At 47.6% G+C, this 70,416-nt stretch overlaps 4 protein-coding genes and 1 pseudogene across 5 annotated transcripts; 3 read left to right on the top strand and 2 right to left on the bottom strand.

Annotated features, from left to right (window-relative positions):
- The first annotated feature begins 32,725 nt into the window (after positions 1–32,725).
- Positions 32,726–43,158, top strand: LOC120668050 (desiccation protectant protein Lea14 homolog). Its single transcript, XM_039948006.1, has 3 exons — positions 32,726–32,820; positions 38,897–39,227; positions 43,081–43,158. Exons 1-3 carry the CDS (start codon positions 32,726–32,728, stop codon positions 43,156–43,158), a joined length of 504 nt encoding a protein of 167 aa, XP_039803940.1.
- A 3,356-nt stretch (positions 43,159–46,514) lies between these two features.
- Positions 46,515–48,579, bottom strand: LOC120666948 (annotated as a pseudogene).
- Positions 48,580–51,501: 2,922 nt separating this feature from the next.
- On the top strand, positions 51,502–58,208 carry LOC120666946 (50S ribosomal protein HLP, mitochondrial-like). Of its 2 annotated transcripts, XM_039946941.1 has the most exons (5): positions 51,502–51,647; positions 52,032–52,097; positions 52,281–52,299; positions 52,330–52,384; positions 57,582–58,208. In XM_039946941.1, the coding sequence occupies exons 2-5, from the start codon at positions 52,064–52,066 to the stop codon at positions 57,954–57,956; spliced, it is 483 nt and encodes a 160-aa protein (XP_039802875.1). In that variant the 5' UTR covers positions 51,502–51,647; positions 52,032–52,063; the 3' UTR covers positions 57,957–58,208. The 2 variants fall into 2 exon arrangements, with proteins under 2 accessions (XP_039802875.1, XP_039802874.1); XM_039946940.1 differs by having other exon boundaries at positions 51,506–51,647; positions 52,281–52,384.
- A 1,845-nt stretch (positions 58,209–60,053) lies between these two features.
- Positions 60,054–66,914, top strand: LOC120666944 (kinesin-like protein KIN-14R). The gene is made up of 14 exons (XM_039946938.1): positions 60,054–60,543; positions 60,641–60,957; positions 61,047–61,242; positions 63,110–63,186; positions 63,293–63,392; positions 63,481–63,588; positions 63,675–63,851; positions 63,945–64,230; positions 64,378–64,539; positions 64,626–64,841; positions 64,942–64,979; positions 65,059–65,222; positions 65,307–65,432; positions 65,847–66,914. Exons 1-14 carry the CDS (start codon positions 60,369–60,371, stop codon positions 66,615–66,617), a joined length of 2,913 nt encoding a protein of 970 aa, XP_039802872.1. The 5' UTR covers positions 60,054–60,368; the 3' UTR covers positions 66,618–66,914.
- Positions 66,915–67,130: 216 nt separating this feature from the next.
- Positions 67,131–69,382, bottom strand: LOC120666945 (p21-activated protein kinase-interacting protein 1-like). Its single transcript, XM_039946939.1, has 3 exons — positions 68,605–69,382; positions 67,955–68,246; positions 67,131–67,429 (listed from the first exon to the last, which is right to left on the bottom strand). Coding segments are annotated over exons 1-3 (981 nt in total). The 5' UTR covers positions 69,292–69,382; the 3' UTR covers positions 67,131–67,427.
- Positions 69,383–70,416: the final 1,034 nt, after the last annotated feature.

Genomic DNA, 70,416 nt, shown 5'->3' with positions numbered 1-70,416 from the left:
GCTACACCACGCCATGATATTAGGCCCCCGACATCGCCTCCAGTGACAGTGGCTCAGGTGACAATTCCGGACATGCTTGCTCAGATACTTCAGACACTTATAGATCAGCAGCTTTCTTTTGCCGAGCAGAAGAGCCGACAGGCAGAGACTCAGGCTCGGATTCTGGTTGAGCAGGCCCGACAGCAGGAGTCCCAGATGCTCATGTTCTAGGAGATGAGGTAGCACCAAGAGGTAGTTAGACTTTAGCTTTTTCAGCAGCAGCAGATGCAGCAGCAAATGTTTCAGTACTTCTCTGGCTGCTTTGGGGCCCTCTACAGTCACGCTGGACTAGCTCCACCTCAGGCCCAGCTCCTCTCCTCCCGACGGACCCAGCATCTCCTATATATTGGTCCTACTGTCAGCCTGCCCCAGACACCCTTGGCGTCGTTTCCGATGTCGCCACTTCTTCACCCAGGGGTGTTTGGATACCCACAGCAGACACCGATGACCTCGGATCAGAGGAGGCAGTTCCTTGAGCAGCAGCACCTCTGTCAGGACATCCACCAGCAGAGCACAACTCAGTCTCGTCCTCCAGCCTCGATCGTCTTGTCTCTGCCCGTGGATACTCTCCAGTTCGACAACACGTCTCCTTCGCCGATTCTTCCTTCAACTATTCGTGCTTCAGTAGACTCCACGGTTCTCAGCTCACTCACGACCTCGGTCGCTCCTCAGACGGAGTCCACGGTTCTCAGCTCACTCGCGTCTTCAGCTCCTACCACTTCGGCTGCTCCGTCGCACTCTCCGACCGACGTGCACACCACTTCTACCTCTTCGGATGACGACGACGACGTCGACCGCTTCATCGCCGCGCCAAGCACGATGCCTCCGACCCAGTCTTCTCCGCCCCAAGAGTAGTTAGCTCTAACCTTCCTTTTTTGGTGCTTTGTTGCCAAAGGGGGAGATAGATAGAGGGAGCTAGAGATAGGGGGAGCTAGAGAGCTTTTGGACTTTATGTGTTTTTGACCTTTCATGGCTTTTATGGATTTGATGTACTAGACATGTCATTTGGCTTTTGTGTATGATATCGTGTTTGACATGTCCATACATGCATGTGTGGTTCTCGTTTATTTTATATTGTGCTGTGTTGTTTCTTTTGCGCTTTAAATTTTATGTTTGTTATCTCTATCTTTGTGTTGTCACCAATCACCAAAAAGGGGGAGATTGAAAGCATCTAGGCCCTTGGATGCTAAATGGTAAGTTTCGATGATTAGTGACAGTTTGTGACTAACATGTGTTTTGAAGGAATCATTGTTTAACCGTTAAGTCGCAAATGAAAGGAGACCCCTCAAAAATCATATTCAATGACACGGACTCAAATCTTAAAGATTAAGGACCTTTCTAGACTCAAGTGTCACAAGGAGATGAAGGACACTTGATTTAGTATATGTTTTATAGTTTTTAGTTTGTGACCGTACTATAAAGAGGGGTTCGAAAGTTAGTAGCTTGACTATCTTTGAGTTGGCCTTTGATTTCATGCACACTTGCTCAAGTTCAGCTCAAGACATGCTATGAAACTCAGAAAAACACTTGGAAGAAAAAAAGAATCGAAGTTCAAATCAAATCCAAGTCAGAAAAGCAGAAACAGAAAAAATACTGTGAGACCGGATGATCCGACAGCACCGCGTCGGACTATCCGACGAAAGCACCCGTATGATCCGACGCTAGAAAAGGAGCGCCGGAGTAATACTCAGAGCATCCTTCAGAGGCAGTGTTTCATAGGGTGAAAAATCCCTTTATGTTTGGATGATCCGATGCGATCAAAAGGACTCGTCGGAGAAATGGTCGGATCATTCACCAGAGAGGTTGTTTTCTCAGGCTGAAAAATTCACTTCAGGACCGGATAGTCCGACACAAGCAAGTTGGACCGTCGGACTAACCTTCGGCACAATGATTAGAGAAGGTGTTTGGAAATCAAAATTCTGCCATCAGCACCGGATGATCCGACGTAGTATTCGAAAGGCGTCGGACTAATGCGTCGGACAATGACATCAGCAAAAGGTTTAAAATATAACGGCTACTGTAGAGATCACAGTGGGGTCGAATGATCCGACGCCCTGGTCAGAGTCGGGTCGGATTATCCGACGCCTACTGACTTTTTCCAGAAAAGTTAATAATGGCTATTAGGTGTTCTCTTGCCTATATAAGGTGGTACCTCAGGTCATTTGAACTGCCTTTGGACCCCTTGAACACCTGAGGCCACCCTTGTACTGAGAGAAGACATCCAAACCTTGAGATCAATCATTTTTATCAAGAATTCAACCTTTGGAAGAGTTGCAAGTGTGCTAGAGCTTAGGACCGACTTAGTGATGGTCAAGTGAAGGCTTAGGACTTGTTACTCTTGGTGTTTGACGGCACCTAGACGGTCTTGGTGATCGGAGGCTCTTGGTGAGCTCTTGGAGTTTGTGGGAGCCCCAAGAAGAAGAATTGTACACGGTGTGAAGCCAGCCGTTCCGGAGATGGAGAAGGGGTATTCTTAGTGATCACTTGTTCTTCGTGATGCAAGGGAGCTCAACCCTTTGTAGGTGCTCCAACGTGGATTATGCGCGCACATTGATACATCAAAGCTTATTTCACCAAAGGTATGAGTATACTTCAGGAGAGGCACCGTATCAGCACTAACGAAAAAGCTGTTCTAAGGAATGGATTAGGGGGGAGCGTTAACTCCTCGACACCACGGGAAAAAATCCGGTTGTCTCTTGTCCTTGCTCAATTAAATTCTAACATTTACTTACTCAAGCTCTCTTAGTTGTTCTTGTTTGCTTGTTTCACCTCTTAGAGCTTGTTCTTGGTAGTGTGCTTCTCTTGCCTAGCTTATATTTGTTAGTGTGATTCATACTAGGATGATGGCTATGTTAGTATGCTTACCTACCTAGAATCTTCATGTTAGTGTGTTCTAGATGCTAAGTTTTTGAACTATAGGTTTGGGCAACACTAGAAGTAGGTTAAGGACAAATAGAAATCGAAAAAGTCTCAATTCAACCCCCCTTCTTAGGCCACGATCCTTTCAAAGTAGTAGGTTGGAAAGTTTAGAGGATTGAATAATAGCAAACCTACTTGTGTGTGATAGCCTCTGTGTGATTATAATATTTGAAATATATATTTGGAACCGACTTGTTTTTCAATGGTCCCTTAGGTGAACATTTAGCAATATTAGATCAACTCCAGCCGATTATTTATCTCTTATACCCTATTTTCTCTCTTCATCGTTAACAATAATACTTTTTACACTTTCAGTAATTGGCGCTATAACAGATTACTCAAAGGATAGGGTGGAGGGATAAATCCTCTATATTTGAGTAAGAAAGAGGTGTGTTTTAGCTATCACAAAAAGAATATTTTGGTATTAGCGATGGAATTAGTAATATGCTAGAGTACCTCCCATTACCAAAAGGACATTTTTTATATTGAGAAGAGAGATGAGTAGTGTGTTGGAGATTCTCTTAGGCGGGATATAAATATAGTGATTGAAAATGTCATACGCACTTTAAGCATAGAAAAAATGGCAAGAAGCCTTAGCAATTACCACTGTGCGCACTTCATGTGCCTTCGCTCGTTTTGTGAATGTTGAGCTGCTTTCCAAGAATTTTTTGCTTTCTGAATAAGTAAATTGAACATCAAAACTATTTCCTACCAGCAATCTTGCAACCACATGGGACATGAAACTTTGATTACTAACTTATACTCCCTCTGTTTTTATTTACATATTGTATTAGATTTGTCCTAAGTTAAACTTAGCTAGCTTTGACCAAATTTATAGAAAAAATAATAAATTTACAATACTAAATTTATTTTATTGAATCTTCCATGAAAAATATTTTGATAGTGCATATGTTGGATAGTATAGTTATTGCTATATTGTTCTATAGACTTGGTTAAATTTAACTAAATTTGACTTAAAACAGACCTAGTACGACATGTAAATAAAAATGGAAAAAATACTATTGATCTTTTAGAAGCATTATTGGCAATTAATTTACGAAATAATGAAACTTATTATCATGTATCACTTTCCATATTTCGAAACCAAATATCTCCATAATTTTGCACGTGGTCCAATGCATCACTTTTTTTTAAAGCGCAAGAGGGTAACAATGGTTCAGTACGTGCTTGGGAAGCAAAAATAATTCGACCAAAAATACTAGTCTACTGTTTGTGATTATTTTAGGCCAATAATGCACTCGAAAAGTTGACATTTGAATCAGATTCTACTGGCTGCAAAGCACTTGTTCAATGTGCTTAGCCATCCCATCTAGTCGATCTGTGCATTAATTGGTGTGAACTGGATGGTTGGAGATCAGACTACTGATATGTGTCCCAGGCCAGTGGTTGCTTTGATAAATGAACGTACAAATCAAAAAGCAGCAGCAGAGAGTTGGCTTTTCTTTGTCTTACTATACTACCATATATATGTGCATATTATATATATCCTGTATATTTTTATTTGTTCAAATAAAACTCATGAGCTGTGGCACTTATCATCTATCGTTGCACACTTGCATTAAAAGATCCGATAAAAAACCCATTGCACAGGAATAAACATCAACTCTCATATATGGTTTGGTGGACTTTGGAGATTCCATAGGAGGTGTACGTTTCTTTCACGTTTTTATTTGCCACCTAATTATGCCAGCGCTAGCTGTCCCATTGACGTCTCTGAACCGAAACTATATTTTGTGTACGGTGCAGAGTCCAATTAAGGATATCAAACATTGCACAAATGAATTTGACTTTGTCAATATTTGACTCGCAAGAGGATGTACACAATTAACCAAGAAAAAAAATCAGGAGACCAACTTTGCTAGACTTGTCCAAGAGAATCTTGCCGCGACTCCGAGTGTTTATCATGTGTTGGGTTTTTCAATTCAATGAGTAGAAAGTAGTAAAGCTTTGGCAATGAAGAACCATCATACCCTTATAATAGACTTCTTTTAAGGACTCTAGAGAGCTATATATAATATATGGCAAAATTACTTCAAATCTGTATATAGAGGTCAAATTACTACTCCAGTGCTGGAGCATAAACCTTCAGCAAATTTTTCATGGCAACTAAGTTTCAAAATCCATCAAACATATATTTTTATCCTAAGTACTTCTTATCTTCACCATCGTAAGATTTTATCAGATGGACGACTCCTATTTTTTCAATCATTATAAAATTTCTCAACATATATATATCGTTAGTGCTCCTGCTTCTTTTTCGAAAAAAACAACCAAACAGAGACCCAAATATGCACATAAGTACAGGCACAGATGGCTCAATGATTTCAGATAAGGATGGAAACTAAAAATTACTAAAAAAGGATGGAAACTAAATTAAACTATATTAATATTTAACATATATGAAATGTTTTCTCTAAAAGAAGGAACATACTATGAAATATTTAATACAACAGCAAGCATCATCCATTCCTTGCTTTTTTTCCAGTCATCCTTCCGATCCATACGTCTGACTTTGCAAATATAAATTAAAAGCAAAAAAAAGGCACAACAACCGAATGGTAGAGCAGGAAAATACGTGCACATACCTATTGGCACGCAGGAGATGGGCTCATCACGCTTGCGCACTAGCTGGCAAAGTTAGCTTTGGTCAACTTATATATCCATGTTATATTAATTATCACGGGTAAGGGTGATCGGGTACGACACCGGAAACTACGTGGTTGCATATGCTCCATCCATTATTTCTAAAAATTTAATACTATGTATAAGGGAGAAATCCAAATTACACATTTGTATCGTAGAAGTCTGATTTTCAATCTTCAACTACAAAACCGAATAACATAGGTCATCCAACTGTTGAACCGGTTAAATTTGACCATTGAGGTGGTTTCTAAGGTGGTTTTGTAACTTTTAAAAAAATAAAAAAAATCTAATTAGCTTTAAAAATTCAAAACTAATTCATTTTGAATCAGAAAAATATGAAACTAGTACCATTTTTTTTCTAAAATTATTGCTTTATTTGAATCTTAGTTATTTAAAATAATAGACATAATTACAAGAAACTAAATATTATGAAAAAATGGATCTAAATAACCGAAAAGTATGGTAGCAATAGATATGTACATTTTTAGAAAAAAATTTATACCCATTTTGTATTTTTTTTAAAACAAGTTACTTATGATTTTTTAGTTTAAATTTGAATATTTTTAATTCTCACAGAATAGAAAACCACCTTCAAAACTACCTAAAGGGCCAAATTTGCTCGGTTTCAATAGTTGGATGGTCTTTGTTATCCGATTTTGTAGTTAAATGTTGAAATCGGACTTTTATGATCGTTCAGGCGTATAAAGCGGACTTTTCCCTATGTATAACTAAGGTGTGCTTTGCTACAATACTATATGATGACTATGCTTATTTATATTTATTTTTAATTTTATAAATAGAAAAATATAGGAAATATCTTCCTATTAGATCTAACTACCAATGTATGAATGTAGAAATGTGGGAGATAACATGGCGATTTCTTCGTTTTCCCTAATGTGAACATGCGTGCATGAGATAAGGAAAATAAATCGTGAGAGGTGACATGACCGCATTTTTTTTTTCACTAAACTGAACGTGACATGGGTGAGACATGAGATGAAAATTACTCCATGATGTTTTTTCTCTTCACGTTACATCATGATAGATATATTATGATCTTATAACGACATATAACATTTTTTCTCCTAATAATGCGACATGGGCGAGAGTTGTAACATTATTGATATGGGTGAGTTGTAACATTACTTTCCCTAGTGTGACAAGGGTGAGTTGTAACTTTTTTCCTAACATGACATGGGCACATGGCTATGTATTTGGGATCTCGAAATTGTTTTACCTCTTATAAAATTTAATTTAATGGATCAGATTTATTTCTTTTTAGCTCCTAGGAGGTAAGCCGAGTACTGTTGCAAGAGCCAACTAATAAGATTAAATAGTATTTTGTAAAAGTGCATCAAAATGCTAAGACGTAGTCGCAAGAAAGAATAAAGAAAAAATATACCAGAATTTGAACAAAATGGACTTAAATGGTTGGTGGTCAGATTTTTTTTTATGATAAAGGATGAACTGAAAGGCAAATTGCCATCGATAATCATCTGATGATTATATATACGCTAGTCTGTATATTTCCGAAAGAATGAAAGAAACAAAATTGAACAAAACCGTCACGATCGATGAGAAGATGGAGGCCCAAGGTTATCTGAGAGAGGTCAGAGATGCATTGCCAGCTTATATGTTGATATAACGATGTATGGGTTGCGTATCGGTTAAATATACAACATGATATATTACATAATGTTAGTAATAACACATAGAAACACATGTAAGACTCATGTTCAGCTGTGTTGCATTTTTAGATAAAGGAATAGCATTATCCCAGTCGTACGATAGGAGGCTACAAATAGTCAGTTCATTACTATCACACTGTTATAGTCACCGGCCAGTCGGTCGGTACGGCTGCGTGCATATACGCTCCTTCTGAGGGACCAAAAAGGCGACCAGAGGGGGGTGAATGAGAGCCGATAAATTTTTTTCGCAATTTAAAGCTCGGCATATGATCCCAAGTTTACACCCAACCCTCGAGTCCTAGGTGAAGTGTAGAGTAGCTATAGAGTAGCTACACTAACACAAAGCAGCCCTAAGAACAAGCAAGAGCGACCGCAGAAGTAACCACGAAGAGCAGCACAAAAACAGCACGATATAACTCACCGGTTGATCCAACGAATACTCACACGTCAACCCAGAACACACACGTGGAAGAACAGCGGTGAGAGACTCGAGCAAAAACTCAGATGCGCAAAAACATGGAAACCGAACAAAGTTGAACACCCGAGAAGAAGTTACTCCAAGAACTCGAGCAGGAGGGTTAGTGCACAGTTAACATACATGGCTAGAAAAATGAGGAACAAAATTAACTGACACAAACACTACTAAACTATTGTTTTGCTTTTTCTGGTTTTGATTAAGCAGGAAAAACAACAAGCAAACCTAAAGCTTGAAATAAATCTAGAGACAAACTATGAAACTAAGCCTAGAACACAAGCCTAGAAGAAGATCCACTACTTACACAGAGCCTAACATAAATCTAGCAAAATCAACGGAAAAGGAAAAAGTGAGAGCAACATTTCACCAAGCACATTCGGGTGAGAAGTTGCTGATGAGGAATGAGTTCGATCTGCGCCGGAATTTCCCACTCACACACGCTCGATGGAGACCTGCAATTCAATCACAAAACACCCACACGTGCTAACAAAAATGCTGAATTGAGATTTTCACAAACACCTTGCATGCACCTGTGCCGCACTGTCCTCCAAGCGCTGCTTGACACTGCTGCTGGGCGGAGGAGTGCGCATGTACGCCCTGGGGTGCCTGCTCTGGCTTGCCTTGACTGCTCGTGGCAGACCACAGCGATGCACACTTCAAGTGGTGCTGCACCGTCCTTGGATGGCCGCCGGCAGCCTCTGCCCTGGAGCCTGGGCGTCGCACCTGGGTGCTGCTTGCTGCAGCGCTGGGTCGGGCCTCACTTGGCGAACGCTCAGTCAGGAGCATGCGCGGCCCGCCGCCGCTCGCCCCGCTTGGGCTTGTCCCCTCCGCTACAGCTGCAGAAACAATCAACGAGGAACAAAAGAGGGGAAACGAAAATCCAGTATAGAGACAACTCGATTCACTTTAAATCCAAAAAACCCCGGAGGGCACAGGAGAAAGGGCCTCCATCCCCATCGAATTCCAGTACAAAACTTAAAGATCCATGGAGAATTTCTAACCCTAGAGAGGAAGAAGGGGGAGAAACAAGAACAGCAAGGGAGAGGGAGAGAAGGGCGACTGGTTCCTTGGCTCCCAGGAGAAGTGAGTTGGCTGCCCCCTCTCTCTCTTTTAACCCCACTAACTCTCTAGACTAAAGACTAAAATACCCCTAGACTTAACTAGATACCAGAAAGCCCGTAGGGGCAAAACCGGAAAAGATACATTGGACTCATCCGACGGCCGAGGTTCTTTCTTCGACTCGAAGCCTTCTCTGTGATGCCGCCATGTCGATGAAGATCCGGTTCGCGATTTTGGAGGGTCCGCGAAACCGGGTAGGTGGCCGGTTTTGAGAAAACTGTCAAAACTCCACGCGCGGGAAGATTCCCGCCTCCACGCCGTGGCCCTAGACGTCGTTCCTGCCTCGGCCTTCTGACGGCCCTAGACGCCGCCCGACGCCCGTCACCTCCTCACCCGCAGCGAGGCCCTGGACGCCGTCGACGCCCGTCGCCTCCGTCAGTCCCGAGACCGACGCCCGTGCCTCCACGACTTGGCGTCTTCAACCGCCGTCCACCTCCTTGGTTTTGTGGCGCAAACCAAGAAACCCGCCTTCCGTCGCCGCTTGCGCCCTCGATCCAGGAGTGGACGCCACAGCTGCCGCCCGGCACGAGCTCCGGTCCCGGCTGCCCTTCACCGCCGTCCACCGCACAGTCCATCGGCCACAGCACCTCCACGACAGCTCTCCGTCGACACTTGACGCCCATGTACCTGCAACCAAAGACCAAGCGCACGATCTCACCCCACGGTTGACAATTCACTCATCACAAGCAGGATAGAGTACTCCACATTCCTCAATCTCCCCCTTGATAAGTGCATTGTCTATACACCACAATCGAACCAAGAGAGAAACAAAAACAAATAAGAACAAGGAAGCAAGAGAGAACTTGAACAAGTGACAAAAGCTCGAAAGAAGCAAGAACAAGTCACTTAACCAAGCAAAGATCGATTCCCTCAGACAAGGGCAATTGCTCGACGCAATCGATCAAACACAGGCATGACTCCTCAAAGAAAGAGGCAGGGCCCGACACAGTCATGCCAGAAGCAAAAGGAAAACCAGGAGCTAAACAAAGCAGAAACTCCATGCATTTCCCCCTTACCAGTGCAACTCTCACCATATGTATGCACTCTCAAAGCCCTGTGCACAACAAGTTTTTGGAAAAAACAAACAATTTCCCTCTTGTTCGATCACTAACTTCTCTCCCTTGTTGGCACATGCACACATCAAGGCTTAGACCTAAAGCTCCCCCTGAAACTGAGACTGCCCCTGAACATATGCTATGCAATGAATGCAATTCAGGAGGTGTAAGTGAAAGCATTCAGGGATACAAGGATATGAGCAACAACTAGTCACAAGCACGTGTGCATCCATAAACAAGACCTGCATCTAGCTCAACAGGGTATATCAAATCAGTCTAGAGCTAGGCAAGTTCAGTTTAGGAGAAATAAAAACATCACCCTTGATCTAGCACTAGCAAGCAGGGAATGATAAACAATGCTAATCAAACTCATACAGGTGAGCCAAAAACATCCAAAGCATGTTGTAAACATTCATTTTGCAATCAAATTAGATCAAGCAATTTTTAAATGCCAGGGGTTGAAAACTTGTCATGCTTTACTTAGCAACGAGGCCAAGCCTATGCCAAAGGCAATCAGAAGCTTAAGACACTCGTTTCAGTCCTGCACAGCCTTGCCCGGGTTCTCACAAGTGCAAAGTGAGCCGTTCCGAAAGCTCGATCAGTGCGACAAGCAATCCCACCTGGATCTTTCCATTCCATTTCAAGCACAATTCAAGTAATTTTATCAATTTTAGATCATATCAAGTATGAATTGCTGAACGAAAGGCTACACTGGCATGAATGAGATAGCAAAGCATATCAACACGCCCTAACATGCTAGTAGCCAAGACAGGGTGACTATGTTTTCAAATTTTCAAATCAAAATAGCTTAACTCAGATGATGTCATATACATAGTGATCACGTTTATAAACTCACACTAGCAAGCACTAGGAGATCATAGCAATGTATACAAGAATGCTAGTGCAAGTGAGGCAATGCAAAATGTAGAAATGTACAATGCATATGCACAATGCAACTACCAAACCTAGAAAACTAAGAGAAGAACAAATAAACCCTACAAAGCTAACCAAAGAAAAGTCAGCGATCAAAAGGGGTAACAAACCCCAAGCTCCCCTCGCAAGCGAGCAAAGGTGTCCTGCTCAAGAGGTTTGGTTAGGATATCTGCGGTTTGCCTCTCTGAAGGGACATGGATCAAGTCTATGTGGCCTCTCTCATGATTGTCTCGCAGGAAGTGGAACCGGATATCTATGTGTTTGGTTCTGGAGTGTAGGACAGGGTTCTTTGCAATGCTAATAGCGGACATGTTGTCTACAAAGACGGGAACCCTATCAAAACTCAGTCCATAATCCTGCAAGGTTTGTTTCATCCAAAGTATCTGGGAGCAACAGCTAGCAGCGGCAACATACTCAGCTTCTGTGGAAGAAAGCGCTTCAGATACCTGAAGATGTGTTTCACAACCTGCCTGTGGGAGGTGCGCGGCGAAGCCTGATACCGCGCACAGAGGCCGACGCCGAACTAAATGTCCGGCCGCGTCGCCGTCAGGTACAGGAGAGAGCTGTTCATGCTCATGTACTCCTTCTGGTCCACCACCTCACCGTCCAAGTCCTCATCAAGCGCCGTCGAAGTGCTGATCGGAGTCGGCTGAGGTGACAAGTCACTCATGTCGAACTTCCGCAGCAAGTCTCTGGTGTACTTGGCTTGATGGACGAACGTGCCCTGAGGAGTTTGCTTGATCTGTAGCCCGAGGAAGAACTGCAGCTCACCCATCATACTCATCTCGAACTCCCTGGACATCTGCTCAGAAAACTTAGAGATAAGAGCGTGAGAAGAGCCACCAAAGATAATATCATCCACGTATATCTGAACTAATAGAAAATCAGTGCCAGACCGCATGAGGAACAAAGTTTTATCCACACATCCCATTTTAAAACCCTGAGCCAGCAAAAATGTTTTTAGTCTATCATACCAAGCTCTAGGTGTCTTTTTCAAACCATAAAGTGCTTTCTGAAGTTTATAAACACGGTTTGGAAACTTGAGATTTTCGAAACCAGGGGGTTGTTTCACATAAACCTCTTCTTCGATAAAACCATTTCAAAAGGCAGATTTAACGTCCATTTGGAAAACTTTAAAACCCTTAGAAGCAGCAAATGCAAGAAAAATCCGAATCGCTTCCAAACGAGCAACAGGGGCAAAAGTTTCCTCAAAATCAATCCCTTCTTTTTGGCAAAACCCCTGGGCAACAAGACGAGCCTAGTTTCAAACAACCAACCCATCCTCACCCTGCTTGTTTTTGAAAACCCACTTCGTTCCGATGGGATTACAAGCAGGTGGAGGCTCGACTAAAACCCAAACTTGGTTTCTTTCAAAATTTTCGAGTTCCTCAAGCATGGCATTGACCCAATTAGAATTAGAAAGAGCGTGTCCAATATCTTTGGGCTCAAAAGAGGCAACAAACGCTGAATGAGCAAAGCCAGCGATACTTGTTACCTTGGACCGTGTGACTCTCTCGTTGAGGTCACCTAGCATCTATTGAGGTGGGTGACGACGCTGAATGTGTCACGGTGCTTCCCTTGTCGAAGTCGCCTCCTCCTCAACCAAAGCTGGTGTCTCCTCATGTGCAGCTGGGGAAGGCTGAGTCACCTGCTCGATCGGCCCCCGGGAAGTGGATATAGTCGGATCGGGGCCGTCATCATCTTCCGAGTTTGTGGCGGAGGCGACTGGGTCCACAGCACGCGTGGTACCCTTAGCATCACCTTCCACAGCTTCTACCTCCTCATCTTCAAAGATGGGGGTGCCGAGTTCATCATCTCCTGCAACCTCAAAGACAGAAGAATTGCACGGTGCAGTCTCGTCGAAAGTGACTTAACAAGTCTCTCTGATGATGTTTGTATCAATAATCAGCACACGGTAAGCTCTAGAGTGAGAAGCATAACCGATAAAAATACCGTCAGACGATCGAGACTCAAACTTATCAAGATTTCCTTCCTTCAACACAAAGCACCGGCAGCCGAAAACTCTGAGATGATCAACACGGGGCTGGCGTCCAAATCGCAACTCATAAGAAGTCTTGTGCATGAAAGCACGCAAGAAAATATGATTGGACACATAACAAGCGGTGTTAACCACCTCAGCCCAGTACTTTCTAGGAGTCCTATGCTCAACGAGCATCGTCCTAGCCATCTCAACCAACGTCCGATTCTTCTGCTCTACCACCCCATTCTGCTGTGGAGTGTAAGGGGAAGAATACTGGTATTCAAGACCTTGATCACTGCAAAAGGTGTCAAAACGAGCATTCTTGAATTCTGTGCCATTGTCACTGCGAATCACTCTCATGGCCTGGGGTAGCTCATTTTTCAACCTCAAGATCAAGTCTCGAACAAACTCGAAAGACTCATCCATGGTTCTGTTATCGCCATAAATTAACAGGGTTAATTAATGGGCCGTAAGCGAGTTGGGCTTAAAGCAAAGGTTTAGGAAGGCTTATAAATCGGCTCATGCGTGAGCATTTGGGTCCTATGGGCCGTGTATCATTAGATTTAGTTCAGATTGAGTTATAGATAGAGTCCGATATGGACACATTAGTTTGGATTGTTTCCCAAGTCTCCGGACTACAAATATGTACCTTATGTTATTCGTAAAGGAGAACGTCACCACGTTTGCAATCAACAACTCTCGGCGCATCGCCACCCCTAATTCTAGGGTTTCATCCAAGTAAGCGCCATGCTGCCCTGATCGCTTCTTGCGATCAGGGCAGCGTTGTTCTTGCTTTTACCTTGGTATTACTCGTACTGAAGCGTTTTTTATGGCGAGTAGTACTAGTTATCCTGATGTTCGTAGCATGGCTTTTGGTAGATCTATCGTGCTTTTGTTGCTTATCATCTACGAATATCCTGTTGTTTCTGTGCAGTCACGTTCCAATCTTATGCTAATTCTTGTTGCATAGAGTTAGTTGCACGGACACAACACCCTGCTTCTTTTCCATCTAGTAGATCTAGTCCGTTATGGTTTGCTCTTATACTTAAGAGTTGGCATAATATCTGCTAGGTTAGGCCTTGCAAATGGATTGGATGATCCGGTGACGTATTAGATGCTTTGCCTTAGTCTTAACATGGAATTGATCCGGGAATCGGCTTTCGCTTGTTCTTAGGCCTTTATTCTGGTTAAGGTTTAGTTATTTATTACGCTCATTAGGCCCAATTACGTGTAGGATGTTCCAATCTAGCAGTGAAGCTTTTACCGTTGTGGATTAGATTAGCTAGATTTAATTGAAGCAGCTTTACGATTATTTACTTTATTTATCAATAACCGGATACATGCAGATCCGATCTGACACCGGGACTCGATCGGCCCTTTAAAGCCGATGCAAGAGTCGTCCCGGGGAGCCGACCACGGCTCAGACTTACGTTTCCACGTGTTTGTGTATGCAGGCAAATTGTTGCAAGCACGTTTGCACCTTCCTGGTCGGGTATAGGTCAGGTGGCACGCCCTGCGTCTTCATAAGCCGCGGCGTGTGTTGGAATTGCGGGCCGTTGATGAGGGAGCAGTGCCTGCCAGCGCCCCGGCGACCTCCTGGCTCTTCGTGTTGCCTGTCGCTACTCGCCGGTGGGTTTTTACTGACAACACATTCTGGCACACCCGGTGGGACCTTCATCAACAACAACGCCTGCCGCAGAGATGACAGGAGCTCAGGACCAAGCACCGGTTCCGCCGGTCACCAAACCTATCACGTATGAAGAGCTGACCCCAGAACACAAGCAAAAATATGATGAGGTCAAAGCTCAGTTCGAAGCCGATCTCATCGGCTCTTTCGAGAGGACCCGCAACCATGGCATCAGGTGGAAGGGGTTCTCACCAGAGGGCGCTCTCAACAACGTTGATCTGTCCGTGCCGTCAGAGGAGCGTACCAGAGCCCTGCGCCAGGAGATGAACTATATGGTGGCTCACGCGCTTCATCGGCACTCAGAGAGCCTGGTGAACGAGCTCGAGCATATGGCACATCGCGTTGTCCAGGAGGTGATCAAGAACCAGTACTCCCCGTCAGGACCAATCTTGGGGAGTCACAGGGGAGAGGCCTCGCTCCAGTCTAGGCCGCCATTGCCATATTCACTCGCAGCAGCAGGACAACAAAGCTCACCGATCTATGTCATCTACAAGATTGGCGGTGACCCTGGAGAAGGCTAGTTCCTGAACGAGCCACCTAAGGAGATCCTGCATGGCTACACGTGCGTGTACATACCTGACAATATCAACCCAACACGCACGGGGCAGCTGGTGGGTATAGGAGCCTCAGGGGCAGACGCAGAGAAATAGGCATGGCTGGCAAAGTACGCTTCCGGGCCGAGTGCTGAGCCCTCGGCCCCATGAGTTCTTAGTGTGGAGTAGGTCAGCACATTACTGAGGGACCAGTTTGGCATCCTGCCCAAGAGAAAGGCGATCGGCTATTCCAAGCCGTATCCAAGTGACTACGATTTGATCCCATTGCCACCCAAGTATCGGCTTCCGGAGTTCACCAAATTTAGTGGATCAGAAGGAGCCAGCTCCATTGAACATGTGAGCCGATACCTGATGCAGCTTGGGATGATCTCAGTATCGGATCCTCTGAGGGTCCGTTTCTTCTCCCAGTCTCTTACAGGTTCAGCTTTTGGATGGTATACATCACTGCCCCCAGATTCGATCCGACTTGGAGGCAGCTGGAGGATCAGTTTCACACTCAGTATCATTCAGAGGCTGTTGAAGCCGGGATTGCTGACCTCGCCCAAGTCAAGCAGAAGCGAGGGGAAACTATCTCAGAGTATGTACATTGCTTCAGAGAAGTCAAGAACCGATGCTACTCATCACGCATCACAGAGAAGGAGGTAGTTGATTTGGCTGTCCTGGGACTCGCTAAGCCGATCAAGGATCTGGCTTTTCAACTGGAATTTTCCTTGCTGGAACACATGGTGCAGAAGCTTACGGCGTATGAACACTATCATCTGGACCTGTACCAGGAAAAATTCAAGCGCCATGTAAACATGGCCCAAGCAGATGATTCCGATGATTCTGGCGAGGAACAAGAAGTGGTTGTAGCAGAGTGGACCCGGGGGGCAAACCCCGTCCCGTGCAAGTGGGTCAAGCAGAAGGGGCTTGTGAAGGGCTTTGACTTTGACGTGGCCAAGGCAGAGCAGATATTCGACCTACTGCTCAAGGAGAAATAGTTGAAGCTCCCGGAGAGTCACAAGCTGCCGACGGCACAAGAGCTGCAGGGGAGGCTATACTGCAAGTGGCACCACTCGTTCACCCATGCCACGAATGACTACAAGGAGCTACGTCGGCAGATCCAATCGGCTATCGAGCAAGGCCGATTAATTCTGGCCCAACACACGATGAAGGTGGACAGTCAACCATTCCCACAAGCTAACGTGGTGGAATTGTCAGATTTCGGACCCAAGGGCCAGAACTTAGCATTCCAGATCAACATGGCGGGACCCGTGCGCCGCCGTGACGAGCAGAGGAAAGAGGCCGCTTCTGGCAAACGGCCCCAGGATGAAGATGAGCCAGAGCAGCAACATGTTACTGAAGAACAAGTGCGTCACATCCACAATCAGCTCCCAGCTTCCAGTCGGCTTCTGGAAAAGTACCAATACCAGTACAAGTTGCGCCGCCGATATGAATCGGAGGAGGATGAGTACGAGCACCACACAAGGAGGACGCTGGGGAGACGCCAGGCTATACGAGACCACTGCCATTGCCCGATCTTCAGGTACTATTGGAATTCCGGTATGAGCCGATTGCCTACTATAGATGATTGCTTGGAGTGCAGGCCTCGGGGACGCCAGCAAGGCGAGACATCGTTGTTCCAACGCTTGGGGCTCAGAACACGTCACGACGACCATGTGAGGCGGCCGTCCAGGGATGATCTTGAGCTGGAAGAAGAAGATAAGTATCATCGTCCACGATGGTGTCCTGACGGGCTGAGCCGATCACAGAAGCGCAGGGTGCAGCGCTTATGCAACCTCGAAGAGGCGGAGGCAAAGTACCTTGACGTGCTGAGGAAAGCACGTCCGGATCTCGCGAAACAAGTCAGGCGCCCGCAAAGGGTGGAAAGGCGCCCTCCAAGGAGGGAGTGGCGCCCCAAGCAGCCAAGGGCTGATGACAAGCCATCGGCTGATATGAACATGGTGTTCGTGCTCCCGTCGGAGTTTCGGGCACCCCAACCGGAGGAATTGGCCATCGCGCAGCTGGATCTCGGCCCACAACTGGAGAAAAGCTACAAGCACCTAAAGGGATTGTATCTCAAGGGCCTCATCGATGGCAAGCCTGTGAACAGGATGTTGGTCGACACTGGCGCCGCAGTCAACCTGATGCCGTACTCAGTGCTGTGCCGGTTGGGTCGTTCCACTGCTGATCTTATCAAGACCAATGTGATGCTCAATGATTTCAACGGTTAGCCGTCGGAAGCACAGGGAGTCCTCAATGTGGAGCTGACAGTTGGCCACAAGACCGTCCCAACCTCGTTCTTCATCGTCAACAGCAAGAGTACGTACATAGTGCTGCTTGGGAGGGATTGGATTCACGCCAATTGTTGTGTTCCTTCAACGATGCACCAGTGTTTGGTCCAGTGGGATGGCGATGAAGTGGAGGTGGTCCGTGTAGATGATTCTAGCAAGGTTTCGCTCGCAGACATGAACGCCTGGGACGCGGAAGGGCAAGAGCCGATCTCAGGGATCGTGCTGGAAGGTTGTGATCGGATCGAAGCGACAAAAGACGGGCTGAGGCTGGTCTTATCCACTGGCCTCACAAAGTAAAAACATCCTGGCAAGCTACGGAATCCAGCAAGATTAGAGAGGCTGGTCTCAGCGACCGTCCCCAAAAAATGAGTAATATATGTTTGGAGTTAAAGTTGTTATATTATGTACAAACAGTGGCCTGCTCCGTTAGCTGGCCAGTTAATGTGCATTCAGTATCAAGGAGTAATATAGAAACAGCCGACCTGTGCGGTCGGCCGAAAATTTTCTTTTGTCATCTCCCTGTGTTTGCTGTCGATGTGGCAGATGATGACGAGTCGCTTGCGTCCACAGTCGATTTAACAGGTGACGGTAAGTTGGTGTACGGGTTTACATCAGCTGACGAATTGGAAGAAGTTGATATTGGTCCTGGGGATAAGCCGCGACCAACATTTATCAGCAAGAAGCTAGACCCAAGTCTGCGAGAGCCGATGATTGCACTCTTGAGGGAATACCGGGATTGTTTCGCCTGGGATTATACTAAAATGCCTGGTCTGGATAGAAGCATCGTTGAACATCGGCTCCCGCTTAAGAAAGGATTTCGGCCATTTCAACAACGAGCAAGGCAGATGAAGGCTGAAGTCCTGGAGGAGGTCAAGAAAGAAGTGCAAAAGATGTTGGACACAGGGTTCATCAGGCCATGCAGGTACGCAGAATGGATCTCTAGTGTGGTCCCTGTACAGAAGAAGGATGGCCGATGGAGAGTCTGCGTGGATTTCAGAGACCTCAACAGAGCAACGCCAAAGGACGAATATCCGATGCCCGTAGCAGAAACATTGATCAACGCCGCTGCCGGTCACAAAATGCTGAGCTTTATGGATGGTAATGCTGGCCATAACCAAATCTTCATGGCCCTAGAAGACATAAGCAAGACTGCGTTCAGAGTACCAGGTGTCGTTGGCTTGTTCGAATACTTGGTTATGACCTTTGGATTGAAAATTGCCGGTGCAATGTATCAACGCGCCATGAATTACATCTTTCATGATCTCATCGACAAGCTGGTAGAAATCTACATTGATGATGTTGTGGTCAAGTCCATGTCAGCTGGGGGGGCATCTAGAAGATCTGCGAAAGGTTTTGGAGCGAACTCGGAAGTTTGGGCTCAAAATGAACCCAAAGAAATGTGCCTTTGGCGTGTCAGCTGGTCAGTTCTTAGGATTCCTGGTGCATGAGCGGGGAATCGAGATCGGCTTGAAGAGTCAGGAAGCGGTAAAAACAATGAAACCGCCTACTACGAAGAAGGAACTACAGAAACTCATCGGCAAAATCAACTTTGTCAGACGATTCATATCCAATCTGTCTGGGCGTATCGAGCCATTCATGGGTCTGGTGAAGATCAAGTCCGATGATGAATTTCACTAGGGGGGCAGAGCAGCAGCAAGCTTTCGACGAAATCAAGGAATATTTGTCGAAGCCTCCAGTTTTGGTTCCTCCACGGCAAGATAGGCCTTTCTACGTGTACTTGTCTGTGGGTGACACTTCCATCGCCTCGGTGCTGATACAGAAGCATAACGACCAGGAGAGGGTTGTCTTCTACCTCAGCAGGCGCATGTTGGACGCCGAGACCAGGTACCCTGAGATCAAAAAGCTTTGTCTTTGTTTATTCTTTACATGTATGAAGCTTCGACATATTTTGCTCTCGGCGGAAACAATTGTCATATGTAAATCGAATGTCATCAAGCATATGTTGTCGGCTCCTATTCTGAAAGGCCGACTGGGAAAGTGGATGTTTGCATTGTCAGAATTCGATATCCGATATCAACCTGCAAAGGCAGTCAATGGGCAGGCATTGGCAGATCTCATTGCAGACAGGGTCAACACTGACGTGTCCGCACTTTTTGTACGTGCCTGGGCTATGTTCTTTGACGGATCGGCTTGTGATGATGGGTGCGGCATGGGAATTCTGTTGGTATCGCCTCGTGGGGCGACATATTCTTTTTCCATCAGAATGGCTACTCCATGTACCAATAATTTAGTAGAGTATGAGGCCATTCGCAAGGGAATGGAATTACTCTTGAAAGCTGGTGCGGAAGCAGTGGAAATATTTGGGGATTCGAAGCTTGTGATCTCTCAGCTCACGGAAGAATATAAATGTGAGAGCGAGGCTCTTTTTCCGATATGGATGCAATGCCGTGAGTTGATGTCACAATTTAGGTACATTAATTTCCACTGGATACGAAGGACTTTGAACAGTGAAGCCAATAATTTGGCACAGATGGCTTCTGGATACAAGGAAACAGCTGATGGAGTCGATGTAGAGGTTCAGTTTCTAGAACCTGGAGACTTGAGAGCCGATATCTTCAATTATTTGAAGGATTCGGCTCGGGGGCCACCCAGAAGGATAAGACTCAAAGCTATGAAGTGTGTTCTGATAGGGGACGACATGTTCTATAGGACTTTGGAAGGACTGCTGCTTAAATGTTTGGGGCCTTCGGAGTCGAATCGGCTCTTGCATGAGGTTCATGAAGGGGCCTGCGGTACAAGATGAAATGGTTGATTAGACGATCGGGTTATTACTGGCCTACCATGCTTGAGGATTGCTTTAAATATTACAAGGGATGTCAGGCATGTCAGAGATTCGGCAAGATTCAGATGGTGCCGGCTTCAGTAATGAATCCTGTTATTAAGACATGGTCGTTCAGGGGTTGGGCTATGGATATGATTGGCCATATTAACCCACCATCTAGCAAAGGTCACCAATGGGTGCTAGCTGTCACGGATTATTTCACAAAATGGGTGGAGGCAGTACCCAAGAGGTCGATGACATCAAAAGATGTGATCAATTTTGTTAAGGAGCACATCATTCATAGGTTTGGGATCCCTCAGACTATTACGACCGATGGAGGATTGGTCTTTATATCGGAGGAATTCAAAAAGTTTGCCGATGACACAGGGTTCAAGCTGATCAGATCATCTCCATATTATGCCCAGGCTAATGGACAAGCTAAAGCATCCAACCAGAGCCTGATCAAGCTGATCAAAAGAAAGATCGATGAATATCCTAGGCGCTGGCATGAGGTGTTGTCAGAGGCTTTGTGGGCATATCGTATTTCATGTCATGGATCCATCAAGACGTCACCATACCATTTGGTCTACGGCCAAGATGTTGTGTTACCATGGGAGATTACGGCCGGATCGAGATGTGTTGAGTTTCAGAATGATCTATCGGCTGAACAGTATGCAGCCTTGATGAGCGATAATGTGGAGGATCTTACAGAGCTAAGACTTTGGTCGCTGGAGAAGATCAAGGAAAACAAGGCTAAAGTTGCTCGTGCATACAACAAAAAGGTCAGGCCGAAAGAATTCCAGGTTGGAGACTTATTTTGGGAGGCAGTGTTACCATTGGGAACCAAAGATAGAAAATATGGTAAGTGGTCTCCAACTTGGCACGGGCCGTACAAGGTTGATCAGGTTTTGCCTGGAAATGCCTACATGCTTGAGGAGTTCGATGGTGTCAAGTTTCATGTGGCGGTTAATGGCCAACACCTTAAGAAATATTTTCCGAGCATGTGGGAAGGCGACTAACAGAAGCCGATGGGATCCATCTGGCTGCAGTGTAATAGGCCAACACGTTGAGTAGGCCAGTAAAAAAAATCATGAGAGGCCAACACGTTGAGTTGGCCAGTTAAAAAAAATCATGAGAGGCCAACACGTTGAGTTGGCCAGTTAAAAAAAATTATGAGAGGCCAACACGTTGAGTTGGCTAGTAAAAAAAGAGATAATATATGAGAAGCGAAACAGCCGATGTGTGACCATCGACTTAAGATGTTTTAAATAGTTACAAATTTCAGGTTAACAGGCAATACTAAAAGTTTCTTGAGCCTATCTATTAGTTCAGGAATTCTTCTATGGCATGGATGGCTTCTGTGCGGACGGCGTCTGCTCGTGCTATGATTGCTTCGTCATCCTTGTCATCGCCTGTTACTATCTTCCAACTCAAGGTGCTTATCTCTGCAAACTCTGTTTGTATCTGCTCGGCTATTTCCTGGGTTTCTTGCTTGGAGTTTGCAATAGAAGCTTCCTCGGCCTGGATGAGTTTCTTGGTGATGCGGACCTTTTCTTCGAGCTCTACCAATTCTTTCTTCAGGAGGTCGAGTCGGTTCATGTTGGAAGATACGTCAGCTTTGATATCTAGAGTTGCCTTCTTCTGGTTGAGGGCCTTGTACTTTTGAGCAATGTCAGCTTTCAGAGAGACTTGAGAACGACGTGCTTCTATTCTTTGCTGTGCTCTATTCACTTCTACCCGGAAGAATGAAAGATTGCTAGCTAGCCAAAGCTTGATTTGCAGCGACTCCGGGAGTTGGGATTCTATTTGCTCGAAGATGTTCTTTATTTCACTAGAATCACCAACTAGAGCAGTAATTGGAGCAGAGAGCAGATGTTTGATATTCTGAAGCTGATCTGTAATTATAATCGGCTGTTGTGGTGATCGCATTTCTGCATCTAGTGCATTCAGACCCATTGATGCTGGGTCGAAGGAGAGCAGATCTGAAATATTGAAGCCTTGCCGATGCGATAAAGATTAGTTGGGAGCAAAATGCATTAATGAAGTGATCAGCTGATTTAAATCGGCTCATAAGGTTACTTGTTCTGAACAAGAAGTGATGATCGGTTCAAGTGTGACCGATCCAGTTAGATTGGAGGTGACAACAGGGGCTTCGACTATGTCATCCTGTTCATCATGCACATCTGTCAGAGAATTGGAAGTTTCAGTTGCTCCAGTGTCAGCTTCATGAATGATGACTTCGTGTTGCACTGAGCTACTAGTATTAAGGTTGTCTTCAGCTGCGTCCTGGAAATAGAATTACAGTCAACCAGAATGCATATGTATGCCATAAGGAAGAAGTTTCGGGAAAATGAATTACCTGGTTGGTGTTAGACTCTGATGGACTCGGGGAAGCTTGTGCTGATTTCTTGATGACTCTCCTTGTGATCATCTTCCTTTTTTTAGTTGGGACTCGGGGGGCAGCACTTGCAGAGGTTTGTCTTCATTTAGAAGCCGACTGGAGTAAGTCTGGCGGAGCAGCCATTATTACTTTCTTCATTGATGGAGATCCCTTGCAAAAGAGGACATCAGGAGCAGTTGAAAGAAAGTGGAATTGTTCCCCGTTATTGGCTACAGGTTCTGGACCATCTTGTTGCTGTAGGCAAAGTGAGTATGGATTAGCCAAGAGAAAGGGATAGAGGATTTAGAAAGAATAAGAGCACGGATTCAGTACCTCTTCCTCGGGGATTGCATATTCAAGATCAATTTGCTGTAGTGGAGGGCCTAAAGCTCTTCTGAAAACGTGAGTTTTCCGCATTTCCCACCAAGTGTTAAAGCCGATTGATGAGGAAGTGAAGGACAGATCGGTTGGTAGTGGAATGTGGAGGTTGTCAAACATGATGTAGCATCTTGAGCTGGTGAGACCATCAGGCAGATCGACTCTACTCTCCACCAAGTGGTGAATATGGAAGTGGGGAGAGACTTGTCCTAAGCCAAATTGCCGAGCTGCTATGACTGGTTGGTAGGTTTCATAGCCCGGTTTGATAATTCTATTGGAAGTACTCATGCCAACAGGGAGGAAACCAGGTCGAATCATCAGGGAATATAGATGCCGAGTGCTGTCATCATCGGCAAAACTATCCAATCTAAAGGCAGTTGGGTTCTCAATGGTTTCAGATTCAGTGAATGGAAAATAGAGTGGATTGTCTAGTCCTTTGTAGAAAACTCTGAACTAGTTTGCTGCATCTGTTGGATTCAGTTTGCTACCAGGGAGGCTGAATAGGGCTTGGCCATAGCTAGTGCATCTAATTGGCTTGCCGTTTCCATCGGGAAAGGAGTTCTTGGTTAGGCTTTGAAAGTTTGGGATCTGATGCTGAAAATAAAGTTGTGCCCATAACTGAATGAACCACCAAGGGCCTCCAGTTTTGAGTTTTCTTTGGTTGAGCAAATTGGTTGTCATCAGGTGGAGACATCTGTATGTTTCTCTAAGGAAAAGTTTGCCTAGGCCGGTGCGGTTGCCATGGGCCAGGTGGTAGGCCAAAGGAAGGTAATTCTTAGTTGGAGCTAAAGAAGGACCACAGAAGATGAAATATTCTAACCAAAGATTTAAAAAGGCTGTGTGTTCCTTTTCAGTCACTGGACCTTTTGTTTTCATGTGTTGGTTCATGTAAGTGCCCCAGTTTGTGCAGTTTGCCTTGGATGAAAGTTTAAAGGGGACTTCTGCCATTTTGTGGGCAGCAGGATTATGGGATCCAATGTCTAGGCCAGTTATCATGGTGACATCTAGCAGAGTAAGGGTCATGGGACTGTGGCCAAAGTGGAAACAGTTCAGGGCATCAGACCAAAAATAGCCGATGGTTTTCAGAAGATTCTCATCTTTGTCAAGGGGTGATAATGATAAGCTAAGTGCATCGGCTATGTTCAATTCCTGCCTCAAGGGCATATAAGTTTTTGCTACTCTGCTATACCATGTAGTCCAGCTCTCAGGAGGGTTAGGCCAGGCTCTTAAGCAGTCGGCCCAGAGGTTCAGATCAATGTTTTGACTTACGAAAGGAATCCTATTTGCTTCACAAGAGATTAAATCTGTGGGATTTTCATAAGTTCGTGGGCCAAGACAAAAAGATTTGGGATTGGAAGGATGCAGCAGAAGGATGTCTGACACCTGAAGTTCAGAGATTCAGAAATTTACATGTGGTGTCATATTTCAGAGTTTAATTTGTTGGAGGCTCAACAAGCTGAAAAAAGTCAAAAGGGTAGGCTGAGTATTACCTTCAGGCCGCAGATTGCCACATCATTGGTTGCAGAATTCGTTGTCTGAGCTGCAGAGTCCGCCATGGTTCAGATCTGCTGACTTAGGGTTTGGTTGATTCTGCGGGTTCTGGTTCGAATTCTGGATGTTTGCAAGTCTTTGCTCGAATTTATGGAGCGGGATTCTCGAATTACGCTCGGGTTTGGAGTGCCTATTACGAGTCGGATTCAGAATGGAGGTGGTGTTCTGTTCTTATGTGGATTGCTTCCAATTTTGAATTCCATCGGCTCTTGGGCATTAGTATAGCCTGATGCGATGCCATCGGCTTTTTGGATGAGATCCAAACAAACGAGATGAAGAAGAGGACTTCATTAAAGATTAGATTTTTACAAGCGAGAAGCCGATTCGACAAAGGATAATTCCTTTGGCTTTACAGTCCTACTTCTACTCTACAACCTACATCTACTGCTCGTAGGTGCCTAGTACCTACGGCGCTTGGGGCTTCGGGCCGGCGCATCTCTGCTGTCGCTGTCGTCGTCGTCGTCATCGCTGGCGCCGTCGAAGCCGCTGCTGCCGCCGTCCGTCTCGACGTCGTCGCTCCAGCCGCCGCCGCTGCCGCTCTCTTCCTCGCTGTCCTCCTCGGAGGACCCGAGAAACCAAAAGGACTTTCCGCCCATCGGCTCGTCGTCGCTGGAAGGGGAGCCGATTTCCTCTTCCGAGGAGGAATCGGCTCCGTCCTAGGAGAATCTTTCCTCGCTGCTACTCTCCAACTCCTCCTGGAACAGGAGTTGGAGGTCGTCGTCTTCAGAGGTGATCCCGAAGTCGAATTCCCCTGCATCCCAATGCAGAGGAGCGAGCGCCTCATATGCCGCCGCCGGGTTGTACTCCGGCGTCGGCTCCCGACTCTCTGGAATGGAGTCGAGGGAGGAGGCAGAAAGGTCTGAAGAAGAAGGGGAAGAAGGAGGGGGAGAAGAAGAGTGGCCGATGGAGTTGGAGCCAGAGGAGGAGGAAATCGCCATGGCTACTGGTTGATGAAGGTTGGGGTTTTTTCTGTGCTACTTGGCTTTGGGAGGAAGATGAGTTTGCCGTGAAGAGAGCCGATTCAGGGTGAGATTAAATAGTGAAAGATGGAAGACGGATCGGCAGTTTCACATTCTACGAGGAGCTAGTTGCAGAGACGTTGCGTCTTCCTTGGTGGTTGCAGCAGTTTTAAATGAGCATTAACAGGAAGATGAAGCGACGGAGTGGTTTTGGAATTATTATTGCCAAAACCAGGGGGCATGTGTTATCGCCATAAATTAACAGGGTTAATTAATGGGCCGTAAGCGAGTTGGGCTTAAAGCAAAGGTTTAAGAAGGCTTGTAAATCGGCTCATGCGTGAGCATTTGGGTCCTATGGGCCGTGTATCATTAGATTTAGTTCAGATTGACTTAGAGATAGAGTCCGATATGGACACATTAGTTTGGATTGTTTCCCAAGTCTCCGGACTATAAATATGTACCTTATGTTATTCGTAAAGGAGGACGTCACCACGTTTGCAATCAACAACTCTTGGTGCATCGCCACCCCTAATTCTAGGGTTTCATCCAAGTAAATGCCATGCTGCCCTGATCGCTTTTACCTTGGTATTACCAGGGCAGCGTTGTTCTTGCTTTTACCTTGGTATTACTCGTACTGAAGCGTTTTTGATGGCGAGTAGTACTAGTTATCCTGATGTTCGTAGCATGGCTTTTAGTAGATATATTGTGCTTTTGTTGCTTATCATCTACGAATATCATGTTGTTTCTGTGCAGTCACATTCCAATCTTATGCTAATTCTTGTTGCATAGAGTTAGTTGCACGAACACAACACCCTGCTTCTTTTCCATCTAGTAGATCTAGTCTGTTATGGTTTGCTCTTATACTTAAGAGTTGGCATAATATCTGCTAGGTTAGGCCTTGCAAACGGATTGGATGATCCGGTGACGTATTAGATGCTTTGCCTTAGTCTTAACAGGGAATTGATCCGGGAATCGGCTTTCGCTTGTTCTTAGGCTTCTATTCTGGTTAAGGTTTAGTTATTTATTACGCTCATTAGGCCCAATTACATGTAGGATGTTCCGATCTAGCAGTGAAGCTTTTACCATTGTGATTAGATTAGCTAGATTTAATTGAAGCAGCTTTACGGTTATTTGCTTTATTTATCAATAACCGGATACATGCAGATCCGATCTAACACCGGGACTCGATCGGCCCTTTAAAGCCGATGCAAGAGTCGTCCCGGGGAGCCGACCACGGCTCGGACTTACGTTTCCACGTGTTTGTGTATGCAGGCAAATTGTTGCAAGCACGTTCGCACCTTCCTGATCGAGTATAGGTCAGGTGGCACGCCCTGCGTCTTCATAAGCCGCGGCGTGTGCTGGAATTGCGGGCCGTTGACGAGGGAGCAGTGCCTGCCAGCGCCCCGGTGACCTCCCGGCTCTTCGTGTTGCCTGTCGCTACTCGCCGGTGGGTTTTGACCGACAATAGGTTCTCATGAAAAAGACCCAAGAATAGCGAGAAAAGTCGTCCACGATCACAAGAACATACCACTTCCCACCAACCGACATCACCCGAGAAGGACCGACTGTGTCCATGTGTAGCAACTCTCCAGGGTGAGTAGTCATCACCTGATTAACAAGCGAATGGGAGGTGGCAACCATCTTCCCGTGGCGACACGAATGGCAAACAAGTTCCTTTTCAAACTTCAATTTGGGCAATCCTCGGATCAGGCCAAGTGACCTAAGTCTCGACAACAAGTCAAAGCTCAAATGTCCAAGTCTCCTATGCCACTTCCACATATCAGAAGAAGGACTAGCCAACAAGCAACAAGAAGGGCCAGAAGGAGTTCCAGAGAAATCAACCAAGAAAACTCGGTCACGAGGAACGATCCGGCAAACCAGGTCTCCTCTGGAATCCAAAACTCGAGAACAACCCTCCTTGAAGCGAACTTCAAACCCCTCATCAAGAAATTGCAAAACAGAGAGCAAATTAAAGCCAAGATTCAAAACCAAAGCAACCCCTCTCAGGGTGAAGTGATCAGAAACTCTAACAGCACCAACATCACGTACCTTGCCCTTACCATTATCCCCAAATATGATGTATTCTTTGTGGCACGTTGGGGTGAGGCTGGAGAACTATTTGTCATTCCCGGTCATATGGCGCGAACAACCGGAGTCCATGATCCACCTGTTCTCCAAGCCTCCAACCTGCACATCAGTAGTGAGACAAAGGGTGAGCAAATGTCTCAACACTGGGGTTAGCAAAGTTTGAAGCAAACCAGTGTCGAGCCATTTGCTCTACAGAAGGGTTAGCAAACTGAGGCAAAACGTATCCCCTGTCCCATCTACCGCGAGGCTGATGACCACCACCATGAGGAAAGCGTGGTGCATCATAACTTCCTCCAAAGCCTCGGTCCCGTGGTCCATAGTCGTACTGAGGACAACCAAGAGCACGACCGGCAAAGCGACCACCCATTGGAGCACGGTAACCTCCACCGTCTCCCTGTCCTCCACCTACACGGCGCGCCCCAGCATCTTGCCTACCACCACGCCGAGGAGGACCATGCACCCGAGCAGAGTACATGTCCGAGTTACGTCTCTCCTGCTCACGCCTCACAGCCCGCTTCCTCCTGAAGCAAAACTCCTCCAGGTAACCTTCTCTGTCACAGTACTCGCAGTGGTACCTCACCTCTCTCTTGGGAGGTGGAGACCTCGCCTGCGGACGTGGAGGAGCAGCCCCCTTCTTTTGGGCAACTTGGGCTATGGCAGCAGGGAGCGTATCAAGGGGATTCCTCAGCTCATTGGGCTTTGGAACCCAAAGCTGCTTCTGTGGGGGTGCTTTTTGTGGTTCTTTCAGCACACCATCCACGGGGTCAACAAGCGAAGGCTGCATGCTCGTGCTAGCAGTGTTTAGAGCACTTAAAACTCTAGCAACCTTGCCGATCTTACCATACAACTTGTCAAAGTCTGACTTCGTGTATGTGTAACCGACCCCAAAACCATCACCACGCTTAAACTGCTTGATCATCATGCCCAACTGTGGCTCACTGCTAGAAACCCAACTCAGAATCGCCCTAAGATATGTGTTGTCATTCTCCAAGTTAGCTTTCTCTACCGCAAGATTATCCAAATCAGAAATCAGACCAGGGCAAACATGATAATCAATAGGTGGGCTAGACTCCACGACCTTAGTCTTCCCCAAAGACTTAATCAAGGCGTTCTTCTCATCTAGCTCCGACCTAAGCGTGGGACACAGCTTAAACGCACCAAGCAAAACTGGCCTAGACTTCATCTCCTCTAGCTCGCACACAACAGTAGCAAATTTAGATTGCAAAGCGGCTAGATCAGACTTAAAGATGGGACACTCATCACATTCAAGCACATCACTAACTATGGGAGCGTCATTGACCAGTTCAAGCTCATGCTTGGCCTTGGCTAGCTCGTGAGACACGTCAGCAAGAGAAGTCTTAGCAACATCTAAGTTCGCGACGTTCTCATCATGCTTCGCACGGAGAGCAACAAGATCATTCATGTGAGATATGCAGCCAGCGCACTCATCCTCACAAGATTTCTCTCTAGCACAAGCCAGCTCAGCCCTAAGCTTTCTACGCTCTCTAGCTGCTTCCTTAAGCAGCCTCTTCTGGTTGTCGAGAGCGGCGTACAACTCCCTAACCTCAGTATCAAGCAGGTCAATAGTGGAGTTTACCTCTGAATCACTCTCGGATCCAGAAGAAGAGCCGTCGTGCGTCGGTGTAGCATGTCCACCTGGAGACACACAAGCACCATTGGCCTCACCTGCCAAGGTGCAGAAACCCTTGCGCCGACCAGCCGCCAAGCAAAGGCCGATGAAGCCGGTGGCATCCTTGTCCCTCTTCTTCTTCTTCTTGTCATCGTCGTTAGAGGTCGGTGAAGAATAGCGGTCAGTGTCGGAGCTCTTATCGAGGTCGCTGAGCTGCGCCAGGAAAGCCATCTCCCGCTTCTTGGCCTTGTACTGGAAGCGCTTCTTAAGCGACTCCTTGTCGAAGCGTCCTCCCTTGTCCCGGTCACGACTGCGGTGCTTGTGGCGCCGACGCTCCTTGTTGGAGCCTCCCTCGTCGTGGTCGCGGTGGCGGTAGTAGTCGAAGTTGTTGTTCTGGCCACCGCCGGACTTCTTGGGGCAGTCGGCGATGAAATGGTTCAGATCGCCGCAGTGGTAGCACCCGGGGTTCTTCTTCCTCTACCTGTTGTGGTAGACACGCTGGAACTTGTTGATGAGGAGGCACAAGTCGTCGTCGCCCAGCGTCTCTAACTGCTCATCTGTAACAGAAGGCAAAGAGGCAAGAGAAAAGCCAAGAGCAGAATTAGCGTTAGAGCTCAATCCACCTGGGCCAGTCCCAAGAGCGATGCTCTTGGAAGGAGGGGCACCATTGAGCTTGGCTCATGTCTGGTTATCCACCTCCGTGGCCTTGAGCTTGCTGAAAAGCTCATTCACGGTCAGAGTCTCATAGCCTGCAGACTCGATGATCGTGTTCACCTTGAGATCCCACATAGAGCGGTCAAGTGCGTAGAGCAATTTGAGGGCCTTCTCGTGCTCTGTGTAGTCAAGGGCATCAGCAGATCTGTTCGCACTGACTTTGTTCACAATCGATTGAAACCGACTGAACATGTCGCCAATGCTCTCACCCGGCCCCTGTGTGAAGTTCTCATATTCATGCCGGTGAGTCTCGAACAGTCTAGCCTTCACCTGAGGTGTGCCCTCGTGGTAGTTCTCAAGACACGTCCAGACTTTGTGGGCTTCCTGAAAACCTTGGACGCGTGAGAACTCCGCACGAGAAACGGCAGCGAACAAGGCATTGACAGCCTTGGTGTTCGCCTCGTGCTCGGACACCTGAAGAGCACTGGTCCGAACGGCAAGCACCTCGTATGCCTGGTTCTTAGTGATATCCCAGATCTCGGCTCCCATGCTTTGCAAAAAGGCACGCATGCGAACCTTCCAATAAGCATAGTCCTCGCCGGAAAACACTGGGATCTTACCAAGACTCGCCATGGTCGCCATGTGATTTTAGAACCGGTTAAGGTACTGAAAACCTCAACCAAGCTTTGATACCAATTAAGGGACCAAAAAGGCGACCAGAGGGGGGTGAATGGGAGCCGATCAAAAATTCTCACAATTTAAAGCTCGGCCTATGATCCCAAGTTTACACCCAACCCTCGAGTCCTAGGTGAAGTGTAGAGTAGCTATAGAGGAGCTACACTAACACAAAGCAGCCCTAAGAACAAGCAAGAGCGACCGCGGAAGCAACCACGAAGAGCAGCACAAAAACAGCACGGTATAACTCACCGGTTGATCCAACGAATACTCACACGTCAACCCAGAACACACACATGGAAGAACAGCGGTGAGAGACTCGAGAAAAAACTCAGATGCGCAAAAACATGGAAACCGAACAAAGTTGAACACCCGAGAAGAAGTTACTCCAAGAACTCGAGCAGGAGGGTTAGTGCACAGTTAACATACATGACTAGAAAAATGAGGAACAAAATTAACTGACACAAACACTACTAAACTATTGTTTTGCTTTTTCTGGTTTTGATTAAGCAGGAAAAACAACAAGCAAACCTAAAGCTTGAAATAAATCTAGAGACAAACTATGAAACTAAGCCTAGAACACAAGCCTAGAAGAAGATCCACTACTTACACAGAGCCTAAAATAAATCTAGCAAAATCAACAAAAAAGGAAAAAGTGAGAGCAACATTTCACCAAGCACATTTCGAGTGAGAAGTTGCTGATGAGGAATGAGTTCGATCTGCGCCGGAATTTCCCACTCACACACGCTCGATGGAGACCTGCAATTCAATCACAAAACACCCACACGTGCTAACAAAAATGCTGAATTGAGATTTTCACAAACACCTTGCCTGCACCTGTGCCGCACTGTCCTCCAAGCGCTGCTTGCCACTGCTGCTGGGCGGAGGAGTGCGCATGTATGCCCTGGGGTGCCTGCTCTGGCTTGCCTGGACTGCTCGTGGCAGACCACAGCGATGCACACTACAAGTGGTGCTGCACCGTCCTTGGATGGCCGCCGGCAGCCTCTGCCCTGGAGCCTGGGCGTCGCCCCTGGGTGCTGCTTGCTGCAGCGCTGGGTTAGGCCTCACTTGGCGAATGCTCAGTCAGGAGCATGCGCGGCCTGGTGCCGCTCGCCCCGCCTAGGCTCGTCCCCTCCGCTACAGATGCAGAAACAATCAACGAGGAACAAAAGAGGGGAAATGAAAATCCAGTATAGAGACAACTCGATTCACTTTAAATCCAAAAACCCCGGAGGGCACAGGAGGAAAGGACCTCCATCCCCATCGAATTCCAGTACAAAACTCAAAGATCCATGGAGAATTTCTAACCCTAGAGAGGAGGAAGGGGGAGAAACAAGAACAGCCAGGGAGAGGGAGAGAAGGGCGACTGGTTCCTTGGCTCCCAGGAGAAGTGAGTTGGCTGCCCTCCTCTCTCTTTTAACCCCACTAACTCTCTAGACTAAAGGCTAAAATACCCCTTGATGAGGACATGACCAATACGCATATGACCAAGGCCCAAGCGAAGATAGAGTTCAAAGACCAATCCACATTGAAGTCCGATTTATTCGCGAGTCCGATTCGGACTGCAGGAGCAGGCCTCACGAAAACGGACGCCCAGGTCACATACGGGCTCTGAAAGGACATGGATCAAGTCTATGTGGCCTCTCTCATGATTGTCTCGCAGGAAGTGGAACCGGATATCTATGTGTTTGGTTCTGGAGTATAGGACAGGGTTCTTTGCAATGATATTAGCGGACATGTTGTCTACAAAGATGCGAACCCTATCAAAACTCAGTCCATAATCCTGCAAGGTTTGTTTCATCCAAAGTATCTGGGAGCAACAGCTAGCAGCGGCAACATACTCAGCTACTGTGGAAGAAAGCGCTACGCTAGCCTACTTGCAAGAGGACCAAGACACCAAAGATGTACCAAGAAATTGACAAGTGCCGGATGTCGACTTGCGATCCAACCGACACCCACCGAAATCGGCATCAGAAAAGCCCACCAAAACCAGAGAAGAATCCGCAGAGTATCAGAGACCAAACTCAGGGGTGAATTTCAGATACCTGAAGATGCGTTTCACCACCTGCCTGTGGGAGGCGCGCGGCGAAGCCTGATACCGCGCACAGAGGCCGACGCCAAACTAAATGTCCGGCCGCGTCGCCGTCAGGTACAGGAGAGAGCTGATCATGCTCATGTACTCCTTCTGGTCCACCATCTCACTTCCCATTCTTGGCTTCGTCTTGACCTCTGGCAGCGAGCATGTCTTCGTCGAAGAACCCCACGGTGACCGAGTGTGGCAGCAAGGACGGCCGCGACGAGGACGGCGACAAGAAGGAGGGAGGCGGTGGCTGTAGGTAAACGGGTTGGCTACGCTAGCATTACTACCGCATATACCCAATATACTTGCGAGTAGAAGATCATAGATCGTTACCACTAGACGCGCAGCGCAGCGGAAGATGTCGCGCGTCGATGTAGAGGAAGTAGTCGATCACGTCCCACGAACCGAGCTCCTCGTACTTGATCCCAGTAGCCGATCAGCGCAGCAGTCGTAGCAGCGCCTCCACGGAGTCCACACGTACGGGGATGAAACGTCGGGCGTCGGTGTGCTAGCACCGCACGCACGGCATGGGCGGCGGCCGAGAGAGAGGGAGGGGCGGCGGCTAGGAGGTGGCGCGGCTCACCGGGGTCTCGCCCCCCTAGCCCCTCCCTCGTATATATAGGGCGTACTAATGGGCTTACAGCGAGAAAGCAACGGCAGTAGGAGGTGGCGCGGCTCACGGAATTACACAGATCGCATCTATGGAATCCCTATGAAAATCTCATCAGAGTGATCGCATCACCTCAAATCCGAGCCATTCATAATGCCTCAATTTTCACATGAGAAGACTGCATCTACACATGACCTCGATCTGTTGGTTCAATCTGCTGACTATGCACACAGTTAATCCCTGATGGTGATTCCAGCTGGTAGGGACATGTCGTATGCATAACAGAGAAAGAACACGAACTAATCTTTTTTTCACATGCCGCGCAATCAACTCGCTCCAGTTTTAACCCCTTATGACCAATTGATCTAATCAAACCGTGCAAAAGTAATATATCCAATCTACTACAACAACATATCACCTATATGCTTATGATCCAGACCAAAAACTACGCAAGATGGCTCTGGTACCACTGTATGTCATTAGAGGGAAGATGACTTTGATATAGTAGGTTGTCTTTCGTTAAATCAGTTAATGAAATTCTTTACATAAACTTAGTGCTGAAATCTTGCTTTACTTTAATGTTGTAGATCATGTCTGCCAGTAACAATTCCGCTTTCAATTTGCGTTCTGTTCTTGAGAAAGAAAAGTTGAATGGAACAAACTTTATTGATTGGTACCGCAACCTGAGAATTGTTCTCAGACAATAGAAAAAGGAGTATGTTCTTGAGCATCCATATCCTGATGATCTCCCTGACAATGCAACTGCTGCTGATCGCAGAGCTTATGAGAAGCACTGCAATGACTCACTTGATGTCAGCTGTCTGATGCTCGCCACCATGTCCCTTGATCTGCAAAAGCAGTATGAGCATGCGGATGCTCACACCATGATCGAGGGGCTACGTGGGATGTTTCAGAACCAAGCCAGGACTGAGAGGTTCAATATCTCAAAGTCCTTGTTTGCGTGCAAGCTGCCAGAAGGTAGCCCACTCAGTCCTCATGTGATCAAAATGATTGGTTACATTGAGACTTTGGACAGACTTGGTTCTGAACTTCACCAAGACTTGGCTACTGATGTTATTCTCCAGTCGCTCCCGGCGAGCTATGAGCCTTTTATCATGAACTTTCAGATGAATGGCTTGGATAAAACATTGAGTGAGTTGCATGGGATGCTAAAGACAGCAGAGGAGAGCATTAAGAAGAATCACAATCATGTGACGATGATTCAGAAGGGGAACAAAAAGAGGAAGCATTGGACGCCTTCTAATCCCAAAGGTAAAGGCAAGGAAAAGAGTTCCAGTGGTGAGTCCTCGGGCTCTAAGCTAAAGCCAGCACCTAAAGCCAAATCTGGCCCTACTTCTGAGGATGAATGCTTCCACCGTCATGAAAAGGGACATTGGTCTAGGAACTACAAGAAGTACTTGGAAGAAAAGAAGAAGAAGAAGGGAAGTGAGACTTCCACTTCAGGTATAAATGTTATAGAAATTAATATTGCATTATCTTCCAGTGAATCAATGGTATTTGATACTGGATCGATGATTCACACTTGCAAATCGTTGCAGGGTCTAAGTGAGACTAGAAGATTTGCAAGAGGCGAGTTGGACGTTCGTGTCGGCAATGGCGCAAAGGTTGCGGTGTTGGCGGTCGGCACCTACCACTTGTCTCTACCCTCCGGATTAGTTTTGGAATTAAATAATTGTTATTGCATTCCTGCTTTGAGCAAGGACATTATTTCTTCTTCATGTTTGGAAGAAGTTGATGATTTTAAGATTGTAATAGAGAACAAACGTTGTTCTGTTTTTTGCAATGGTATTTTTTATGCTCATTGTCCATTGGTGAATGGATTATATGTTCTTGATCTTGAGGATAAATCGGTCTGTAACATTAATACTAAGAGGCTTAGACCAAATGATTTGAATCCCATTTTTATTTGGCATTGTCGCTTAGGTCATATAAATGAGAAGCGCATTGAACAACTCCATAAAGATGGATTGTTAAGCTCATTTGATTTTGAATCATTTGACACATGTGAGTCTTGTTTGCTTTGAAAGATGACTAAAGCGCCTTTCACTGGTCATAGTGAGAGGGCGAGTGACTTGTTGGGACTTGTACATACCGATGTATGTGGACCAATGAGCTCAATAGCCAGAGGTGGTTTTCAGTACTTCATTACTTTCACTGATGACTTTAGTAGATATGGCTATATCTACTTAATGAGGCACAAGTCTGAATCGTTTGAAAAGTTCAAAGAATTTCAGAATGAAGTACAAAATCAATTAGGCAAGACAATTAAATTTCTGCGATCTGATCGTGGAGGAGAATATTTGAGCCTTGAATTTGGTGATCATTTGAAGCAATATGGAATTATTCCGCAGCTAACTCCGCCCGGAATGCCTCAATGGAATGGGGTATCCGAACGGAGGAACCGAACCTTGTTGGACATGGTTAGGTCCATGATGAGCCAAGCTGATCTTCCATTGTCATTTTGGGATTATGCTCTTGAAACTGCTACGTTCACACTGAATAGTGTTCCAAGTAAGTCTGTTGAGAAGACACCATATGAGATATAGACTGGGAAGCGTCCCGGATTATCTTTTCTCAAAGTTTGGGGATGTGAGGCTTATGTCAAACGTTTGATGTCAGATAAGCTCACTCCAAAGTCAGACAAATACTTCTTTGTGGGGTATCCTAGGGAAACCAAAGGATATTATTTTTACAATAAGACGGAAGGCAAAGTGTTTGTCGCTCGCAATGGTGTTTTCTTAGAAAAGGAGTTTCTCTCAAAAGGATTTAGTGGGAGCAAGGTGCAACTTGAAGAAATTCATGAAACACCCGAAACTGTTTCAGCAACCACTGAACATCCACGGGATGTGCAAGATGTTGCACAACTCGTAGTTGAGGCACCAGCCCCACGAAGGTCTATAAGGGCACGTCGCGCTACTGACAAGCTCAACCTCCTTATTACGGAGGAGCGCCACGTATTATTGATGGAAAATGATGAGCCCTTGACCTACAAAGAAGCAATGATGGGACCCAACTCCGACAAATGGCTTGAAGCCATGGAATCCGAGTTAAAATCCATGCATGATAATCAAGTTTGGAACTTGGTCGATCAAATTGATAGTGTAAGACCTGTCGACTGTAAGTGGATTTTTAAGAAAAAATTAGACATGGATGGAAATGTTCACATCTATAAGGCACGATTGGTGGCGAAAGGTTTCCGACAAATTCAAGGTGTTGACTATGAAGAAACCTTTTCGCCCGTCGCAATGCTAAAGTCTGTTCGGATTCTCCTAGCAATTGCCGCATATTATGACTATGAGATGTGGCAAATGGATGTCAAAACCGCTTTCCTTAATGGACATCTAAGTGAGGATGTGTATATGACACAGCCTGAAGGTTTTGTCGATCCTAAAAATGCTAGGGAAATATGTAAGCTTCAGAGGTCCATCTATGGATTGAAGCAAGCATCTCGGAGTTGGAATATTCGTTTTGATGAAGTGGTCAAAGGGTTTGGCTTCATCAAGAATGAAGATGAGCCTTGTGTTTACAAAAAGGCTAGTGGGAGCGCACTTGTGTTTCTGGTTCTATATGTGGATGACATATTACTGATCGGAAATGATATTTCAATGCTTGAAGCCGTTAAAACCTCATTGAAAAAGAGTTTTTCGATGAAGGATTTAGGAGAGGCGGCTTATATTCTGGGTATTAGGATCTATAGAGATAGATCAAAAAGGCTAATTGGATTAAGCCAAGACACGTACATTGACAAGATATTGAATCGGTTCAATATGCAAGATTCCAAGAAAGGTTTCTTGCCAATGTCACATGGCATTACTCTAAGCAAGAGTCAGTGTGCTACGACACCTGATGAGCAAAAGAGGACGAGTACGATTCCTTATGCTTCAGCCATAGGGTCGATCATGTATGCTATGCTTTGCACGCGCCCAGATGTTTCCTTTGCTCTAAGTGTTACGAGCAGGTATCAGTCAGATTTCGGTGAAGCTCACTGGACAATTGTAAAGAGTATCCTTAAGTACTTGAGAAGAACTAAGGATATGTTTCTAATATTTGGAGGCGAATATGAGCTCCTTGTAAAGGGTTACACCGATGCTAGTTTTCAAACAGACAAAGATGGCTCCAAATCGCAATCCGGTTTTGTTTTCTGCCTCAATGGTGGGGCAGTGAGCTGGAAGAGTTCCAAACAAGATACGGTGGCTGATTCGACAATAGAGGCCGAGTATATTGCAGCTTCCGAAGCTGCAAAAGAAGCTGTTTGGATCAGAAAGTTTGTTTCTGACTTGGGTGTTGTTCCTAGTGCATCCAGTACAGTGGACCTCTATTGTGATAATAGTGGTGCCGTTGCACTAGCAAAGGAGCCTTGAACAACTAAAAAGTCCAGACATATACTGCGGAAGTATCACCTCATCCGTAACTTTGTTGAGAGAGGTGATGTGAAGGTTTGAAAGGTGCACACGGATTCAAACGTTGCTGATCCGTTGACGAAGCCTCTCCCACAACCAAAGCATGAGGCGCACATGAGATCTATGGGTATTAGATACTTACATCAGTAATTCTAGTGTGCGTGGGAGATTTTTGTGTCATGAGTATGTTTATGTAATGATAAATAATTGTTATTTGTTCCATGGATGATTATTTTTTACATTGATTATCAAGTATGTGACTTGTTCGTGAAACTCTTTGTTGACAATGATATGATTCTAAATTATCCCTAGTTTATGTCGTTGTGTGGGACAACAATGACGTTGAGACTAGCACATGCATTAATTGATGATCATGTTTCACGGATCATGGATATGGAGATATCGGATTAATGATGTGGACACATGTTGCTGAACATGGTGTTGGATTGACCCACTCCAAGACAATGTTGGGATTGTTATTTTGTATGTGCCATCAGTTGTTCTTGAGTGTTATACCTACTGGATCCTTAGACCTGAGATCGTCATTGTTTCTCACTATGTGTAGTGGTGCATCTTGGGGCTGCTAAACGCTAATCCGTGACTAGGTAGTTACAAAAGTAGCTTACAGGTGTGTCATGAAACATGGTATGGGATGTGAGCGGATCAAGATGGAATTTGCCCCTCCTAGATATCGGGAGAGATATCTCTGGGCCCCTCGAGATAGTTGGATTTGAAAGTGTATGGCCATGCCAAAGTGATTAAAGAGTTAATCAAGATGACTAAAGGTTAGTTATGAATAGAATCCACTATTAGATCGAGAGAATGGTCGAGCTATCACAAAGGTGGCACGCATCTCGCTTTGAGCTTGACTGGTATCGTGTGGCAAAGGGATCGGTGTATGAGTATATCTAAGGTTCGCCCGATATGATCTTTATGTGTATTTGTGAGTCATTATGCCCTGCTAGGTGCCGCTATTGACTTGTGATTCGGAAATGATTTCCGATCACGACCACCTACACATGAACCTAACGGGTCACACACTTAAGGGGTTTGTAATGTTGGAAAGCTTGCCTGTATGATTGTCTCTAGTGCAAGTGGGAGATTATTGGTGATATGCCCAAGAGCCCATCATCACAATACGGTTTAAAGGCCCAAGAGGATATTGATCCAAGAGAGATTAGGGTTACTAATGGGCCTATGAGATAGAAACCCATTAGTAACCATAATTCCTCTTGGATCAATATCCTCTTGGGCCTTTAAACCGTATTATGATGATGGGCTCTTGGGCATATCACCAACAGTGGCTTCATCGACAAGGTCAAGGACTTCATCCACGACATCAGCGAAAAGATCGAGGAGGCCTTCGGCTTCGGCAAGCCCAGTGCCGACGTCTCCGGCATCCACATCCCGCACATCAGCCTCCACCGCGCCAACCTCGTCATCGACGTGCTCATCAAGAACCCCAACCCCATCCCCATCCCGCTCGTCGACATCGACTACCTCATCGACAACGGCGGCCGCAAGCTCGTCTCCGGCCTGATCCCCGACGCCGGCACCATCCACGCTCACGGCGAGGAGACCGTCAAGATCCCGTGGAGGACGACGTCGGCGCGATGTGGCGAGGGCCGCAGGGTGGAGACACGCCGGCCGGCGCGACGGGGAGGGGTGGCGCGTGCGGGGCGGCGGGGAGAGGAGAAAGTGGGAGTGGGATCCACATATGAGAGTGGGGATAGGAGGATCCTATTCTTGAGGATTTGAGACTATAATTTGAGAGAGTATGAAAAATGAGAGCTCATTTAGAAGCTCCACTGGAGTTGATTTTTTATCCAAATTCTTAAAATTTAGAGTAGGGGTCCAAGTAGAGACTTGGGCTGGAGACGCTCTCACAAGAATATCTCGCAAGCCGTACACTTGTATTCGTACGGCAGGGTTGGACTTTTTTCTTGGCGTGTAGGGTGGCGGCGACATCATCCCCTTCTGAGTTCTGACTTTGCCTCCTCGAATCCGACGTGTCTTCTGATCTTTCTGCACACAAGGCTATCTATATCAACCGACGTCAGGTTGTGCGTCCTGGATTATTGTTGCTTGACGGAAGGAAGTGCATATATCACGGTGAGTTTGCTTGACGGTGCGTTCTTCTATAGTAGTTTATGCAACACCTTATCTGGTTATCTAGTAGATGCTCGACGATGTCAACCTTCAATAATGGATCGCAAGTTCGCAACATGTGTCGCTTGTCTCCGTATACTTGACCTTCTAACGAATTAGCTACCCATAAGTAAATGCCTTTATCATCTGCCGCCGTGTTCTGACTTTGTAACCGCTGATCTTCTTTCAGGCCGTTGCATGCATCATCATAGTACCTTCTGTTTCTGATCAACAAGCTATCCACTCTTTTCTATTGGATATGCTGGGTACTTGTATCGGCTTGCTTCCTCGTTTTTAAGTAGTTATCACATCGAATGTTCGAATGTCAAGTTAATATTAAAACTAATCGCATAAGTTGCAATTAGGGCTTTAGACGAATCTATTAAATATAATTAATGCACAACTAGCGATGATTACTATAGCAATTAATGGTCAAATTATGAACTAATTAGGTTTAATAGATTCTTCTCGTAATTAAGTCACAATTTATGAAATTAGTTTTGTAATAAGTCTATATTTAGTACTCATAATGGGTATTTAAACATGCGATGTGACGGGACTTATAATTTAAACTGAAAAAAAGCAAACGAGACCTAAAGAACTTCTTTGTGGATCATCTGCTCATGTGTCATGTCTCATGCATCCTTATTAGTGTCGATGTGTGGCTAATAATAATGAACATGTCTGCTGGTGAGGGCCAAACTTTGGAGATAAACTTCTTTTGATCAAGGGAGACCTGTAATATTGTGCAGATAAGCATCTGACGTACGGTACACTAGAAAAACAATTGGCACTCACTGACACACACACCTTTTGCGTTTTGTTCATGACAATAAACTGATACTCAGGGTGTGGAACCATGCATCTTCACATTATCAGATATCTGAATGTTTCGGACTACGGACATAGCCAGGAATATGCGTTTTGCATTCTTGGTCGTATCTTGGCCGATCGATGGGATGTTATATTACGTCTCCATTCTGGTGGCGTGTGCCATGGATCTCTATTACGACGCTACGAGCTTTCAAGATTTGACAACACAGTTACTGATTGTGACTACTGCTAGAGATCTTGGCCGCTAGGTACCGTCTTATCGGTACTAAATGCGTGTCTTTACCGGCTTATCGGTACTAAATGACGTGTTTACTACCGGTTAACACCAATTGATACTAAACTGCTTGCCCTGCAGTGGTGTTTGGTGTCGACATGTTGCTTATGTTAATCGATTGCCTAATCTGTCTCATGTCTTGTCTACCTACTTGGCTCCGGAGGTGATCATGGTGATGGCGACACACACACACAGAGAGAGAGAGACAACTGCAAATGTCAACGAACGTAAGCAGTGTGAACATACATGCTAAGGCACATCACACTTTTTCTCAAAAGGACACGGCACGTCTATCTCACTTTGAATTCAAACGTCCTTATTTGCAGTTTGTCACAGCTCGTTGTGTGCTAGGTTTTCACTCTGAATTCAACTCTGCCTCTACTGCTTGTCGGCTGCCACTGGCATGGACTAGTAGGTTCACTGCTTCTTAATAAGTCCACGGATCGTCAGTTGCCATGTTTCTGATTTGCAGTGATCCAGACATGAGTTCATTTACCACAAGCATTTGCCAACTCTGGTTTTTTTTTAAAAAAAAAGAGCACATGGAAATAACTTTGCTTTGCTTGTTGGTGAACTCCGCAGCGTCGTCTGAATGACTGAATCTGTAGGAGCAGGCAATTTTCAGGAATTGTTCAGCAAGCTAATCAGTTGGTGTGCTTGTACCGGCTGGGCCGGGACTCATTTTTCAGATGTCTCTCAATCATCAGTTGCAGGATTGCAGCAATCTAATCTAAATCTCTGAAATCAGGCCCGCGGCAACTATGTTATCCTAAACTCTGCTTTGCTATCACGTTGACGCGACGCCCGACTTGGAATTCCTGAAACAGCTATCGCCATGGCCCAATGGCTTCCCCTGCACTAGTCGCCGGCCGGCGTGCACACCAGCCCTAGTCCATGCGGATGCAGCTCACCTCTGAATCTCAACCATGCGCCCGCACCACGCCGACGCCGTACGCTGCACCGCCGCCTACCTCGCTCGACGCGCGGCAGTAGAAACGGTGGCAACGCTGCCGGCCTGCCGCTACTCGGAGCAGCCATGGTCGATCACCCGCGGCGCGCCTGGCTTACCGGCCGCGCGGCGACGCTTCTCCCGAGCTTCAAAGTGCCTGCTGCCCCTGGAACCGCTGGTACAGGTGGGGAGGCTCTCGACTCCTCTCCATGACTTCCCTCGCAGCGCAGCCGGCCGGCAGGCGGCGCTGGCCTCCCCTCGCCATGGCGGCACGGCCAGGGGTGGACAGCCCGTGTCTCGCTCGCCTCCCGACCGGGTGGACGGTATTTCATTTACCGTCCACCCAGGGTACCCGTAAGCCGTTCGATCTCTAAACCAACGGCTGAGATTAAGACCCAGTCCAAGCCGGACGTTGACTGGACCGAGCGCATAGTCGGCATAGACACCCTCTCGTCGTCCTCCTGCCGCTCTGCTTCGCCGCCCTTGCTGCCGCCGTCCGCCGCCGGCGAGCTCCCGAGGGCCGCTCGATTACCAATTAAGTAGCTCTCAAGCAGCTTCGCCCGCTGTCCGGCTTAACGTCGGCAGGTCTACGGACAGGATCTCAAGGAAGCTGAACTCGGGACACCAAACCATGGCGGCGCGTGTCCGTGCCCTTGTCTCCTTGATGGGCACAATAATCTTCGGATGTTTCGGCGTCGCGCATCTCTACTGTGATGCCGATGGTGATGCTGATGGCCACTTGCTCTGAACAAAGTCATGGAACGTAGGCATCAAAGTCTGAACGAGTACAGGCATACACCCTGACTCCAACTAAACTGTGCTTGTTTGCTGTCTGCTGTCTGCTGTCTGCACGACTCCCAAAGTCTATGAATTAGATGGGCACTGACGTTTCTTCATTCTACTTGTGCCTGTCGCTGCAAAAGTTCAATGTCAAACTAGTTCAGTTTTATCTAGTAGTCCACAAGGTGACCATCACATTCTTTGTCCTATAAGGCTATAATGAACATGCCTTTCAATCTCTACCGACTAAAGGTTCTAGGCTTATTTGTGGTCGGTAGTCCCTTATGCTCAGTGCTTCTTAATAAGACCATGGATCGAAGTTGGCATGTTTCTAGTGATCAAGACAGGATTTAATTTTCCACAAACATTCGCAGATTCTGGTTTTAAAAAGGAGCTCATGGAAACAGCTTTGCTTCTTAATGAACTCTGCAGTTGCCTGTCTGAATCTGTTAGAACAGGTATGCTCAGTTGGTGTGCTTGTGCTGAGACTCATTTTGCAGATGTCTCTGAATCAGTTGCTGCAATCAGTTGGTGGCAGGCAGGTGCAGGAACATGGGACGATTGGGCTTCAGACTTGAGAGATCAGGTTCAGAAAAGGTTCCTCAAATGTTCAGAGTTGAGGATACGAGGCTACGTGAGAACAGGAAAAAATGTGATGTGTGTGATCAAAATCCAACTAGTTTGGATTAGAGGTGATGGACTCCCTAAGAATTCTCATGTGCAGAATACCATGCCTTAGTCTTCAGGTTTGTTTGTGTCAAATTACCCAGAGTGCAACTGACGAAGAAAAGATAGCAAATGCATCTCATCACAGCAACAGATGTTTCTGATTTGCAGTCATCCAAATTCCAGACAAGAGCTAATTTCCCACACAAAGTTACAGATCCTGGTTGAAAAGAAAAGCCCCTTGGAACAACTTTGCTTCTTCATAAACTTTGTTCTTGTGTTGTCTGATCTTTAGAGCAGGTAGTTTTCAAGAATTGTTCAGACTCATCTTGCAGATGTCTCTCAGCCAGTTGCGGCAATCTGAACCTCAGACTAGGCCGACACCAACTATGTTACCTGAAGGACTGAAACTCTGCTTTACCGTCACGTTGGATGCCCAACATGTAATTCAGTGGAAAAAAAACTAGCCACACGGCTTGCACAAGGACATCGCAGTGGCCCTGGCGCTAATGGCTTCCACTTCAGTGGCCGGCGTCAGCATCCTCACCGGCTTTAATCCATGCGATGTCCTTGTCCACAGCGGCACGGCAGCAGAAACGGCGGCGCCGCCGTGCCGGGCTCGCCGCGGCGACGACGATGCTTTCGAGCTGGGAGGCGAATGTGCTACGCCGCTGCTGGTAGGGGTGGGGAGGCTCTCGGCTCCTCGCCATGGCTTCCCTCGCCGCCTCGAAGGTGGCCAGCGGGCGGCGCTGGCCTCGCCTCGCCGCGACCAAGGCTGGACGGGGTCTCATCCACCGACCGGGTGGACGGTATTTCATTTACCGTCCACCCTGGGTGGCTGTGAGCCGTTCGATTCTCAACCGATGGTCGAGATTAAGCGAGGGAGACCCAGTGCAAACGGGACGTTGACTGGACCGAGCGCTCAGACGCCCTGTCGTCGTCCTGGCCGCTGCTTCGCCGGCCTCTCCGCCGCCCCCGGCGAGCTCCGACCCCGCATTAGACTAAGTTCAGTGCTTGCTCCCGTCATCCTGCCGCTCTGCGCCGCCGCCCTTGCCGCCGCCGTCCGGCGACCGTGAGCTCCGGAGGACCGAGTGAGGCTTGCATGGCGCGCACGCCCGAATACAATTACTCCGGAGCTGAACGTCGGCCCTCAAGCGGCTTCGCTGCCGCCGCCGCCGCCGGGTGCTAGTACTTCGCTGGATACTTGGATGAAATGCAAAATGCTTGTCCTATGAACGACTCGCCGAGTACCAGGCAGATATGCAAACATGGCTTCGGCGGGTTTCAGACTTCAGAGATCATCTGTACAGAAGTTCCTCAAATATTCAGAGTTGAGGCTATTTAAGAGCAGGAAAAATGTGATGCGTGTGATCAACGTTCAGATACTTCTAGTTTAGATTAGAGATGCTGGAGTGGAGTTCCTAAAGAATTCTCATATGCAAATGGCATGCCTTGCTTTTGCTGCAAGCCAAAGTTTCAGTACCAACTTACTGATGATCAGAAGATGTGTGAAATTCAGGCAAACATGTAAACCATCAGGTCTGCAGTGTCAAATTACCAGAGTAGTACAACTGACGAATTAGAAAAAGATAACAAATGGTATCTCATCACAGATTCACAGCAACGGATGTCACAAACAAGCCACATGCTCTAAGCGAATGACAAATGGAAGCGACGAATGAAAGATATGGTCTGGTACAATTAATCATTTTTGCATATCTTCCTCACGCTGATACATTCATTTCTGGCTTTTCAGATGTTGGTTTTCCTTATCAGACATGACTTGGTACAGCAGCAAGCACAGTTGCAGTCGACTCTGAATAAATTTGAAACAAAAAAATCGTTAGCAAATGAGGGTTGACTGGCAAGTCGGCAGTGGGCATACTCTTTTTATGGTCAGGAGAGGGAATGCTATGTGATGGCAAGTGAATTTTGGACAGACAATGTCAGAGAAGGCTTCAGTAAGATACTGAGAGAACTCATCAGGTAAGGGTGATGCATATGTCAGTATACCATTGGACCTAAGTGATTGCAGTAAGCAGTCTTTTTACGGCGCAGAATGTGATAAAATTATGAAGACTTTCCTGCAGACTGTCTATTCAAATAGATAGAAACAAACACCAGTTCAGAAAACACATAATCTGAGCAAGAAAGGATACACCGTGGTTTCAACACCATTTCTTTTGTTGGATCTGGGAGTCAAGCAATAATATGAGTGTTGAAACATTAATTTGCGCAGAGCTAACTTTCTAACTTCGACTAATAGCAGTTATATATACAGTACTCTTCTATAAGATAAAACTGCCAAAAATATTTTCAATGATGAGCATGGATACAAATACAGGATACGCTGATGAAAGAATGTATCAGAATCAGATTCACCAAACTTCACGCAAGTATACTCTATAAGAAACATTACTATCTAAAAAAACATTTCCCAGGCAAAGAGAGGCTATTGTTTTAGAACTCCAGCTCTAGCTATTCAAGCATGACCAAGCAGACCCATCCAAGTCACTTGCTTCGAATAACACTTAATATCACAACTCAGTAAGCTTGACATGTAACTTGTTTTTACATGAAAATACTGAACTGCTTATGGGTTATAAGACTGTCATGACTTCTTTGCAATATAATCCGAATTAACATATATAAGTTTCGGAATGACAGTCTGAAATAGAGCTTAAACTTATCAGCAGGGTGTCATGTGTGTACCAGTGACCCATTCTAAAGCATTTCACTAGCATGATCTTAAGTGTCTATTCAATGCATGCAGCTGAAAAAATGTATGCTTTGTGGCCAGCTGATCCTAAAAGTGTATCAATAGACACCGAATGAATAGACACCTTAGTGATGAATTATCATTTTGTACAATCTTCCCTCCTCCAGCGCGCCGAGTTCTTTGTTTACAAATTCCATATTGTAGCGAGGCAGTGTATTATTTTTGTTTCCACTCTTATAACTTCAAATGTTATGAACATGCTGTTGGACCTTTATCTCAATATGAAACAACATTTCTGCAAGATTTAGTAATATCAACGTCACAATGCAATTGGCCACAAAACCATTCTAAAAGTCCAAACTTCAAACTCACTATCCTGGTCACGAACTTTTAAATGATAGCAACTGGTTTTTGCTTTAGTTGCAGTTACTCCTTCCATTTTCTCATAACAAGAAGCTGTATACTCTTGTGGTTTCTCTAAAAGAAAGCTAATGCCCAGGGCTGCTCTGAATGAATTCTGTAAATTTTGGGAGGAAATCAAACTCTTACCTCCAAGAAATAGTCATATGAAACACCAAACTCTGGGTGTCACATTTCAGGTCTTCCTTTCCTGCTTGAAGTCCCAGAGCTGCAGCCTCGGCTCTGCATTGACCGTCACCGGAGGAGCAGCAGTGCCGCCTCCTAGAAAGAATGGCAGTCCAGCGGCATCAACCGGAGCAGCGGCCAACCTCTGCAGAAAGCACGCCTGCTGAGATGGCGGCCACAGCGGCGCTAGCGACGGTGACATTGGACTGAAGTGTGCCCCGGTCGAAGCCGACCGCGGGGTGCGGCTGCTCCTGGAGGAAGGCGAGCTGGGGCATCGTCTCGAAGGACATGGCCGGCGCGGCGTGCGAGCTCGGAAGCTGCGCGGCGTAGTAGGCGAGCGTCGGCTGCTGCTGCATTGGCTTACTGTCGTTGGCGGAGCAGTGCAGGAGCTCAGCAAATGAGCCGCCGTTTCCGGTATTGCCGCCGTTGTAGGCGTGGTTGACTTGGTGAGCAGCGGTGGCGGCGTTGTCGGTCGGGCCGTTGGCGAGCGAGAGCACGGAGCTCTTGCTGGTCTCGGAGGTGCTGACCTCGGCATCGTCTCCGGCGGCCGGCGGGGAGGAGGAGGCGCCGACGGGGAGGGCGAAGGAGCAGTCCAGCGAGGGAAGCTCATCGATGGCGCCGGCGGCGGCGCGGATGAGCCACTCGATGGCCTTGCTGGGCTGGTCGACGCCGAGGCGGTCCTGGATGTCGTAGAACTGGATGGCCGTGGGCACCGAGAGCCGGACGCGCCGGTCGCGGAACCCCCGCGCCGTCACGACCTTGCTGTGCCGGTCCTTACCCCCGGCGGCCGCGCGCGCCACCCGGCACGTCCGCCACGCCGCCGCGGCCGCCGTGCCGCCGTTCAGCGCGGCGCGCTCCATGCCTACCTCCTCCATGCCTCGCTAGCTCATCACCAATTCTCAATGTGCGGCTGTGCCTGTTGCCTCAATCTGCAGGTGGGAATGGGATTCAGGAAAAGCTCGAGTCTTCCGCACCAATCTAGCAAACAGATTGATTCTTTTTTTGGAGGGGGATCGTGCAAATCTGGCAGAATGATTGCCAAGAGCTCAAGCTCTGCAGAAAATCTCCACAGAAATAAGAATCTCCTACAACTTGATAGCCCGTTTGCTCATCTGCTGCCCATGAGCAATTGCAAATTTGCAATCAGTGAAAAGGCAGCAGCTTTGTGAACGGAATCTACTGAAAGCGTCAGGAATCTGGATGTTCCTGAATAAATTCATGACACGCACTTTTCCAGCCGTATAACTTTACAGTAACCATCGGTTTACAACCCAACAACTGCTAGAAAAAAAAGTGTGCAAAAACACGCAAGATTCCACACTAGCTAGTAGTAAACATCTCGTCGTCAAATCTGGCAAGCTGAAGAGAGTGCTTTACCGCAAAGCCTTTTTGCAGAGTTGTTGGGGGCAAATTAAGTAACTCTCGACTGAAAGCGTAAGAACCTCTAACTACTCCTGTTCTATATGTACTACTACCAACCAAAGACACCAAATCTGGGAATTAAAATCCGCCAGAATTTGCAAGGAACAAGATAGAAGCTAAAAATATAGCTACTGGTCAGTAAGAAGACTGGGGAAGAATTCAGGACCGGGATGCTACTAGATGATAAATTGCTCTATCCAAGACATCCCTCCCCAAGGCAGTTTGCGGACAACAGTACCAAATCTCGCTCACGAAATGCAGGGGGAAAGAAACATGAGGGGGAATGGAACTGAATCCGCAAGTGAATCGACGTGGTTCTTTTTACAAGCTTTTTGAGGACCGAATCATTGGCCGAAAAATGGAATCGGAGTCCCGGAGAAGAGGAATTAATCAAGCATGGGGTGGCATGCGTGCTGACCTGAAGCTGAAGAAGCTGGAGCCTGGAGCCTGGAGCCGGAGGGGGTCGATTTGGCCAGCAAGCGGAGGGGAGGGGATGGGAGCCGCAGCCCGCAGGTGAGCTTGCCCAGTTCAAGACCTAGAGGGGAGGGGCCTGCAGGTAAAAACAGACGGGGTCTGACTGACAGGTGAGCTCAGCACCTGACCGACCTGCAACAGCTGGCCTCCTGTACTCCTGCTGCTTGCTTGGCTTGGGGCACGGGGCTTGGGACAGAGTGGAGAAGCGCATTTTGCATAGGAGACCTCAGACTTTTCCCACGTTGCTGCTGCGACGCCTGCACAGTAGCATGCAGGGGCTTGACCGCAAAATTCCGGTGTACGACATTTCGAAGAGACCTCCATTTCGAGCCATATTTGGGCGAGTATGTACGAGTCAATTTGAAATAGTTTTTTTTTAACTGTATCTAACTATCTGAATCGATCTGTAGGAGTGAATCTTTGGAGATGAGTTGCGGAGCCCATTAGATATCATACATCTTGTGCTTTCCATTTGATAAAAAAATAAAAGATTGTAGCTTTTCTTTCCTATTAGAACAGAAAAGCTTGTGTTTGTATGTGCCAGAAGGTTGATGATTTAAATCCATTGGCCGAGTACCTGTAAACTGTGAGAATGTCATGGAAATATACTGACATTTCAAGTCACTTATTTGACATTTCAAGTCACTTATTTTGGATGCCATCTTGCAACAGTATAGAAGAAAAGTTGCTATCCTAGTCTCTGTTTTGGTATATGATTAGCTGTTTGATATGCCTGCCGGCGCCTGCGAGCGCCTGCAGAGCTGCTTCCACGCGGCCCGCAAGGCCTAGCAGGTGAACGCGGCAAGAGGTGCAGGTGCAAACGGGCTCTTGCAGAGCAGTCTGCTCACGCATGCGGGCGTTGCGGGGGGTCTGCAGGCAGCCTGCAGGCGCGCCTGCCTGCATCCTGAGAGTCGATGAACATCGTGATCCCCCTTTTTTTTTTGGGACAAATCATGTAGGAATTTGAAGAATTTTCTGCGAAACCCTTGCATCACGACGACGACGACGATGGACCCTCCTCTAGGAGACTAGGACTTTGTGGTTTCTGCAGTGCCGTCCACTGCATGTACAGTGTCCGGACCAAACCAGCTGCAACGGTTCCACAACTAAGACTGCGTTTAGTTTGTGAAATTTTTTGGGTTTGATACTGTAGCACTTTCATTGTTATTTGGCAATTAATACCTAATTATAGACTAATTAGGCTTAAAAGATTCATCTCGTCATTTAAAGTTGAACTGTGTAATTAATTATTTTTTTCAACTATATTTAATGCTCTATGCATGTGTCCAAAGATTCGATGTGACGGGTATTGAAAGAAAAATTTTGGGAACTAAACAGATCCTGATCCTCGCGCCCTGCCATCAGATGGGGGGTGCTTACTGTTCAGCGCTGAATTGGATCGTCATCAGGAGGGTGGTTGGATTGGATCGGTTATCAGTAACTGTAGTAGGGGCGATCGAGCAGTAATTGTCTCTGTGTCCGGACAGGGGCTGCTGCTAAATCTGCTTACCGGCTGTCCTCGGTCAACGCGAACACTTGGTACGGATTCCCGTTTTGAATTGGTGTCGAGGGAACGGCCATTTTCCTTTTACGGGATGCGTAGAGTGGAGTACTAGCAGCCAGTGTTCCAAATTTCGGCAAAATTTCGGTGAAATTTCGCGAAATTCGGTAATTTCGCCCCCCTCCGAAATTTGAAAATTTCAGAAATAATAATTTAAATATATTTAAAAGTATTTTTAAAAATAGTCTAAAAATGAATTTCGACCGAAATTTCGCGAAATTCGGTGATTTCGGCCATGTCCGAAATTTTTTTACAAACGAAATTCAAAACCCTGCTAGCCGCAGTGTGAATAATGCAAGTTGCGAGGAGGGTAAATTCTCGAGCGTGGAGCAGTACTTCATCCATCCAAAATTATTATTCGCTTTAGTTTTTTTAGGTGCATATTTTTTACAATACATCTAAATATATGTGATATACAAATATATAGGAAAATTTATGTATATAAAAAACCAAAACAACTAATAATTTAATACATATGACCTACACTGTAGGTACACTATACTTGAGGGGCAGCGTATGGACTGCACTGTAGGTACTACACTGTACTTGAGGGGCAGCAAGGTGACTCGTTTCTTTAGCTTTTTGTTTTTCAAAAAGAAAAGAGTGGCCCGTTTCTCGTTGATTTTCTAGTGCAAAGATTGCCATACTTGGGGTGTGTTTAGTTGGTGAAAAAATTTGGATTTCGGTACTGTAGTACATTTCGTTTCGTTGTTACTTGACAAATAATGTCTAATTATATACTAATTAGGCTAAAAAAATTCAGCTCGTGCTAATCAGTTGGACTGTGTAATTAGTTATTTTTTCAACTGTATTTAATGCTACATGCATGTGTCCAAAAATTGATGTGACGGGCACTGTGCAATTTTTTTAGAACTAAACAAAGCCTGATTTTGGTATTGGTTCTCATAAGACTTTATTTTTTTGTTTTTGAGATGAATTTGTGCTCTCCTCACCGTTAGAGCATGGCTAATGGATGCAGAGGCAGCAGGCGAAAGGCAAGCGAGCGTGAGTACCATTCAATGCTGCTGCAGCAGCAATGCATGTGGCACCAACCAATAAATGGCGATGTTCACTCCCTTCTCTCTTTTAATTTTTCCACCTTCCACGTCAGACTCCGCTCGCATTTAGCCATCCATAATACTTGCTCTTAGATGAAGTTGGGTAGTGAGTTTGCAGGCAACCAGCGTCCGGTAGGTGTTTGCATGCGTGCCTATCCGTGAGCATCCAATTTCATACCATGTTTTTTTTGTACTAGTTTTCAAAAAAAAATACTATGCCTTTTTGAAAAAAAAAACAGCAAACAGTAAACCGAGAACGCTAAAGAGACCAATCGCGCCCAAGTTGCAAGGTCGCGCGCGCGCGTGCAGTGCAGGCGAGCGGATCGCGAAAGCTAGCAGCAGGCCAGCAGCGCTGATAATTCGGGCAACGCCCATATAGAGGTCACACTGCATTCAGGCCCAGTTTTATCTCGCGGGAGAGGATCATAAGGCCCAACTGTGGAGCGGCCTAAAACACACGGGCACAGCCCACCTCCCTTTCCCCCACACATCCCGCTGTGCTCTCTCTCTCTCTCTCTCTCTCTCTCTCTCTCGCCGCCGCCGCAACCGCCGTCTCGCCCGCGCCCGCTCCCGCTCCGGAAGGTGAGATCCCTTCTCCCTTTCCCCGCGATGCTGGACCAGGGGTACTACGGCCGGGGTGGCCTCGGCAGGTGGGCGTTGGTTAGCGAGGGTTTTAGGGCTCCGTGGCTTGGCTCGGCAGGGTTCGTCTCTTCCTGTCCCCGCTGGCTAGAGATTCTCAGATTGGTGCGCGTCCCGTAGCGGTCGTGGTGCCGAATTCCGTTGAGCACCGCAGCTAGATCGCCTTTGGTTCGTCTTGCGGTTTGGTCGCGTAGCCTGAATGGATTTCCACGGGTTTCTGTGCAATGTTTCATGTAACCTGGAGTGGTGCGCTTGATTTTGCTGGCCTTGTTGCGGATGGAGGATCCTTTGATGTGCTCTGTTTTAACGCGTTGCATTTCTTTGCAGGAAAGCTCAGGTGAAGAGCTGGGTAGCAGGAAATGGCGGCGTTTCTGAGGTCAAAGTGTTCGTCAGGTATTTCTTTCCCTTCACCAACTAGAACAGCTAGCTGGTTGTGTGCAGATGCAGCCGATGCCTAGCTTTAAGAAACTGTCTAGTCTCTAGACCTTAGAAAAGTTTGTGATTATGTTTGAACCATTAGCCGTGATATGATGCTGTTGTAATCTAAATTGTTGGAATGCTTCATGATCTATATAGTTGGACGTACTCTGATGGGAAGCCTTGGAAATAATTTGTATGGAGCCACCAGCTCATCTGTTGAGGCAGTGACAAGACTTTCTCATTGTGATGCTATCAGCCAGGTGAACTGAATCTATCATGTAGAAACATTTTATTGTCCTTAAACATATACTTGTTATTTTGAATAAGCTTCTTGGATAGCAAATATTTTTTTTCTGCTGTAAAGTCATATGATAACTTGCACTGAAATTCTTAATTTAATTAAGGAACAATTGGGTGTCTTTCATTTTTCTCAGGATATCCATTGACCATTATCCAGCATGTTTGTTTGATTATCAGTGGTCATAACTTGTATTAATACCTGAGCCTTTTTTTCATTGCACACTCTTCAATTCTTCATGAGTGTGTTTCATTGATCAGCCTGATGAATACCAGCAAAACATCCTGAAGGATTTCTGTTTTTTTTTTTTGGGCTATGTTATGAACCTGACAAAGGATAATTTCTGGAATACAAACTTCTCATGAAATGCTTGCATATCTCAGCACAGATTTTTTGAAAGAAGAAAAAGAAACATTTATTGCTGGTCAGAAAATAAATTTGCTGGTAGCTTACACTGACATTCTAGTTTTGATTAATGATCAATTGAGATTGTCTTTCATTTTCCCCTTGATATCCATGATCCAGTATGTTATTTGGCTGTCTGTAAATCTGTGTCATATTTGGCTGTCTGTAAATGCACACATTGTTCCGGTTTCTTTTGGCTATGTTATGAAGCTGCCACAGCATAATCCGGTCGCCTATGCTGACCATGGTTAACCTTACCGGTGGGAACCGGTCCGGTTTGACCGGTAACCGGTCAAACCGGTCCGGACCGGTTCCGGTTCCGACCGGTTCCCAACCGGTCCAAATTCAAATTTTGAATTTGAATTCAAAAAAATGAAAAATTCTCAAAAAATTCCTAAAAATATTTCAAGGTGTGATGAATCTAATGGTGTCAAATTTTCTCAAAAATTCGTTCATTTAGTATGGTTTGCGGAATTTATAAGTTAAATAAAAAAAACGTGCATACGAAAGTATACAAATACAATGTAAAAGTAGTATAAAAAAGAGTTGGAGGGTTCATTTAGACTAAAATATGTTGTACAAACATTTATTTAGTATACTTTGTGGGCATTTGAATTTAAAAAAAAAAGAAAAAAATTTGAATTTGACCTGTACCAGTCAAACCGGCCGGTTACCATCCAAACCGGCCGGTATACCGGCCAAACCGGCCGGTATCCCGGTCTAACCGACCGGCATACCGATCGGAACCGGTTGAACGGGGAAGTTTGAATTCAAATTTGAATTCCACCGGTTCCGACCGGTAACCGGCCAAACCGGACCGGTATACCGGAACCGGAGGCCGGCGGTTACCGGTCACCGGTCGGATACGTGAACCCTGATGCTGACTGGAAGACTCTCTCTCCTGAGTCGTATCAACATAGCCGGTCCCAAGCCCGAGTAAAGGAGGAGGGTTGCGTTAGGTTTTGGCAAACCAGCATAAAAAATGCCACTCTAATGGATATGAAACCTACAAGAAACTCGTTGGGGCGTAACCCTCTTAGCGACGCGCTACATCGGAACCCGGGTGTGGTGATAAATGGGCAAGGGCCGGGTCGCCATCCCCCCAAGGGCGCGTTGTATTATGACCTGGGTACGATGATAAGTGAGCAAGGGTCGGGTCGTCACCTGAATGGCGCGCTACATCTACGCCCGGGTGTAGTGAAAAATGAGCAAGGGTCTTTGCACTTCCCTCGACGGGTGCGAAGGGTAAGGAAGCTAGCCGAGCCAACTAGGTTTCGTATAGGTAGCTGGAACGTAGGGTCCCTAACGGGTAAGTTGCGAGAGCTAGTTGATGTAGCAATTAGGAGGCGTGTAAATATTCTATGCGTTCAAGAGACTAAATGGAAGGGCCAGAAGGCGAAGGAGGTTGAGGATACTGGCTTCAAGCTTTGGTACACGGGAGCAACTCCGGGTAGGAATGGTGTAGGCATCTTGATTGATAGGAGCCTTAAGGATGGAGTCGTAGAGGTTAGAAGGCAAGGCGACCGGATTATCCTAATCCGGTTGGTAGTTGGAGATTCGGTTTTGAATGTGATCAGTGCATATGCCCCTCAGGTAGGCCTTAGTGAGAGCACCAAGATGCAGTTCTGGGAAGATCTAGATAGCATGGTTAGTACCGTGCCTACCAGCGAGAAACTCTTCATAGGAGGAGATCTCAACGGTCATGTGGGTGCGACTAATGTAGGGTTCGAGCGAGTGCACGGGGGTTTTGGGTATGGTAGCAGGAGTCAAGAGGGGGATGATGTGTTGAACTTCGCGTTAGCCTACGACTTGTTGATAGCGAATACCGTGTTTAAGAAGAGGGAATCCCATCTTGTGACGTTTCGTAGTGGACAACACTCGAGCCAGATCGACTTTATCCTTACTAGGAGGGAGGATAGACGTGATTGCTTAGATTGTAAGGTGATACCTGGGGAGTGTGTTGTCCCTCAACACAAGCTTGTGGTGGCGGACTTTCGTCTTCGGGTACGTGTCCACCGGGACAAATGTACCAAGATTGCGAGGACAAAGTGGTGGAAGCTTAGAGGGGAAGCGGCACAAGCGTTTAAGGAAAGGATGCTAGGTGAGGGGCCTTGGGAAGAAGGAGAAGACGCAGATGACATGTGGCTAAAGATGGCAACATGTGTTCGGAAGGTGGCCTCAGAGGTGTTTGGCGTGAGTAAGGGAGGCAAACAGGAGGGGAAAGACACCTGGTGGTGGAACGACGAGGTGCAAAGGGCTATTAAGGAGAAGAAGGAGTGTTTCAAGCGTCTCCATCTTGACAAGTGTGCAGCCAACATCGAGGGCTATAAATTAGCGAAGAGGGTTGCAAAGCGAGCTGTGAGTGTAGCAAAAGGTAAGGCGTATGATGACCTGTATCAGCGGCTAGGCACGAAAGAAGGGGAAAAGGACATTTATAGGATGGCTAGGATCCGCGAGCGGAAGACAAGGGACATCAACCAAATCAACTGCTAGTGAAGGATGATGAGATCATGGATAGATGGAGAGAGTACTTCGACAAGTTGTTTAATGGGGAGAGTGAGAGCCCTACCCTTGAGTTAGATGACTCTTTTGACGATACCAACAGACGTTTTGTGAGGAGAATTCAGGAGGTAGAGATCGGGGAGGCTTTGAAGAGGATGAAGAGAGGTAAAGCGTTGGGTCCTGATGGTATTCCCATTGAGGTGTGGAGATGCCTAGGAGATAGAGCAATAGTTTGGTTAACTAAGCTTTTTAATCTCATTTTTCGGTCAAACAAGATGCCGGAAGAATGGAGGAGAAGTATATTAGTACCTATCTTCAAAAACAAGGGCGATGTTCAAAGTTGTACTAACTACCGTGGGATTAAGCTGATGAGCCATACGATGAAGCTTTGGGAGAGGGTCATCGAGCATCGCCTAAGAAGAGGGACAAGTGTGACCCAAAACCAATTTGGGTTCATGCCTGGAAGGTCAACTATGGAGGCGATTTTCTTAATACGACAATTGATGGAGAGATATAGGGAGCAGAAGAAGGACTTGCACATGGTCTTCATTGACCTTGAGAAGGCATATGACAAAGTACCGAGAAATGTCATGTGGTGGGCTTTGGAGAAGCACAAAGTACCAACCAAGTACATTACCCTCATTAAGGATATGTACAAAGATGCGACGACGTTTGTCCGGACATGTGATGGCAACACCACTGACTTTTCTATTAACATAGGCCTACACCAGGGGTCAGCATTGAGCCCTTATTTATTTGCTTTAGTGATGGATGAGATCACAAGGGATATACAAGGTGAGATCCTTTGGTGTATGCTCTTTGCTGATGATGTGGTGCTAGTTGACGAGAGTAGGGCAGGAGTTAATAGGAAGTTAGAGCTGTGGAGACGCACGTTAGAGTCGAAACGGTTCAGACTTAGTAGGACCAAGACCGAGTACATGATGTGCGATTTCAGCGCGACTAGGCATGAGGGGGGAGACGTTAGTCTAGATTGGCAAGTGGTGGTCCAGAAGGATACGTTTCGGTATTTAGGATCGGTGTTACAAAAGGATGGCGACATTGATGAAGATGTTAGGCATAGAATTTCAGCTGGCTGGTTGAAATGGCGGCAAGCTTCTGGCATCCTTTGTGACAAGAGGGTGCCACAAAAGCTAAAAAGCAAATTCTATAGGACAGCAATTCGTCCGGCGATATTATACGGTGCTGAATGTTGGCCTACAAAAAGACGACATGTGCAGCAACTGAGTGTAGCAGAGATGCGGATGTTGCGGTGGTTTTGCGGGCACACAAGGAGGGATAGAGTCCGGAACGAAGTTATTCGGGATAGGGTCGGGGTGGCACCAATTGAGGAGAAACTTACTCAGCATCGGCTGAGATGGTTTGGACATGTCCAACGAAGGCCTCCTGAGGCGCCGGTGCGTAATGGGATCCTTGAGCTAGTCGATAATGTAAAGAGGGGTAGAGGTAGACCTAAACTGACGTGGGATGAGTCGGTTAAGAGAGACCTTAAGGATTGGAACATCTCTAAAGAGATAGCTTTGGATAGGAGCGCTTGGAGACTAGCTATCAATGTGCCTGAACCTTGAACTTATTTCTTTCGGGTTTCATCTCTAGCCTACCCCAACTTGCTTAGGAAAAAAGGCTATGTTGTTGTTGTTGTTGTTGTAAAGTTCTACTGAAATGCTTGCATATCTCAGCACAGATTTTTTTGAAAGAAGAAGAAAAAACATTTATTGCTGGTCAGCAAATCAATTTGCTCTTTTGTTATCCATATTGTAGCTTACACTGACATTCTAGTTTTGATTAATGATCAATTGGTTGTCTTTCATTTCCCCATGATATCCATGATGCAGTATGTTATTTGGCTGTCTGTAAATTTCTGTCATATTCCTATATCCTTCATTAGTTTTCTTACTACCCGAGCCTTCTTCAGGTGCCTTAATTTTTCATTTTCGTTTCTTGAATTAGGGTTGGGATTATAAATAGTTACTAAGACAAACTATATTGCTTTATGAGGCACTCTTTCATATACTCTTCTTGAGCACGTTCAGTTTGATGAAAACCATCCTAGACAAAGTAATTAAAATGCTTTTCTGAATGAAAAAGATGGTTCTCTGTAAGCTACTATATGGTGTGAAGCTAACAAAATAATTACTCGTATATTGACTTCTCTTAAATGATTACACATCTCTGTCGGTATTTTCCAAGAACAAAAAAAAGAATGATAACATAATTTCTTATCCCATTTTCAGCAAATCAGAACATTCATCCAGATGAGAACCAACCTCAAGGTCGTGGACAACTCTGGAGCGAAGCGGGTTATGTGCATTCAGGCCAAGAGGGGCAAGTATGGAGCGAGGCTTGGGGACACAATTGTTGGATCTGTCAAGGAAGCACAGCCTCGTGGCAAGGTCAAGAAAGGAGATGTCGTGTACGGAGTGGTCGTCCGTGCTGCCATGAAGAAAGGCCGCAGTGATGGCAGCGAGGTCCAGTTCGATGACAATGCGATAGTCCTTGTAAACAACAAGGGCGAGCTGATCGGCACTCGCGTCTTTGGTCCGGTGCCTCATGAGCTTAGGAAGAAGAAGCACCTCAAGATCCTGGCGTTGGCTGAGCACATTGTTTGAGATGTCGTCCCTCTTAGGTATCTGCCTGTTAGTTATTCAGAGTGAAATGAATGTGGTGTTTCCCTTAAAGAATGTTTCTAGGGATTTTTTTTTCACTGTGGAATCGTGACATTAGTGTATTTCACTGTTGGGTTTGGCCGTTCGTATTCTCAATAATGTACCATGAAAAGAGAGTTTGAACCATGGTGAGCCCTGATGGATCACGATTTGGACTTCCATTGAACCGAATATTAGCGTCCCATTTTCATGACAGACACGTGCGTATTGATCATGCTGTTCTCATATTATATATGAGCTTGAGCACTCCGTATGCTGTTATCATTCACGACCCATGATTGATTGTTGGGTTTCTTTGTTGTTGCCAATTATCGGAGAAAACTTTTCTCATGCAGATCTTCCCTTGCAAATTACTTTAGTTTTTAATGTCCTTGCAGGTCAGTAGCAATGCACATGAGCTGAGCTCTATTGGCCTTTCTTCTGATCCAAATATGAAGGATTCTGGTGTTGCCCTTCAACAATGTTTCCCGGAATGGTCTTCTTGTCTGTTTGAATAATGTATTCTGAAATAATGATAATCGGAACCATTTGAACTGGGGTGAATCCTGACAGGAAAAAAAAAATCATATTTTTTAGTTCCATTTTGATGGCCAACATTTGGCACTTTGTCACTAGCCATGATTGATTCTATGAGGGTTTTTTTTTTTGAAAGATTTTTTCCCCTCTGCAGATCTTCCCTTGCAAATGATTGTTTTCAGCGATCTTGCTGATTAGCTGCACTGTACCTGAGCTGTGGTGTATTTGCCATGCCACTCGACGCTGTTGATCTTGACCTTAAGGCATGGCGTGCAGAGTCCTTTTATGATGAAGTGCTATGTCTGGCCAGACTGGCCTGGTCAGGGTTAGGACATGGATCCTAGAATCAAGCAGAGCCAGTGAGAGAGATATGCTCACTGGCAATGCCGATGCATGGATGGTAGCCTTGTGTCTCTCCTCACCTCAAACAAAAACAACGAAGAAGCGCGCTAGGTTCCATTTCCGTAGGAAGCGAGCGCTCTCGTGTCGTTGCATGGTCGCCGGCGACGACGATGGAGGCAGCCGACGCATCGGCGCTGGAGGTGTCGCCGCGGGCCGGGAGCTGGCGGCGGTCGCGGCCGTGGAGCCGGAGCAGCAGCATCGGGCGCAGCAGCGTCGAGTACACGAGCCTCCGCGACGTGATGGAGGAGGAGTGCGGCGGCGGCGGCTGCGGCGACCACCACCACCTGCACAGCCCGTGGCGCGGCGGCGGGGGCAGCGGGTGGGGCGAGTGCTCGTTCCACGACATCCACGACTTCGACGCGTCCACCATCGGGATCCGGAACCAGCTGCTGAAGCACGCGGCGTCGGCGTACCTGCAGTCGGCGGTGGTGGTGGCGGCCGGGCGCGACGAGGGGTGCTGCCTGGCCCGGCTCTGGCGGCGCTGCGGCTTGGGCGGCGGCGGGCGGCGCGGCGGGGGAGGAGGAGGCCGGCGCGGGCGCGTGCTGATGCGCGCGTGCTCGTGGCAGGGGTGCGTGGACGACCCCGCCGAGGCCTGCGCCGCGTTCGTCGCGCGCTCGGCCCGCCGCGTCGCCGCGTTCGTCGCCGGCCGCGTCCACGCCGTCTGGAACTCGTCGCCGAGAGCGGTCCCCGTGGTGTACCACCACGCCGACGCCGACGACTAGCGCCAGGACTCGCCGTGCTCGGCGGCGCGGTAGGAATGGTCTCCGGGTCGTAGCACCTCCTCCTCGATCGCGCGTACGCGTACTGTCGAGATGCAATCTTGTCATCATCAGATGTAAATGGGAATCCCAAGTGTTTGGCTCACTGATGGCAGCAGCTGCCAGCTGATCGATCGATGCCAACCAACCGCAAGCCTATTGGCTACAGCCTACAGCCGCACGTGCGGGGCCCGCGGCGCCGAGACAAAAATAGCCTTTCCGTGGCCGGCGACGGGACGCTGACCGCGGGCCCGGCCTTCGTTCGCTAGGGCAAAGCGGGGCCACCGGGTCCCGCTCGTCATCCATCCCGGCCGCCGCCACTAAGAGGGCACGCGTTTCGAATTCGTTGGAAAATTCCTCCCTCCTCCCGGCCCAACGGTCGCCTCCTTCCTTTCTCGCTTCCCCCAATCGAATCCTCATCCTCCTCTCCAACGGATCGCGCATCATTCGCGGATCGATTCCTCCCCCGCCGCTTTCCCCTTCCGGCCTTCCCCTCCGCCTCAAATTCGAACCCCTTCCCCTCCCCGCGGCCGCCGCCTCCATCACGAGAGCGACGTGACCGCTCGCTCCAGTCAGGCGCCAGCCATCACCAGTCCACGACACGACCACCACGCGCCGCCCCTCCTCCTTGTCGTCGCCGCGCGGGTTGTCGAGGGCTCGCGGGTTGGCGCGCCCCGCGATGGAAGAGGACGCAAGCGGCGGCGGCGGCGGCCTGGGCAGCGCCGGTCCACCCGCCGCCTCCTCGCCGGTTGTGGCCGCCAGGAAGACGGTGAGGGTGTCCGACTTCCGCGACTTCATCATGCCCTCCCGCGCCGCCGACTACCAGGGCCGCTTCGCCGTCGCCGAGGCCGAGGGTACGTACGCGCCGCGCGCCCCTTCTCTTTCTCCCCCTCCGCGGATCTCGTTGTGCTCGATTTCTCATCGCGGCTGGTTCTCGTTGCGGCGGTTCAGAGGGCTCGTTGGTCTCCGCGGCGGCGGCGGGGGTAGCGCCGGCTTCGGATCACCACGCCGGCGGCGTGGGATCGACGTCACCGCCCGGCGCCGTCGCGTGCGAGGGGGCGCTGCAGGACACGCCGGACTACATCCGGAGGGGCGCCGCGCGGCACCGGGTCGCGCCCCTCGAGCTCTTCTCCGCCGTGACGTCGCCGCCGCCCGCTGAGGATGCGGCCAGCGCGGAAAGCCGTGGCGTGTCCAGGGCAGGCGGAGCGCGCCAGGCTGAGACCGTGGGTGGTGCTCCAAGCGGGCTAGAGATGCTGCAAGCGGAAGAGGTTATCCACATTCCACAGCACCAAAACTTCTCCGCATGGAAATTGGTTGTTCTCTATGTGCCTCAACAAACATGTGGTGTATCTTGCAGGGCGAATCTGGTTGCTGTGGCCAGCTGAAACAGCAGTACGGTTTACTCCTGCGGGAGAAGGAGGAATGCAGGAGGCTTCTGGAGGACTTGATGAGGGAGAACGTGCTCAAGACCAGAGAATGCCGTGAAGCACAGGAGTCACTTCGTGATCTGCAGATGGAGCTCATGAGGAAGTCAATGTACGTTGGCTCCTTAGGTAAGAGCTTGTGATAAGATTGGTCCACTTTGTCCGTTTGCTGTTTCATTGCAGCAGTAAATTAAGTTCATTTTTGTGGTTGGATGGGGGATAAAAAGGAGATCAGCACTTGCATTGGCTGATTTCGAGGAATTTGATAATTCTGCAGATAGGCACAATTCCAGTTCATTAAGTTTGAATCACACAAGGATCATGTTATTTGATAGTGAGAGTGGTTTAGTCTTTCCTGTCCTATCAGGAGTGCTTTCTTAAATTTTCTTTTGGGATAAGTCTATTTTACAACCTCGAACTAGTTCAGAAGTCCGTTTTTCAACCTCCTATTACAAAACCGGGTAACTTACACCCTCGAACTGTCAAAACCATCTGAATCACCCCCTCGAGCACTGTAGCAAGCTGTTTTGAAGGTGGTTTTGCACACGTGGCACGCGGGGCCCACAAGTCAGTCCACGGCGACACCTCCCTCATTTCTTCCCTCTCAATGACAAGTGGGTCCCACTGGCACCTCCTCCCTCCCTTCCTCAGCCATGGAGGCGTAGGCCGAGCTCACCCCGCCGCCCCACTCGTCGACGGCCCCCCGGCACCTCGCGCCCCAGCGGTGCGGGCCCGTCGCCTCCTCTCCCTCTCCACCAGCGGCGGCCCCCGCGCGCGCCGTCTCCGCCTCCTCCGCGGCCTCCTCCCTCGTCTCCCTCACGCCCGCTCCTTCCGTCGCACTGCCGCCCGCTCCCTCCGCTCGCACAGCCGCCCGCTCCCTCCGCCGCCGCCCGCTCCATCGCACCGCTGCCCACTCCCTCCGCCGCCGCCGCCACCCGCTCGCACGCCATGGGCACCGTGTTCCTCGTCGCCGACGGCCCCCCGGCGGCCTCACGTCCCGACCGCTACGCCCTCAAGGCCTTCGACAAGCGCTCCGCCAAGCCCGACGCCGACCGCCGCGCGCGGTGGGAGATCAACGTGCTCTCCCGCCTCGCGCACCCGCACCTCCCGTCCCTCCTCGGCTTCACCGAGACGGACGACCTCCTCGCCTGGGCCGTCCCCTACTGCTCCGGCGGCGACCTCAACGAGCTCCGGTACTCGCTCCCCGACCGCATCTTCTCCCCTGCCGCCATACGCTTCTACATTGCCGAGATCGTCTCCGCGATCGCCGAGCTCCACGCCGCCGGCGTCGTGTACCGCGACCTCAAGCCGGAGAACGTGCTCCTCCGCGCCGACGGCCCTAGTCATCCTCACCGACTTTGACCTCTCCCGCCTCCTGCACCACAGGCCCACGTCCGCGTCCTCGTCGCCCTCGCCGCCTCCGCCGCCGTCGCACTGCGGCCACAACCGCCGGGCGCGCGTCGCCGCCCGCAGCGACTCCCTTGTCGGCCAGGCCAAGTCCAGGCCCCCTCAGCCGTGGTCCGCGCCGTCGCCGTCGCCGCGCCAGCAGCTCCAGAACCTGGTCCGGTACCTGATGGGGAGCGACGGAGCCCTGGCCAAGAAGACCAAGTCGGCGCGGGCGCTAGGAGCGCGGCGGCCAAGGAGGGGGCGGCGCGGGTGCTCTGCAAGCGGCGGCGGAGGAGGGAGCGGGCGGCGGTGCGACGGAGCGGGCGGCGGTGCGAGCGGAGGGGCAGGCAGAAAGGAGGAGGGAGTGGGTCCCACCTGGCAGTGTGGAACGGTGTGATGACGTGTACTGCCATGTGGTCCCATGATGCCACGTCACAAAACAGCCATAGGAAACCGCTTGCTACAGTACTTAGGGTTGTATTTCGGACGGTTTTGATAGTTCGAGTACCTTGGTTACCCGGTTTCGTAGTAGGAGGTTGAAAAACGGACTTCTGGACTAGTTCGAGGTTGTAAAATAGACTTATCCCTTTTCTTTTTGTGGATTCTGCAGCATCTGCAGTTGAAGGGCAAGTGAAGGATAAGAGTCGACTGTGTCAATTTGTCAACGAATTGGGTGAAAAATTCAAGGTACTCTGTTAAAAGAACACAGTGTTTGCTACTATAGACAACCACCAGTGTTGTGGCTGGAACTTTGTGTCATAAATGGTATGATATTTATTACAATCATCTACAGGTTTTGAAGTTGGAGCACCAGAATTTACGACAAGAGTCACTAGAATACAAAAACTGTGTGTTGGATGCTACACAAATGTGCAAAACAATTCAGCAATATGGTATGTTTGTTCTCTCTACATTCCTCAGTTTTCTTATTTATTTCCACCAACTAGAAATGATTGTAACATAATATATTGTTTCAAACAGTGAATCAATATGCAACTCTGGAATGCGAGTTTAAAGATCTCAAAGAAAAGTTTAGTGAGGAGGCAAAGGAACGCAAGGATTTATACAACAAGCTTATAGAGTTGAAGGGTTAGTTATTTATTCTTTTATCCGTACACATTTTCACGGCAAGAGATGGCGAATACAAAACTAACAGCACCTTACATTTTGCTTAGGTAATATAAGAGTGTTTTGCCGGTGCCGGCCACTGAATGCAGAAGAAATAGCTGAAGGAGCTTCGACGGCCATTGATTTTGAGTCAGCTAAAGATGGAGAGCTCATTGTTAAAGGCCACGTATCTTCCAAAAAAGTATTCAAATTTGATTCCGTCTTCAGCCCCGAAGAAGACCAAGGTAATTCATTTTATATGACAATTATTCACTTTGCATGCATTGTTCAATGTACCCCATACTTCTAACAATGTATCTTATTCAACCTATGCGCAGAAAAGGTGTTTGAGAAAACTGCACCATTTGCAACCTCGGTGTTAGATGGATTCAATGTTTGCATCTTTGCTTATGGACAGACCGGCACTGGTAAAACATTTACCATGGAAGGAATTGAAGGTGCTCGAGGAGTCAACTACAGAACTTTGGAGGAACTCTTCCGGATAATAAAAGAAAGAGAGGGCATTTTCTTGTATGAGGTTACTGTCAGTGTTTTGGAGGTGTACAATGAGCAGATCCATGATTTGCTCCTGACAGGGTCTCAACCAGGCGCAACAACCAAAAGGTAAAATGGTACTCGTGATTTATATTTTTGTATCGACAATCTAAAATCCTAGTAAGAAATGGTAAATTGTACAATGATACTAATGAAGATGAACTGTATTAGTGTATCATCAAATATCCTAGTATAACATGAAACCTTATTTTGTAGACTAGAAGTAAGACAAGTTGCAGAAGGGGTTCACCATGTTCCTGGACTTGTTGAAGCACGGGTGACTAACATGAATGAAGCTTGGGAGGTCCTGCAAACTGGAAGCAAAGCTAGAGCTGTTGGTTCGACAAATGCTAATGAACATAGCAGTCGATCGCACTGGTTCGTGACTAAAAGATTTCATCCACTTCTGTTATTTTGTAGGTTGTAGATTCTATCCTAAATTCTTAACTGATTCTGCATTTCAGCATACACTGTGTAATGGTCAAAGGAGAAAACTTGATCAATGGAGAATGCACAAAGAGCAAGTTATGGCTAATTGACCTCGCCGGAAGTGAGCGGGTAGCAAAGACAGATGTGCAAGGAGAAAGGTTGAAAGAAGCACAGAACATCAATAAATCACTCTCTGCACTTGGTGATGTCATATCAGCTCTTGCAGCAAAGACCCCGCATATCCCTTTTAGGTATTTAAATTAAATTTTAGCGCTTTTTTAAGATTAGTCTTCAACTGAAATTTACATTGTTGGTTGTATGTTTGTTTGTTTTTTTTTCTTCAAATTTCAGGAATTCGAAGCTGACACACTTGCTGCAAGACTCACTAAGTACGTAAGCTATTTCTTTATTAGGATGGTGGAATCATTTGCTCTTATTTAGTTTTATAATTCAGCATAAGCAATACAGGTGGAGATTCCAAGACCTTGATGTTTGTTCAAATCAGCCCAAATGAGAATGATGTAGGTGAAACTCTTTGCTCACTGAACTTCGCTAGCAGAGTGCGAGGAATAGAGCTTGGACAAGCAAGAAAGCAAGTTGATGTTGGAGAATTGTCAAGATACAAGCTCATGGTACAATAGTATTCTGCCAATATCTGCATGTTATTTAAGTTTTTTTTAAGTCTATCAACTCTATCAAACTACTGGTTCTGCTAGGTTGGGAGAGCCAAGCAGGATATTAAGAACAAAGATGCTCAGATTAAAAGCATGGAAGAAACAATCCAATCACTTGAATCAAAGAACAAGGCCAAAGACTTGCTCACTATGAATCTCCAAGAGAAGGTACATCAGGCATAGCTTCTTGATGCCATTAACTTCTTCCTTTTGCACCACCTGCTCGAGAGTAGTAATTTGCTTAGTATATAAAAACTAGATGTTGTACCTGATTGCCTCTTTGAATGTGATACTTTTGACCTATCTTTATATGCCATACCTTGATGATGATGACCCTAGAAGGTTCCCAACATTACTAATATTGATGGATGTCAACTTTAAATTACTATGTGTAGGACTTGTTTTTTTATTCTGAAGAAAAATGCATAGGACTTCTTATTCTTTTTCATAGATGGTGAAAATTCATTCAATTACTTCACAAAACTTGTGAAATGTGGTGTTGTTTTTGATGATATGAGTATTGAAAACTGAAATGAGAATAAAGAATAGATATATTTGTTGCTACTTCTAAACTCTTTCCAGATCAAGGAGCTGGAATCACAGCTGCTAGTTGAAAGAAAGATAGCTCGGCAGCATGTCGACAGCAAGATTGCTCAAGACCATCTGCAGAATCAGCATGGCTTGAAGGAAGAAGGGTCGTACCTGAGAAGCCCAATGGCCGAGAGGAACCTCAACTCCACAGTAGAGAAGCCATCAGCAGCATGCAAAGAATTTGGGATCTCAAAGCAGATGTTCTCTGACAGCAACACTGACACTTATAGCTTCAAACAGCTGATGTCACTCGTGGAGAAGGAGAATAACCCTGGAGCTGGGCAGCTGCCACAGACAGCAAAAGCGAGACGAGTTTCGTTGTGCAACGGTGGAGCTTACCCACAGCCAATGAACCAAGCCTCGCGTAGGACATCGCTGATACCACTTCCACGGCGGAACTCGCTGATGCCGCTGCCTTCAGCCAAGAATGCAGTAGCGGTGCCACCGCTGCTTGCCAATATCACGGAGCATTTGTCGTCACCACCACTGTGCTCTCCTCCGGTTGTCTCCAATGACAAGGGAAGCCGGAGCAAGAGGATCAACAGCATCCTGCGGCGAAGCCTGCAGAAGAAGGTGATCATCAAGCCATCAATGGCTGCACAAGCGGGGAGGAAAGCCAGTGTCATCGCCACCACACAGGGCACTGATGGTGCGCGCAAGGCGGCGCGGCGAGTACCAGTGAGCGGCGGTAATGGGCAGAGGGTGCAGCAGAAGAGGGACAAGGAGCGGGGGTGGAACAACGCGACAAGCCTCAGGAACTGAAGACTCGAGGCTGCATCTGCTTAGGCCGAGAGAAGTCTGTAGATTGGTAGGAAGCTTAGGTGTTTATAGAGGATGGTTGAGTTTGTGAGTTCTCGCGTATTGTGAGAGAACTCAGTTCCTTACAAAGGTTGATGGTGCTTTGATCCGTTTGTGTCGAGTTTGTGAGTTCTCACGTACTGAGAACTCTGAATTTCTTAGAGGTTTGATGGTGCTAGACCTTACTGCCAGATAGACCTGTCTACGAGCGGCCGCTCTCACAATCAGGTTTATGAATTTCCAGCTTGTGTGTTCACGTAACGATGTCTTAACACTGATTTCCATATTTGGAGGATTCCTATGTCACTGAAAATTTTACCTACACGATTAATTAAGATTACGATGGCATGTCAAGTTTTTTTTCTTTTTCTATCTTATACGCAAGGGGAGAGGATATGGATCTATGGCTATGATTCTACGTTAGGAAAACAGTGAAAACTGTTCAGCAAAGGCAACAGGATGATGCGAATTGCCCAGTTAACTTTGGAAATGGCCATTACTGCAAAACTTGTGGTACAATCAAATCACGCAATCTCACTGAGTTTCAGTTCACGCACTTTAGCCAAACTATGTTATGTATAATCGACGACTATCATACATTTCAAATGCATCCAGCTTATGTTTGCGTGCCAGATCTCCAGCTTCAATCCTTCTTTCATGCCCAGTTCTCGCATACCAATCCATTATAGGGACTAAACTAGATGTTACAAAGATAAGCACAGCGGCTCTTCAACGATTTGCTTCATCATTTGCTCTTCACTTGAACTCTGCAACTCCTGCAAATCAAAGAGCCACAGCCCACGTTATATGCATAATCAACATATTATATTTCACAAAGGGAATTAACACATTTACTTGTAGAAGTTGAATAAAATGCACAAGAAATTGTGTATCCTATTGATTTCATATAGGGCACTAATCATAAATGGAAACCTCTACCGCTCTTTTTTTAATTAAAAAACCTAGCACTGTGGGGGAAGTGCTAGGTTTTTTGTGCATGCAAACTGCATACTATTTATCTGATGAAGAAAATAATTGAAGACAGGTGATTTCGTATCTTTCTAGCAGGCACAGCAATTATTGCTAACATAATAGAAAGAATAACAATGACAAAAAGGATAAACTACAGAATAAAAGGAATGCATTTCCTCACTAGAGATCTGAATATGAAAATCCAGATTAACATTGTCCTATAGTTCGGCTGTGTATCCAACTCAAGGTGTATGCCCCACACAACATGTTTATTTGTATCTTCTCACTACAAACTTGAAAAGGTTGGATATGAAGCTTTTATTACTTACATTTCAATGATGTCCCGGCAAGACAGGTTAGCCTTGCTTTTGTGTTAGCCTCTGCCAATGGAGTAGGCTTTGCATTCCCAATTGTCCGAACATCCCATACCCTTATGACACCATCGGATGAAGCAGAAGCAATTAGATTGGAGAGCTCTGACCCATCCTTCCGAGTATAAAAAACAACGACCCCTTTTACACGAGTTGCGTGAGCATCCTCAATGCGTGAGGAGACCTTGCCGCTGGACAAATCCCAAGCAGTAATACCACGGTCCTCTCCTCCAGTGTAAAGGACTCCATTCTGAAAAATACCCAAGAACATGTTAGCAATGTGCAAAAAGTAACGGGGTTTCAGTGGAAGACAATAAGGCAATGGAAGTAAATCCAAAGAGAAAGAGCTAAGATATGGGCACACAGAGCATCTAAGCTGACATTCAAGCTTATATATCAATCAGGACATAGTGAGTGTCTAAAATCCTAGCATGAAGCAATGTCAATTGACCATTCTAGCTGAATTTGCATTCACAATATGTTAAATTTCAACAATTTTTCAGCCTTTGCACACTAATCCACTCGTTGTAGTTCAATCTTCAATCCTCAACATTCATATGAAACTCAAAAGGATGCAGTGCGATGACAGGCAATGGCAGCAATAGTACCTTTGCAGGCGCCATGGCGAGCACCCTCTTGCTGCAGTCCATCTGATGAATAATCCTCGCATCCTCGGAGTCGTGCACGGTCACCTTCTCCTCGGCCGCCATGACGAATCGATCCCCGCCATCCCTGTCCTCCGCGTACGAGACCGCCGACGCGGGGCGCTCGAGGCGGCACGCGAAGCTGCGCCGCCCCCGAACGAGGTTAACCATGGCGAGCGCCCCGGAGCGGCCGACGGCGAGCGCGACCCGGCCCGACGGGTGCACGGCGAGGTCCTCTGCGGCCTCGTGGCGCGGGAACGCGCGGAGCGTGGCGAGGAGCGCGAAGCCGTCGGCGTCGTAGAGGTGGAGCGCGCCGTCGTCGCAGGCGGCGAGGAGGTTCCGCGGCACGGGGCCCCGGGAGTAGAAGGCGAGCGCGGAGACGGCGGCGGACGGGTCGAGGAGCGGGCCGAGGTCGGCGGCGGTGGGGAGGTCGTAGAGGCGGACGGAGTCGTCGGCGCCTCCGGAGGCCGCGAGCCCCGCACGCGGCGCCGCGGCCACGCAGCGGACCGGGCCCGTGTGGGCCGGGTAGGAGAAGAGCGGCACGAGGGTGAGGGTTTCGGACGACGAGTCGGCGGCGGCGGCCGAGGTGGTCAGGGTCTTGAGGGAGAAGCCCCAGATGAAGCGCTCGTAGGAGCCGGCGACGAGAGCCATGGGAGCTAGGCAGCAAGCAAAGCCCTCGCGCCGCCGCCGCCGCCGGTGGGTAGGGGTTGTTTGGGGAAGAGAAGTGGGGAGGAGGGTTTTGGGGTCGGAGACTTGGGTGGCTTTGTGACGCCGACTTGTGGGGCCCACGACAGCATGGTTGGCGCAGCACGAATCTTGGCGAGCTCTTTCGCGGGCTGGTAAGCGGGCCCCACAGACCAGCGGCCGACGGTTCATTCGTGGCGTCGAGCACGAGAAGGTGGGCGCGCGGCCGCCGCCGGCGAATCTCAACCCCGGCTGGCACGGATTCAGATCGGGTGACTTGCGGTAGGCAAGTCACAGCGTGACTGGCGGGTCGATCTGGTACCTCTATGATGTATCCAACGGCTGAGGAAAGAGAAAGGCAAACTTTGATTTTTTTCACCGCTAATAATTCATTCCCAGTTCGTTTTGGGCCAAGCGCTCGAGTTCGAGGACGACGGCGAGGCGCCGCACCCGGCCGCCGCGACGCGCCAACGCCGCTAGGGAGGCCGGCCCCGCGTCGAACCCGGGCGCCGCCATGCCGCACTCGGCTGCCGCCGCGCCTTGAGGGAGGCGGCCTCGCGCCGCACCCGGCCGCCGCCGCGCTGCACTGGGAGAAGGGCGCCATCCGAGTTATATTCGCGAGGCAGCTCCGGCAGGGCGCCGGTGTGATGTCCGGCGTGCACTGCGCCAGCACGTAAATCGCGGGGACGCCCCCGCCTGGCGCCTCCTGGCCCGTGGCGAATCGCCTGGTCGGGTCCGCTGTCGCGCTGAGGAGCACGGCCACGATGGCGTCGAATGCCGCGGCTGGCGCGCTCACGTTCTCCATCTTGAGGAGGTACATCTCGTCGTTATCGTCGGCGACGGTGAGGAAGTCCCGGCTGGAGAAGCAGAGGTAGCAGAGGTCGTAGTAGATGGCCACCTCCCTGCTGTTGGCGCACAGCTGCTGCGCGTCCTGGAACGCGACCGCGAGGCACGCGGCGTAGTTGGGGGCGCTCGCGTCGCCGCGGCAGAGCACGTGGGCGTAGACCGCATCCGGAGCGGCGCCGACCTCGGCAGCGGCGAAGAGAGACGCGGAGGAGGAGGAGGCGTTCCGGGGATGACGGCGGAGGCCAG

Source organism: Panicum virgatum, chromosome 3N, assembly GCF_016808335.1.
Source record: "Panicum virgatum strain AP13 chromosome 3N, P.virgatum_v5, whole genome shotgun sequence".
NCBI lineage: Eukaryota > Viridiplantae > Streptophyta > Magnoliopsida > Poales > Poaceae > Panicum > Panicum virgatum.
The sequence above is the reverse complement of the archived record's forward strand: the minus strand, read 5'-3'. Positions and strand labels throughout refer to the sequence as shown.

Bases quoted from the DNA above. Each gene is read 5' to 3' on its own strand.
- LOC120668050 (XM_039948006.1), top strand. From the start codon at position 32,726: ATGTCTTCGTCGAAGAACCCCACGGTGACCGAGTGTGGCAGCAAGGAC. The intron at 32,821-38,896 runs GTAAACGGGTTG...TATCACCAACAG, and splicing joins GAGGGAGGCGGTGGCTGTAG to TGGCTTCATCGACAAGGTCA. The intron at 39,228-43,080 runs GTGGAGACACGC...CTCATTTTGCAG, and splicing joins GATGTGGCGAGGGCCGCAGG to ATGTCTCTGAATCAGTTGCT.
- LOC120666946 (XM_039946940.1), top strand. From the start codon at position 52,064: ATGGCGGCGTTTCTGAGGTCAAAGTGTTCGTCAG. The intron at 52,098-52,280 runs GTATTTCTTTCC...TGATCTATATAG, and splicing joins GAGGTCAAAGTGTTCGTCAG to TTGGACGTACTCTGATGGGA. The intron at 52,385-57,581 runs GTGAACTGAATC...TCCCATTTTCAG, and splicing joins ATTGTGATGCTATCAGCCAG to CAAATCAGAACATTCATCCA.
- LOC120666944 (XM_039946938.1), top strand. From the start codon at position 60,369: ATGGAAGAGGACGCAAGCGGCGGCGGCGGCGGCCTGGGCAGCGCCGGT. The intron at 60,544-60,640 runs GTACGTACGCGC...GCGGCGGTTCAG, and splicing joins CGCCGTCGCCGAGGCCGAGG to AGGGCTCGTTGGTCTCCGCG. The intron at 65,223-65,306 runs GTACAATAGTAT...TGGTTCTGCTAG, and splicing joins TGTCAAGATACAAGCTCATG to GTTGGGAGAGCCAAGCAGGA.
- LOC120666945 (XM_039946939.1), bottom strand. From the start codon at position 69,291: ATGGCTCTCGTCGCCGGCTCCTACGAGCGCTTCATCTGGGGCTTCTCC. The intron at 68,247-68,604 runs GTACTATTGCTG...GGTATTTTTCAG, and splicing joins TCGCCATGGCGCCTGCAAAG to AATGGAGTCCTTTACACTGG.